This window comes from Dermochelys coriacea, chromosome 1, assembly GCF_009764565.3.
Source record: "Dermochelys coriacea isolate rDerCor1 chromosome 1, rDerCor1.pri.v4, whole genome shotgun sequence".
Classification (NCBI taxonomy): Eukaryota; Metazoa; Chordata; order Testudines; family Dermochelyidae; genus Dermochelys; species Dermochelys coriacea.
Window position 1 is genome coordinate 350,698,008 of NC_050068.2, and position 72,089 is coordinate 350,770,096.

At 44.9% G+C, this 72,089-nt stretch overlaps 1 protein-coding gene and 1 long non-coding RNA gene across 2 annotated transcripts; both read left to right on the forward strand.

Annotated features, from left to right (window-relative positions):
- Positions 1-730: 730 nt before the first annotated feature.
- LOC122458844 (scale keratin-like) lies at positions 731-14,963 on the forward strand. Its single transcript, XM_043508512.1, has 2 exons — positions 731-1,108; positions 14,520-14,963. Exons 1-2 carry the CDS (start codon positions 731-733, stop codon positions 14,961-14,963), a joined length of 822 nt encoding a protein of 273 aa, XP_043364447.1.
- Positions 14,964-20,724: 5,761 nt separating this feature from the next.
- LOC122457041 lies at positions 20,725-43,144 on the forward strand. The gene is made up of 3 exons (XR_006276317.1): positions 20,725-20,737; positions 21,780-21,783; positions 42,903-43,144. It is a non-coding gene; the product is annotated as an uncharacterized LOC122457041 (long non-coding RNA).
- Positions 43,145-72,089: the final 28,945 nt, after the last annotated feature.

Consider the following 72,089-nt stretch of genomic DNA (forward strand, 5'->3'; position numbering starts at 1 on the left):
TAGTTCAGAAAGGACCAGTTCAGTGGTCTTTTACTTTCACCTGAAGCAGCTGTTACTCCTCACTATTGGAGACAGGAGAATGGATTAAGCTGACAAGTGGTGAGATACAGTCTACCATTTCCAATGTTCTCCTGAGCAGAAATATCCATTGATGGTGCTTCTCCTGAGACGGTGCAATTTAGTGTCGCTGAACCTGAACCCCTTTTTCCCCAGCTGAGGAACTTGTCCTTAGTGATTTGTTTGGAGAAAAGTAAAGTTTTCTGTTCATTCATCAGCAAGTATTGTTGACTCACAAGCTTTGGAAACTCAAAGAACTAGACTGTGAGACCAGACTCAACTGGTTTGCATGCAGAGGTTAAATCCTGAAATGAAAGCAAGTGATTACCATGATCCCAGCCATGTTCTCTTTGAGAAATGTCTAAAATGGACACAGACTCCCAGATGTCCAGTATAGAAATAGTGACACTTATTCCACTCGGTGTTTTTCATATAAAGCCATTGAGAGAGGTTGAAGGGGGTCGGTTGGTAGGGAAGTTTAGTGCGAGTGGACAAGAGGTGTAGAAAGAGGATATAGGAAGAAATACATGGCCATGAACACAGGGTCTAAGGCCCCTCTTTCTTTCTCTCTTGAGCCACACTGAGCTTTGAAGCCTTTCTTCCACCAGCCCTCGTACCTTCTCTTTACTCTAGTCTCTGTTGTATGTTTCAGGTTTACCTCCTTCCCTGAAAGATGACTTTCTCCAGCCTGTGCTATCCAGACTGTGGGATGGCCCGACCCAGTCCAGTCACTGGCAGCTGCAACGAGCCATGCGTTAGGCAGTGCCCTGACTCTGAAGTGTTGATCAGACCCTCACCGGTTGTCGTGACCCTCCCGGGACCAATTCTCAGCAATTTTCCTCAGCACACTGGAGTGGGAGCCATAGGAGCACCTGTGGTCGGACCCGGTTTTGGGGGCTCATTGGGTCATGGGGGATTGTACGGCTATGGAGGCCCTTATGGAGGATTGTATGGTTTAGGGGGATACGGTGGTTATGGTGGCCGTTACGGTTATGGGGGATTAGGCAGTTACCTGGGCGGTTATGGTTATGGGGGCTTATGTGGTTCCGGGGTATCTCGCCATAGATACCTCAGTGGAAGCTGTGGGCCATGCTAAAACCAGCAGCAATATTTGTGGAAGAAAGAACAACCAGGAATTGAACAGCAAGATCCAGATTCTCGTCGACCTTTCTGGCATGGCTTTCAGAAGTGCTGTGTAAACATGGCTCCTGTTGTGCTCAGTGGGAGCTTTGTGTGCTCAGCACCTGGGTCTGATAACCATGCTGCATTTCTAATGTTACGCTTCTAATGACTCTTCTGCCAATGCTTTCCCAGCCGTGTGCCGATCCTCTTAGTCACATGTGGACTCATTCTGGATTACACACAGGCTGTTTACACTAACTCTGCAGTTTAAAGGAAATAGGGGCCTTAAGACAGTTATCAGTTACATTTATTATCATTTTAAGTCCCTTGAGAGTGGGGAAAATAGACCTTGACGAGAAGGAGAATTAGACCCCGTCTATTCTATCCTTTCCATCAATACGTATCTTTAGAGTCTCACTTTGACCTTCTCTGCACAGATGTTTAATTAACAAGCTGCATAGTCCTCTACTTCTGTTTTGCTTTGTCTCACGTCCCACCGACAGGGGTAATAAAAGGAACTGAAAATGGTTGCAATAGGGACTTGTTCGTCAAACTCTGCAGCTGCAACAACGACAAAGCAGCTCTTGTGTGAAATACGTCCCATTGAGGTGGGTCGTCGATCGAAGCCTATCTTGAAAAACTGAAAATGCATTCTTTCTGCTCTAGTATTTTTCCTGTAGCTGTGTATTGCAAATGTCACTCGCATTAAAAACTCTGATGCATCGTAATATCTGTCTTCTGATTCTCCTAATTCCTCCCGCCTTTTTTAAACATTGCCCTGGACACAATTCATCCCTGAAGAGCCAGCAGCATCAGGCACTTCTCAAGAGGTGACTTTTTGAAGCCCTGGATTGATAGGAGAATTCAGCCTTTGAAGCACTTTACAGCATTATGTGGGGCTTCTGTACCGGGGGGGAGCTCCAACTTCCATTACCTGTTTTAAAAAAGGAAAGTTAACTCTACCCCAAACGCCTAGAATGGCAGAGCAACTTTCAGAACAGGGTGCCTTTCCTTCTACAGCACTTTGAAAATATGGCTCTACACTAGAGAGATCTTCCCAATGTACACTCCACAAATCACCCTCCCTGTTCTACGGAGCTTGCTTCCCCAGCCTTTGGGTGTTTCAGCAGGCATTATTCATACAGACAAAGGCTGGGAAAACTTTACTAACCTGACCATTTGTTATGGATGCTTTATGTGGAGACCTCAGACCTAATCAAAATTCATTTCCATCACTATTTCTCCTTCAGGTGCAAAGCATGAATGTTTAAACCAATGAGTCTCTGGCATGTCATTTGAGAGCATTTTAAATAATAAACTCTCCAACAGAGACTCTGCTGAAACGTCATTATGGAGTCAGCAGCCCTTTTTTAGAATAATTCTCCTTTTTCCAGGACATTCTTCTCTTCTCTTCTGATGGGACCTCCAATAACATGTAGCACGTAGCATCCATCTCGGATGACAACCTAGTGAGAGGGGTACATTCAACCAGCTCTGCTCCTTGACACCAACTTTGCACTCACTTTGCAATGCTGAGATGAGCTGACAAGATTAAGGGCAATGGGGCAAATATAGTTCAGCTTGACATTGAAGTTTTTGGATTTCATTGCACAACTAAAACTTCCTCTGACTCTTTGTCCGCATGTGTTCATCTACTGGCCAACAGCAAGGTCCACTCCTTGGTGAAATGACATGACCAAAAGTTGAGTTCACAAGGATGTAGCAAACACAACTGACTGCCATAGTTCTGCCTACCTCAGTTCTGCCCTTATAGACAAACTACACTACACCACAGTCATATGCAGGAGTCATGAAAGACAATGGAGCAAATAATTAAGGAATCAATTTGCAGACACCTAGAAGATAATAAGGTGATAAGTAACAGCATGGATACCCTGAGGAGATGAGCTGACAAATTTAGGGCAATGGGGAAAAATAGTTCAGCTTCACACCGAAGTTTTGGATTTCATTGAATAACTAAAACTTCTTCTGACTCTTTTTCCACATGTGTTCATCTACTGGCCAACAGCAAGGTCCACTTATGTTCTTAAAAAAGGTAAATTTTATTAATTAAAAAAGAAGAAAATACATCTGGGAAATTAGGCTTTTGCTAGATTAAGAAAAACAACAACTACAAGGATTAAGCATCAAGAATAACTTTCTTAAGGTCCAGCTTAAAGGTTACAAGCAAAACAAAAGCACCTGAGGTTAGCACAGAGGAATCCAAAAGCCAAAAAGAAAGAAAAGGGATAATCATAATCTCCTCTTCCTAGACATTTCCTGATCTAATTACATATCTGGGGTTCCAGATGAATAGTTTCTAGATAAGATACTGATGAGATTTCATACCTGGCCCAAGCTTCTCACAGCATAACTGCCCCCTGTCTGCCTCTCCCTGAGAACAACAACAGATGGAGAAAAGGGAAGTCTTGTATCAATTTTAAAAAGTTCTTGCCTTCTATTGGCTCCTTTGGCCAGGTGCCCACTCACTTCCCTTTACCTATGCAAGGCAGTGAGTCTTTTTAATCCTTTCCAGGTAGAGCCATTAGAGAACAGCTTCTAAGAGGGATGTTACAGCTACTGGCTAGCTGGGTGTCCATAAAAGGGAGCTACACCCACCCCCATTCATTTATCACAGCTTGGGATTTCCAGTCCATTTAAAAAAATGTCACATAGAATATGGCTGGGATAGCATTAATAGTGCTTGTTTTCTTGTTAGTTGTAACCTCTACTGGCGGACGAATTCAGTCCAGCATCACAAGGCGGGGCTTTGGTTTGGAAACCTCAGCGAGTCACCAACACTTGCTGAGGAAATAACAAAGGTAGATTTATGGGAGTGGTGAATTCTCTCCCAGGGAAAGGGTGGGAGTTCGCTCACTTGTGATATTTACAACATAGATGGAAACAACGCTCCAGACAGAGCTGTCTGCTCTCTAACATCTGGGCCTATGTATCCCCACCACCTCCTGAGCCAGAATAGGTCCTCCCTCCCCAGAACTCCCCAGGGTAGTTTGTGCCATACCCGGTATTTGTTCTTGAGTTTAATTTCCTACAGAAATGGGGATCTTGTTATCATAACCACATCTGGATATATATACATACTCTCTTTAATGAACTAGTTAGAGATGGAGTGTGTGTGTGTGTGGGAGATACAGACCATAGAGAGAGGACTGCCCTCTAATGGACGATGTGCTAGGGATCCTTTTAATTTAGGATTGAATCTTGCACAGACACTCTGTGATTCTTAACAGTGGGAAGGGTTTAGGGTTTTTCAATTGTTTTTCCATTATCGAGTTGCAGGCATTGGTTTCTTCATGCTTCAGAAATCAATGCTTGGATTGTCAGAGCAAGACATGCATTAGGGACAGTAGATCCTGTTGAGTTTAGTTGGAACATGGGCCTTCAGATCCCTTAGGGAGCTCTGAAAAATCTTCAAATCCCTTAGGGAGCTCTATTTTTAATTCAGGATTTTGGAAGAAACTCCTTAAGTTTCCTCTATAAAGGACTAATTTATTGTTCCTCTGCTTTCTTCTGAAGGTGCTGGTGAGTGACACTCACTGAGACAGGATACTGCCTTAGATGGGTCACTCGTCTCTTCCAGCCTGGCAACTGCGACCTTCTCATACACTGGAGTAATTCTAGGGCTAGATCCTCGTCTGGCCTAATTTAGTGTAGCTCCAGCAAAGCCAGTGGAGCAGCGCAGATTTACACTGGGGGAAGAGCTGGGGGTTTTATTTTGTTTGTATCTAAAAATTCCACCTTTGTTATTTCCTCAGAAAATTGAAAGAAGACTCCGCTTTTCTCCATCTGTTGTTGTTCTCAGGGAGAGGCAGACAGGGGGCAGTTATGCTGTGAGAAGCTTGGGCCAGGTATGAAATCTCATCAGTATCTTATCTAGAAACTATTCATCTAGAACCCCAGATATGTAATTAGATCAGGAAATGTCTAGGAAGAGGAGATTATGATTATCCCTTTTCTTTCTTTTTGGCATTTGGATTCCTCTGTGCTAACCTCAGGTGCTTTTGTTTTGCCTGTAACCTTTAAGCTGGACCTTAAGAAAGTTATTCTTGATGCTTAATCCTTGTAGTTGTTGTTTTTCTTAATCTAGCAAAAGCCTAATTTCCCAGATGTATTTTCTTCTTTTTTTATTAATAAAATTTACCTTTTTTAAGAACATAAGTGGACCTTGCTGTTGGCCAGTAGATGAACACATGTGGAAAAAGAGTCAGAAGAAGCTTTAGTTATTCAATGAAATCCAAAACTTCGGTGTGAAGCTGAACTATTTTTCCCCATTACCCTAAATATTGTCAGCTCATCTCCTCAGGGCATCCATGCTGTTACTTATCACCTTATTATATTCTAGGTGTCTGCAAATTGATTCCTTAATTATTTGCTCCATTGTCTTTCATGACTCCTGCATATGACTGTGGTGTAGTGTAGTTTGTCTATAAGGGCAGAACTGAGGTAGGCAGAACTATGGCAGTCAGTTGTGTTTGCTACATCCTTGTGAACTCAACTTTTGGTCATGTCATTTCACCAAGGAGTGGACCTTGCTGTTGGCCAGTAGATGAACACATGCGGACAAAGAGTCAGAGGAAGTTTTAGTTGTGCAATGAAATCCAAAACTTCAATGTCAAGCTGAACTATATTTGCCCCATTGCCCTTAATCTTGTCAGCTCATCTCAGCATTGCAAAGTGAGTGCAAAGTTGGTGTCAAGGAGCAGAGCTGGTTGAATGTACCCCTCTCACTAGGTTGTCATCCGAGATGGATGCTACGTGCTACATGTTATTGGAGGTCCCATCAGAGGAGAAGAGAAGAATGTCCTGGAAAAAGGAGAATTATTCTAAAAAAGGGCTGCTGACTCCATAATGATGTTTCAGCAGAGTCTCTGTTGGAGAGTTTATTATTTAAAATGCTCTCAAATGACATGCCAGAGACTCATTGGTTTAAACATTCATGCTTTGCACCTGAAGGAGAAATAGTGATGGAAATGAATTTTGATTAGGTCTGAGGTCTCCACATAAAGCATCCATAACAAATGGTCAGGTTAGTAAAGTTTTCCCAGCCTTTGTCTGTATGAATAATGCCTGCTGAAACACCCAAAGGCTGGGGAAGCAAGCTCCGTAGAACAGGGAGGGTGATTTGTGGAGTGTACATTGGGAAGATCTCTCTAGTGTAGAGCCATATTTTCAAAGTGCTGTAGAAGGAAAGGCACCCTGTTCTGAAAGTTGCTCTGCCATTCTAGGCGTTTGGGGTAGAGTTAACTTTCCTTTTTTAAAACAGGTAATAGAAGTTGGAGGTCCACCCCGGTACAGAAGCCCCACATAATGCTGTAAAGTGCTTCAAAGGCTGAATTCTCCTATCACTCCAGGGCTTCAAAAAGTCACCTCTTGAGAAGTGCCTGATGCTGCTGGCTCTTCAGGGATGAATTGTGTCCAGGGCAGTGTGTAAACTAGGATAGAGGAACAAGGAAAACTAGAAGACGGATATTACGATGCATCAGAGTTTTTAATGAGAGTGATATTTGCAATACACATGGACAGGAAAAATACTAGAGCAGAAAGAATGCATTTTCAGTTTTTCAAGATAGGCTTCGATCGACGACCCACCTCAATGGGACGTATTTCACACAAGAGCTGCTTTGTCGTTGTTGCAGCTGCAGAGTTTGACGAACAAGTCCCTATTGCAACCATTTTCAGTTCCTTTTATTACCCCTGTCGGTGGGACGTGAGACAAAGCAAAACAGAAGCAGAGGACTATGCAGCTTGTTAATTAAACATCTGTGCAGAGAAGGTCAAAGTGAGACTCAAAAGATACGTATTGATGGAAAGGATAGAACAGACGGGGTCTATTTCTCTTTCACATCAACGTCTATTTTTCCCATTCTCAAGGGATTTAATATGATAATAAATGTATCTGATGCCTGTCTTAAGGTCCCTATTTCCTTTAAACTGTAGAGTTAGTGTAAACAGCCTGTGTGTAATTCAGAATGAGTCCACTTGTGAATAAGAGGATCAGCACATGGCTGGGAAAGCTTTGGCAGAAGAGTCATTAGAAGCATAACATTAGAAATACAGCATGGTTATCAAACCCAGGTGCTGAGCACACACAGCTCCCACTGAGCGCAATAGGAGCCATGTTTACACAGCACTTCTGAAAGCCATGCCAGAAGTCAGGGGTAAATCTGGATCTTGCTGTTCAATTCCTGGTTGTTCTTTCTTCCACAAATATTGCTGCTGGTTTTAGCATGGCCCACAGCTTCCACTGAGGTATCTATGGCGAGATACCCCGGAACCCCATAATCCCTCATAACCATAACCGCCCAGGTAACCGCCTAATCCCCCATAACCATAACGGCCACCATAACCACTGTATCCCCCTAAACCATACAATCCTCCATAAGGGCCTCCATAGCCGTACAATCCCCCATGACCCAATGAGCCCCCAAAACCGGGTCCGACCACAGGTGCTCCTATGGCTCCCACTCCACTGTGCTGAGGGAAATTGCTGAGAATTGGTCCCGGGAGGGTCACGACAACCGGTGAGGGTCTGATCAGCACTTCAGAGTCAGGGCACTGCCTAACACACGGCTCGTTGCAGCTGCCAGTGACTGGACTGGGTCGGGCCACCCCACAGTCTGGATAGCACAGGCTGGAGAAAGTCATCTTTCAGGGAAGGAGGTAAACCTGAAACACACACCAGGGACTAGAGTTAAGAGAAGGTACGAGGGCTGGTGGAAGAAAGGCTTCAAAGTTCAGTGTGGCTCAAGAGAGAAAGAAAGGGGGGCCTTAGACCCTGTGTTCATGGCCATGTATTTCTTCCTATATCCTCTCTCTACAACTCTTGTCCACTCACACTAAACTTCCCTACCAGCCGACCCCCTTCAACCTCTCTCAAGGGCTTTATATGAAAAACACCAACTGGAATAAGTGTCACTATTTCTACACTGGACATCTGGGAGTCTGTGTCCATTTTAGACATTTCTCAAAGAGAACATGGCTGGGATCATGGTAATCACTTGCTTTCATTTCAGGATTTAACCTCTGCATGCAAACCAGTTGAGTCTGGTATCACAATGTAGTACTTTGAGTTTCCAAAGCTTGTGAGTCAACAGTACTTGCTGATGAATACAAAGAAACCTTTACTTTTCTCCAAACAAATCACTAAGGACAAGCTTCTCAGCTGGGGTTCAAGTCCACTGACTTTCATGAAGCGACACTAAATTACATCATCTGAGAAGAAGCATCTTCAATGGGTATTTCTCCTGAGAAGAATACAAGAATTGCTAGACTGTATCTAACCACTTGTCAGCTTAATCCATTCTTCTGTCTCCAATAGCGAGGAGTAACAGCTGCTTGAGAAGAAAGTAAAAGACCACTGAATTGGTCCTTTCTGGACTAACCTGGGAAAGTTTCTTCCTAATATGGCTAAGTGCAAAATGGCTAAATGAGTTTCTAAAGTTACTGAAAAGATTTCAGTGCCCTAAATCTATTTCCAATTAATAGAAAATATGTTTCCCAACTGCATATGTTGCTCCCCAAATCCACCTATTAGCTTTAAATCATATATCCACCAGCTCCTGTAACTGAATCACTACACAAGATCATTATGGAAGAACACCCTGATCCCTAATAAATATCACAGTGAGTAAATGGAAGATTCAGCCTTATATTAAAATAGCCCCTACTATCTTAGATCTCAAGAGTTCGAAAGCGATTGAGTGGAATTGGATTTACCCAGTTCACCGAGGCGATGAAGTCCGGAGAAGTGTTTAGAAGAGCCCTGAGTGGTGATCACTTTTATACAGTTCCTAGGACTGCCTGGAGGATCTGCAATGCCCTTTGTGGAGGCGGTCCTAATTAGTTACCAAAAAAATTTGATTGCCTTGCACAATCCTCCTTTGGATGCAGCTGTTTTCCTCAGGGGTGGTGATTATTAGGTTAATCTGAGCCTCAGAGGGTGTGACATGCAGGTTGCACTCTTCATCTTTCTTTCATCTTCAAATGGTATGGGCCAAATGTGTTCATGTCATTCCATCGACTTCATTGGTGCTTCCATGACAATGAATGTCAAGGTGATTCTGAACAGTATCAGTAGCACAAGTGGGTGTCATGAAAGGAATCCAGTTCATTCCTTTTAATTCGTGGTCATGGTTAGGGGCATGGGGCAGTTCATTCTAAACCTGCCAGGAAGGAGGGAGCCATTTTTCTACATTCTCAATGGGCCAGATCCAATTCCCTTTTAAGTTACTGGGAATCATTCCATTGCCTCCAGCGTGTTTCTTGTCAAGACCTTAAGTCTGAAATTCACAATTTGGCTGGGGGATGGTATGATGGCAATGAACATCTTTAGTCCAATTTTAAACTTTCAAACTGGTCTTAACAGGGTCTTAAGTGGAGCATGGGCCTTTGTGATGGCCCTCTGTCCATGGGTGAATCTTACCCTGTGGTGAATAATACTTGTCCTAACATTGGACCTCCACTTGGATTACCAATGCCGTCTCAAAGGGCTGCCTAGATCTGGTTTGCTCATGGGTCAAGGGGGGGCATGGCGGAGACTAAAAGGAAGCAGGCCAAGTGTAGTGACCTCCCAGCTGCAGGACTGGGCCAGCAGCATCCAGACGGAGGCCAGGGGGCTCAGACCCTCCCCTGCCCACAGGATCACATACCCAGGGCCCCAGGCAATTGCAGGCTTCCCGGCATTAGGACGCTAATGGGGCAGCCGGTAGACTGGGTGCTGAGCGCTGCTGGGATCCTAGTGAGCGTGCTCATTGCTCAGTAACATCTCCTGACGCTGCTGCGCTGGCTGGTGATTAAAATGGTTAAAGGGGGCAAACTGGGGGGGATGGGCAGGGTCTGAGCTGGGGGCAGTAACTGACTGCATGGGGGCAGGGGGATCAGAGAGCTGGAGTCAGGGGCAGAAGGGGGCCAAGGAGGAGGAGGGAGGAGCCAGGATTCAGCTCAGAGCTGAGGGCTGCTAGAGGGTGGCCGAGGGCAAAGCCCGGCACAGGGAGTGTTTTAGTCAGGACTCAGCAGGGAGTGTTTTAGTCAACACGCCAGGCTCCCTCCTTTAGCTGTGTGTCCCTGTGACTGGGACCTGCCCTTCCTTGTTGCTGCCCCAGCCTGATTCGATCCTTCTTACAGAGAACAGGATAAGGAGCCTCCCTGCGATTTACTGGGACCACGCTCCATTACCTGGCCAGCAAGGTGAACTCACACGCCAGGGAGCTGACACCTGCAGCACTGCCTAGCCCACGATGCCGGGAACACCAGGGCTTCTCTTTTAAAAGGCCTCTAATTTTGGACTCAGGACAATTTTCACTTGTGCCAAGTCAGCTAAAAATACAGGCCATTGACTGTCCAGGTGAAGAGACCAGTGGGTGCAGAGCTGCATTGGGGTGGCTGGCGGGGTATCCACTGGCAAAGACGCATGTCCACTGTGACCTGTGCTTGTCGCATTCAGGGCTGTGACCCAGCCAGTCTGTTCCTCACACCCTTCTCTGGGTCCATCTCGCCACCATGACCAGGGCATTGGCACACACTGAAGCACAGCACAATCCCATTTCACAATCACCACATCCAGGTACCTTCTTCTGTCTCCACATTTTGCTGGGACAGGCTTCACCTGGCCAGAAGTCAAAGGTCATCGACCCAGGGGGTTTGAAGGCACCGCAAGGCTCACCTAGTCTAACCCCCAGCCAAGATACAGGACGCCTCTTCTCAGCTGTCACAACATAGCTTCCGCCATGCTGCTGAAATCCTTCAGCTTGAAAGGGGCGTAATCGCAATCCGCTTGGCAGGATTCAGCAGGGGAAATGATCAGGTAGAAGCCAACCAGAATGTTGTACAATGGAGCAAACAATAATCCATACTTTTCTTAGAAACATAAAATCACAATGCCAAAGACAAAGCCCAGAAATCTTACAACCTACCCCCGCAAAATGCCTGTACTCCTCATAAAAAGGGCAGAGAAAGTGTGTGTAGGTAATTTAATTGCTAGATAATCCACCTCTGCAGTAAATTCATTCTTTACTTACTTCTGCGTCCCTTTTGTTCTGCATTGTGTAATTTTTGAGAGGTAGCTGTTTATTCTAGCCAGAGTCTCACTGAGGGGCGATGGGAAACCAATCACCTCGATTAGTTTTTTATAATCAGAAAAGCAATTTTATGTCTTTCTGAATGTTTCATGCCATAAAATCGTTGCAGTCCCGGTATTTTGATTATGATTCTATTCAGTCCATGCTTTTTGTCCAGTACCTATGAATGAATTTACTTAAAGGTTATATAGGAGGACACTATAGGGATGTTAAAGGATTGTGTGAAAGGTAATGTGGCACCTAACTGAATCGTACAGTAGTTTTTATTCTCTATGTACTGTACTAATACACAAAAATAAATACATTATCATTAAGGAATCAATGACTTCCAGAGACCTCCGTGACACTTTCTTTTTCAGCCCAAGGGTGCAGGGACTAGAGCTCTCAGCTGTCCTGGGTAGCTGGGGACCTCGCAGCTCCCAGCTGTGAGACCCGGAGCTCCTACTGAGGGCAGGAGGGGCCCTCCACCGCTCTAAGTTGCCACGGGTGTCAGGAGTACCCCGGATCTCCCAGCCACAGTGGGCACCTGGAGGACCCCTGAGACACAGCAGCAGTGGCTGCTGTAACACCCCAAACCCCTTCCTCATTTTTTCACGGGTTTCTGTGAGTCTTTGTTCATTGCCCGAGACCTGTCCCTGACTTTTCCTAAAATTAACCATGACCAAAGCTTAACCTTAATTCCCATCAGTCTACAATATCCTAACTCAAATGACCTAAATAAAACAGGTAAGGGGCACAGATATGCTTGCTCAGCCAGAGTCCTAAAATGCCCACTTCTAGCTCTGGCCACAGGCTGACTTGTAAAGTTCCCTGTTACACTGTGTTACCAGACAAGGCTAGGAACATGTCCAGTTACAAAATGTTTGCATCCTTGGATCTAAGCATCAAGAATAAAGAGCTGGCTAATGTTGTGATTCCCTTTCACTGTCCTTATATGTGAGGATAAAACTTTGCCACAGGAATTACAAGGCTGTCAATTTCAATCTTTTCCATGAGTGCGGTAACACTGGAAATCTCAATACATAATTCAAGCATCAAAGACTTCCTTTAAGTCATAGCATCCTTTGGGCTGAAGTCACCAGGTGCACTGTGTGCGCTATATTACTTTCTCGGAAACACATCTCTCCAATGGGTCAGAGTAACCCAATGGTAATGAATTCCTTCAGGTTTGTGAAAAGAGGTACAGATTGGTATATCTCTTCAACATTGCCTTCTTTATGAATGAAGATAACAATGGTCCAAAGGAATTACAAGTGTGAACATTTCAAGCTTGTTCATGTGCAGAGTAGGAATTAAAATCTCAGTACAGAATTCAACTGGGAAAAATTTGGGGACAAGACAATGTAAGTCTGCAGAAGTGTAAAAACCTACTCCTGAGGCTAAAACTTCAGATACAGGGAGTTAATGTGCATGGCAAGACTCTCGATGGTTGATCGTTGTTCACACTTAGATCAGAAGATGTTTCATCCAAACGTTCCCCCCAAAAGCTGAAAAAAACTGGTTCTCTAAAAGTTACTCTCAGGTTAGTGATTTATTTGGATGCCATGAATGGTAAGTATCCAGTGGAGTTCAGAAGATACAGGTTAGTGTTTGGCATGAGCAGTTCCAAATACTGAGGTTAGTTTCTGACTCTGCCAATCACTCCGTGTCTCACCTTCATCTGAATGTGCCTCCGTTTCCCCCCATGGCAAACAGGTATAATTGTAACACAAAGGGTGGATTGTCTGAAGCTTCCTCTGATCTAAGGATTTCAAAGCACTTCACACACACTTATCAAGCTTTATACGGCCAAAGAGGTGTATTATTATAATAGTAGTAATTTTTTACTGGGATTAGATGTTCCAATATTGAAGATTAGATGCTGCTCAGAATCACCTTAACATTCATTCTCATTGAAGCACCAATAAAGTTGACAGAAAGGCATGAGGAATGCTCTCGGCCCATACCATTTGAAGATGAAAGAAAGATGAAGAGTGCAACGTGCATGTCACACCCTCTGAGGCTCAGATTAACCTAATAATCACAACCCCTGAGGAAAACAGCTTCATCCAAAGGAGGATTTTGCAAGGCAATCAAGTTAGTTTGGTAACTAATTAGGACCGCCTCCAGAAACGGCATCGCACATCCTTCAGGCAGTCCTATGGAACTGTATAAAAGCACTCACTCAGGGCTCTTCTAAACACTTCTCCGGACTTCATCTCCTCGGTGAACTGGGTAAGTCCAATTCCACTCAGTCGCTTCTGAACTCTAGAGATGTAATAGTAGGGGCTATTTTAATGTAAGATTGAATCTTGCATTGACTCACTGGGATATTTATTAGGGATCAGGGTTTTCTTGCATAATTATCTTGTGTAGTGATTCAGTTACATGAGCTGGTGGATTCATGATTTGGGGGATTTTGGGAGCAACATATGCAATTGGGAAACTTATTTTGTATTAATTGGAAATAGATTTAGGGCACTGAAATCTTTTCAGTAACTTTAGAAACTCATTTAGCCATTTTGCACTTAGCCATATTAGGAAGAAACTTTCCCAGGTTAGTCCAGAAAGGACCAAGTCAGTGGTCTTTTACTTTCTTTTCAAGCAGCTGTTACTCCTCGCTATTGGAGACAGAAGAATGGATTAAGCTGACAAGTGGTTAGATACAGTCTAGCAATTCTTTTATTCTTCTCAGGAGAAATAGTCATTGAAGGTGCTTCTCCTCAGATGATGTAATTTAATGTCGCTCCATGAAAGTCAGTGGACTTGAACCCCAGCTGAGAAGCTTGTCCTTAGTGATTTGTTTGGAGAAAAGTAAAGGTTTCTTTGTATTCATCAGCAAGTACTGTTGACTCACAAGCTCTGGAAACTCAAAGAACTAAACTGTGATACCAGACTCAACTGGTTTGCATGCAGAGGTTAAATCCTCAAATGAATTCCCATGATCTCAGCCATGTTATCTTTGAGAAATGTCTAAAATGGACACAGACTCTCAGGTGTCCAGCATGGAAATGGTGACACTTATTCCAGTCCGTGTTTTTCAGACAAAGCCATTGAGAGGAGCTCTAGGGGTTCCGTTGGGAGGGAAGTTTAGTGCGAGTGGACAGGAGGTGTAGAAAGAGGATATATGAAGAAATACATGGCCATGAACATAGGGACTAAGACCACTCCCTCTTTCTCTCTTGGGCTGCACTGAGCTTTGAAGCCTTTCTTCCACCAGCCCTTGTATCTTCTCTTTACATTAATCCCGGTTGTGTGTTTCAGCTTTACCTCCATTCCAGAAACATGACGTTTTCCAGCCTGTGCTATCCAGACTGTGGGGTGGCCCGACCCAGTCCAGTCACTGGCAGCTGCAACGAGCCATGCGTTAGGCAGTGCCCTGACTCCGAAGTGCTGATCAGACCCTCACCGGTTGTCGTGACCCTCCCGGGACCAATTCTCAGCAATTTCCCTCAGCACAGTGGAGTGGGAGCCATAGGAGCACCTGTGGTCGGACCCGGTTTTGGGGGCTCATTGGGTCATGGGGGATTGTACGGCTATGGAGGCCCTTATGGAGCATTATATGGTTTAGGGGGATACGGTGGTTACGGTGGCTGTTATGGTTATGGAGGATTAGGCGGTTACCTGAGTGGTTATGGTCATGGGGGAGTATGTGGTTCTGGGGTATCTCACCATAGATACCTCAGTGGAGGCTGTGGGCCATGCTAAAGCCACTAGGGATATTCGTGGAAGAAGGAAGAACCAGGAACTAAACAGCAAGATCCAGATTCACCCCTGACCTTTTGGGCATGGCTTTCAGAAGTGCTGTGTAAACATGGCTCCAGCTGAGCTCAGAGGGAGCTGTGTGTGCTCAGTACCTGGGTCTGATAACCATGCTGCATTTCTAATATTACACTTTATGACTCTTTCTGCCAAGGCTTTCCCAGACATGTGCTAATCCTCTTATTCACAAGTGGACTCATTCTGAATTACACGCAGGCTGTTTACACTAACTCTGCAGTTTAAAGGAAATAGGGGCCTTAAAACAGGCATCAGTTACATTTATTATCATTTTAAGTCCCTTGAGAGTGGGAAAAATAGACCTTGCTGTGAAGGAGAATTAGACCTGTCTGTTCTATCCTTCCCATCAATATGTATCTTTAGCATCTCACTTTGACCTTCTCTGCACATATGTTTAATTAACAAGCTGCATAGTCCTCTGCTTCTGTTTTACTTTGTCTCACGTCCCACCGACTGGGGTAGCAAAAGGAACTGAAAATGGTTGCAATGGGGACTTGTTCATTCACTTCTGCAGCTGCAACAACAAAAAAGCAGATCTTGTGTGAAATACGTCCCATTGAGGTGGGTGATCGGTTGCAGCTTTTCTTGAAAAACTGAAAATGCGTTCTTTCTGCTCTAGTATTTTTCCTGTCCATGTGTATTGCAAATGTTACTCGCATTAAAGACTCTAATGTAACATAATATCCGTCTTCTGGTTCTCCTTGTTCCTCTCTCCTTCTTAAACATTGCCCTGGACACAATTCATCCCTGAAGAGCCAGCAGCATCAGGCACTTCTCAAGAGGTGACTTTTTGAATCCCTGGAGTGATAGGAGAATTCAGCCCTTGAAGTAGTTTATAGCATTATGTGAGGCTTCTGTACCGGCATGGAGCTCCAACTTCCATTACCTGTTTTAACAAAGGAAAGTTAACTCTACCCCAAACTCTTAGAATGGCAGAGCAACTTTCAGAACAGGATGCCATTCCTGCACTTTGAAAGTCTGGCTCTTCAGTAAAAAGCTCTTCCCAATGTGCACTCCACAAATCATCCTCCCTGTTCTACGGAGCTTGCTTCCCCAGCCTTTAGGTGTTTCAGCAGGCATTATTCATACAGACAAATGCTGGGAAAACTTTGCTAACTTGACCATTTGTTATGGATGCTTTTTCTGGAATCCTCAGAGCTATTCAAAATTCATTTCCATCACTATTGCTCCTTCAGGTGCTAAGGATGCATGTTTAAACCAATGAATCTCTGGCATGTCATTTGAGAGCATTTTGAATAATAAACTCTCCAATAGAGACTCTGCTGAAACATCATTATGGAGTCAGCAGCCCTTTTTTAGAATAATTCTCCTTTTTCCAGGACATTCTTCTCTTCTCCTCTGATGGGACCTCCAGTGACATGTAGCATGTAGCATGCATCTCGGAAGCAGTCTTTTATGACAACCTAGTGAGAGGGGTACATTCAACCAGCTCTGCTCCTTGACACCAACTTTGCACTCACTTTGCAATGCCGGAGATGAGCTGGCAAGATTAAGGGCAATGGGGCAAATATAGTTCAGCTTCACATTGAAGTTTTGGATTTCATTGCACAACTAAAACTTCCTCTGACTCTTTGTCCGCATGAGTTCATCTACTGGCCAACAGCAAGGTCCACTCCTTGGTGAAGTGACATGACCAAAAGTTGAGTTCACAAGGATGTTGCAAACACAACTGACTGCCATAGTTCTGCCTATCTCAGTTCTGCCCTTTTAGACAAACTACACTACACCACAGTCAGATGCAGGAGTCATGAAAGACAATGGAGCAAATAATTAAGGAATCAATTTGCAGACACCCAGAAGATAATAAGGTGATAAGTAACAGCATGGATACCCCGAGGAAAGTTGTGCATACTGACTGTCAAGGCTGAGTCCCCACTCTGGCACTTTGAGTACAGAAGATGGGGGCCCGCAAGGACTCTAAAAATTAATACTGGCCACTCCAGGCTTGTATTAAACTCCCAAGGTTACAGTTTTTGTCTGACCTTGGATGGGTAGATGCTGCCACCATCCAAGAGCAAAACCACTTTGACTACCCAGGAAGGCGCACTTGGGAATTCCTTCCTGTGGGATACCCTCAAGCCTTTTCACTCCCCTCCTGGGAAGAGCTGAGAAAAACAAACAAACAAGGAATTCAGCTGTTGCCACCAGCTAATTAAACAACATATGCACAAACCTCTTAAGACACAAAAATACAATTATGTTCTTGAGGTCCAGCTTAAAGGTTACAAGGAAAACAAAAGCACCTGAGGTTAGCACAGAGGAATCCAAAAGCCAAAAAGGAAGAAAAGGGATAATCTTAATCTCCTCTTCCTAGACATTTCCTGATCTAATTACATATCTGGGGTTCTAGATGAATAGTTTCTAGATAAGATACTGATGAGATTTCATACCTGGCCCAAGCTTCTCACAGCATAATTGCCTCCTGCCTGCCTCTCCCCAAGAACAACAACAGATGGAGAAAAGCGGAGTCTTGTTTCAATTTAAAAAAGTTCTAGCCTTCCCATTGGCTCTTTTGGCCAGGTGCCCACTCACTTCCCTTTACCTATGCAAGGCAGTGAGACATTTAACCCTTTCCAGGTAGAGCCATTAGAGAACAGCTTCTAAGAGGGATGTTACAGCTATTGGCTAGCTGGGTGTCCATAAAAGGGAGCTACACCCACCCCCATTCATTTATCACAGCTTGGGATTTCCAGTCCATTTAAAAAAATGTCACATAGAACATGGCTGAGATAGCATTAACAGTGATCGTTTCCTTGTTGGGCTGTAACATCTACTGGCAAACGAGTTCAGTCCAGCATCAAAAGGAGGGGCTTTGGTTTGGAAACCTCAGCGAGTCAACAACACTTGCTGAGGAAATAACAAAGGTGGAATTTTTAAATAGAAACAAAATAAAACCCCCACCTCCTCCCCCAGTGTAAATCTGCGCTGCTCCACTGGCTTTGCTGGAGCTACACTAAATTAGGCCAGACGAGGATCTAGCCCTAGAATTACTCCAGTGTATGAGAAGGTCGCAGTTGCCAGGCTGGAAGAGATGAGTGGCCCATCTAAGGCAGTATCCTGTCTCAATGAGTGTCACTCACCAGCACCTTCAGAAGAAAGCAGAGGAACAATAAATTAGTCCTTTATAGAGGAAACTTAGGGAGTTTCTTCCAAAATCCTGAATTAAAAATAGGTGGTAAGATTTTTCAGAGCTCCCTAAGGGATCTGAAGGCCCACGTTCCAATTAAACTCAACAGGATCTACTGTCCCTAATGCATGTCTTGCTCTGACAATCCAAGCATTGATTTCTGAAGCATGAAGAAACCAATGCCTGCAACTCGATAATGGAAAAACAATTGAAAAACCCCAAACCCTTCCCACTGTTAAGAATCACAGAGTGTCTGTGCAAGATTCAATCCTAAATTAAAAGGATCTCTAGCACATCGTCTGAACGGTTAGGGAGAGAACGAGTGGAATAGGACTTTTTTAGTTCACACAGGAAAATAAGTGAAAGTGGTTAGAAGATCCCTGAGTCGTGAGTGGTTTTAGACAGCTTTTTAGATTGTCTGGAGGGCTTGAGAGGCCCTTTGTTCCTGAAGGTCTAATTAGTTACAGACCAAATTTAGACGACTCCTTCAATTGATTTAATATTTTTCCTCTGTTTTTGACAGTCAGTTTGTTCTTACCTCCACATGGTCTGATGTGCACATAACATCCTGCAGCTCTTTCCTCTGCAAACTTGAGCCACAGGAGACTTCCCAGTAACCGTCCTCTTTCTAGGGCTCACCACACATCGTTGTGCCATTCTGATTCTGTCCATTACAGGGCAGTACTCTCTCTATGGTCTGTATCTCACACACACACACACACACATACTCACACACTCTAACTAGTTCATTACAGACAGTATGTGTATATATCCAGATGTGGTTATGATAACAACATCCCTATTTCTGTAGGGAAATTAAACACAAGAACAAACACCGGGTGAGGCACAAACTACCCTGGGGAGTTCTGGGGAGGGAGGACCTACTCTGGCTCACTCGGTGGTGGGGTTACATAGGCCCAGATGTTAGAGAGCAGACAGCTCTGTCTGGAGCGTTGTTTTAGTCTAAGTTGTAAATATCACAAGTGAGCAAACTCCTACCCTTTCCCTGGGAGAGAATTCACCACTTCCATAGATTCATAGATATTAAGGCCAGAAGGGACCATTCTCATGATCCAGCCTGATCTCCCAACTTACACATGCTAGGGAACCTCATGCAGTCGTTTTTGCATCATGCCCAGAACTCCTGATTGAGCTAGTGCATATCCTTTAGAAAGGCATCCAGGCTTGACTCACCACTTCCCTAGCTCAGCAGGTCCATTGGTTAATTACCCTCACTGTGAAAACATGGCATCCTATTTTTAGTCTGAATTTGTCTGCCATCAGGTTTTGCTTTTTTCTGCCAGCTTAAAGAACTAGGCAATCAGAAATCTCTTCCCCATGTGAGTACTTGCAGACCATAGTCAAGTCCCTCTTAACCTACCCTCAGATAAATTAAAGTGAACAAGTTTCCTTTAGGAAACTTTAAAGTTAACTTTAAAGTTTCCTTTCCTAAAGGCTCCCTTTAGCATCCAGCCCTGCTTAACTGGACACTCGCATGTTTCAATGCTCCTGAAGGAAAAGTCCAGCTCCACCTGAGATCATGGGACTGCCTCACACACAGCCCTTAGGCATGTTTAGAGTGAAAAAAGCAGAGTTTATTTAACAAAGAGAGTCAAATGATAGCAAATAGGAATATTGGAAACAAATGGTTACATATCAATTAAAAGCAGAACCCGCATTGTAAAACCTGGACATATTTAACTAACGCTCACCCAGAGTCCTTGCAGTGTTTTGCATCCTAGCTGTGCTCTGTTTTTTATGAGGGAAGCCATGCTATCAGCTTGTCTCCTCAGTGAAGGGTGCAGGGAGTGAGGGGTAACCTCTGTCCCCCAGGGATGCTCCAACACTCCATGGTCTTTACTTGTAAACAGGTTTCAGAGTAGCAGCTGTGTTAGTCTGTATCTGCAAAAAGAAAAGGAGTACTTGTGGCACCTTAGAGACTAACAAATTTATTTGAGCTTAAACTTTCGTAAGCTACAGCTCACTTCATAAGATGCATTAGTGGAAAATACAATGGGGAGATTTATATACACAGAGAACATGAAACAATGAGTGTTACCGTACACACTGTAACGAGAGTGATCAGGTCAGGTGAGCTATTAGCAGCAGGAGAGTGGAGTGGGAAAATTCTTTTGTAGCGATAATCAAGGTTGGCCATTTCCAGCAGTTGATAAGAACGTCTGAGGAACAGTGGGGGGCGGGGAAGAATAAACATGGGGAAATAGTTTTACTTTGTGTAACAACCCATCCACTCCCAGTCTCTATTCAAGCCTAAGTTAATTGTATCCAGTTTGCAAATTCATTCCAATTCAGCAGTCTCTCGTTGGAGTCTGTTTTTGAAGTTTTTTTGTTGAAGAATTGCTACTTTTGGTCTGTAATTGAGTGACCAAAGAGATTGAAGTGTTCTCTGACTGGTTTTTGAATGTTATAATTCTTGATGTCTGATTTGTGTCCATTTATTCTTTTATGTAGAGACTGTCCAGTTTGGCCAATGTACATGGCAGAGGGGCATTTCTGGCACATGATGGCAAATATCTCATTGGTAGATATGCAGGTGAACAAGCCTCTGATAGTGTGGCTGATGTGATTAGGCCCTATGATGGTGTCCCCTGAATAGATATATGGACAGAGTTGGCAACGGGCTTTTTTGGAAGGATAGGTTCCTGGGCTAGTGGTTCTGTTGTGTGGTGTGTGGTTGCTGGTGAGTATTTGCTTCAGGTTGTGGGGCTGTCTGTAAGCAAGGACTGGCCTGTCTCCCAAGATCTGTGGGAGTGATGTGCTGTCCTTCAGGATAGGTTGTAGATCCTTGATGATGCTTTGGAGAGGTTTTAGTTGGGCGCTGAAGATGATGGCTAGTGGCGTTCTGTTATTTTCTTTGTTGGGCCTGTCCTGTAGTAGGTAACTTCTAGGTACTCTTCTCGCTCTGTCAATCTGTTTCTTCACATCAACAGGTGGGTATTGTAGTTGTAAGAATGCTTGATAGAGATCTTGTAGGTGTTTGTTTCTGTCTGAGGGGTTGGAGCAAATGCGGTTGTATCGTAGGGCTTGGCTGTAGGCAATGGATCGTGTAGTGTGGTCTGGATGAAAGCTGGAGGCATGTAGGTAGGCATAGTGGTCAGTAGGTTTCGGGTATAGGGTGGTGTTTATGTGACCATCGCTTATTAGCACCGTAGTGTCCAGGAAGTGGATCTCTTGTATGAACTGGTGCAGCCTGAGTTTGATGGTGGGATGGAAATTGTTGAAATCATGGTGGAATTCCTCAAGGGCTTCTTTTCCATGGGTCTAGATGATGAAGATGTCATCAGTGTAGCGCAAGTAGAGTAGGGGCATTAGGGGACGAGAGCTAAGGAAGTGTTGTTCTAAGTCAGCCATAAAAATGTTGGCATACTGTGGGGCCATGCGGGTACCCATCGCAGTGCCGCTGATTTGAAGGTATACATTGTCCCCAAATGTGAAATAGTTATGGGTGAGGACAAAGTCACAAAGTTCAGCCACCAGGTTTGCCGTGATATTATCGGGGATACTGTTCCTGATGGCTTGTAGTCCATCACTGTGTAGAAGGTTGGTGTAGAGGCTTCTACATCCATAGTGGCCAGGAGGGTGTTTTCAGGAAGATCACTGATGGATTGTAGTTTCCTCAGGAAGTCAGTGGTGTCTCGAAGATAGCTGGGGGTGCTGGTAACGTAGGACCTGAGGAGGGAGTCTACATAGCCAGACAATCCTGCTGTCAGGGTGCCAATGCCTGAGATGATGGGGCGTCCAGGATTTCCAGGTTTATGGATCTTGGGTAGCAGATAGAATACCCCAGGTCAGGGTTCCAGGGGTGTGTCTGTGCAGATTTGTTCTTGTGCTTTTTCAGGGAGTTTCTTGAGCAAATGGTGTAGTTTCTTTTGGTAACCAAATAAAGACTGGGAGTGGATGGGGTCCTTACACAAAGTAATATTATTTCCCCATGTTTATTCCCCTGCCCCCCACTGTTCCTCAGACGTTCTTGTCAACTGCTGGAAATGGCCCACTTTGATTATCACTACAAAAGGTTTTTCCCACTCCACTCTCCTGCTGCTAGTAGCTCATCTTACCTGATCTCACTCGTTACAGTGTGTATGGTAACACCCATTGTTTCATGTTCTTTGTGTATATAAATCTCCCCACTGTATTTTCCACTGAATACATCCGATGAAGTGAGCTGTAGCTCACGAAAGCTTATGTCAAATAAATTTGTTAGTCTTTAAGGTGCCACAAGTACTCTTACTCATAAACAGGGTGCTGCCTTGCTTGTAGTTTCCGCCCCCCACCCCCTTGTGCCTCTTTTTTGGTGATTTCACAAGATGTTGATTAGCATTCGGCTCCGTCTGGGGACGGGCCTCCTTTCTAAAGCAGACAATACCCAATAAAAACAAGACCATCTTGAGAGCGAGAGAGACAGGTCTCTTCCCTCCTGCCTGACCAGGAGCAAGTTCATCCCTTTTTGTGACTGCCTTAACTCCCAGACCTTAAGCACAACTTCCAGTACAGATACATCATTATCTGTGAAATTATCAGATAACTAAAAACAATCTATCTGTACGCCTTGCAACAATGGGCTCTTGGCTCTGGGTAGAGCCGTCACATGCCACCCTTTTTAAACTTAACCTGTATGCATCCGATCCAGGGTATCCCTGTAAAACGCCAGCAACTCTGTGCCTCCTGCAGGTCCTGGGTTACACCTCACCCCTTACCCTGACTCGGTTGACTCTTCCACTGGATAATCCAGATGCGTCAGCTCGGAACCCTCCTGTCCGGACACTGCATCTGCCACCACATTCTCTTTCCCTTTAATATGAACAATTTCCATATGATATTCCTGCAGCGCTGTGCTCCAGGGCATCCCTCTGGTACCTTTTTTCCTCTGTAGCTTTGCATGGAGTCTGCAATCTTGGCAGTTAAACCTGGCGAGGAAAATACCTCTTAGTGGTACTTTGAAAGGGCTGGTGTTTCCTGCTTTGGGGGTCAATTGTAAAGTTCCCTGAACTCAGTGCTTTCTAGGGGATTCTCTGCCCTGCTCTCCCTGACCAAATCCAAGGTTTCTTCACCAGCACAACAAATTAAATTTACTGCCCTCTCCCTTTCAGAGTAAGTTTTAATCTAGTCATATGCACAGTTTCCACCGTTCCTCTGCTGCGGGGCTTCCTTACATCTTGTGTGACGGCATTCACCCCTTCAACCTCCTCAAACGCTCCTTCCTATAATCCTGCCTTTTGTTTTCCCTCACTGGGGTCAGCACTAACGCCAAATCAGCGTGACAAACGACTTTTCTCCAGTATGCCCATCACACCAAACGTGCTGAGTTCCCTGACTTTTTCCAAGGGACTGTCGCACTCAATTCCTCATTACCTGTAAATTCTCCTTAAAACAAGTGACATACTCTCCTACAGGCCACCCTGTTTCCTCAGCACGGCCCTCCCAAGAGCCTCCAATCAAATCTAAGGGTCCTCTAGCCTGCTTCCTATACAGGAGATCAAAGGGGGCAAAGCTAGTAGATTCTCGGGGAACACTTCTATCTGCATTGAGCAAATAATGAAGAAAAACACCCCAATCATTCTCATGCCTGGTGGTGTACCTTCTTAGCATAGCTTTTAAATGTTCCATTAATCTTTCCGCAAACCCATTCATTTCTGGGATATAGGGAGCAGCCTTTATATGATTTGCTCCACATCATTCCCATGGCTTTTGAAAGACTACAGACATGGAATTTGCACCACAGTTTGTCAAGATTTCTCTGGGAAAAACTAATCTGTAAAAATGGCAAATAAAGCTGGAGCCACTGGAAAGTGTATTCCAGAGCTTACCTAACCTTAGAGTTAGTTTTTTCCTAATATCATTGTTGCTATGCACATTTAGCACTCCTCATCCAGAAGCTTCTGGAATTGATTGTGGTAGTTTTGGGTCTGCTCCAATAGGTTCCCTGTTGCGGGGTCAGATTCCATGAGGGAAGGGGTCAGGGCAGCTGCTTTGCGCCAGGCCCTGGGCTCTGTGCGGGCTGGGAGAAGCTGGGCCACAGAAGCAGGAAGCAGCCTGTTTGCCCGAACTCTGAAGCATTTTCTCGCAGGTGAGTGATATTGTTATAACCCTTCAACAGGGAAGCCTGGGGAACGTTAATTACAGGGGAAATTGGGAGGGAAGATTAATTCATTTTATTATCATTGTGTACTTTACATTTTTTTGATTTTAGCCAAACTGTTTTAAGTACATTGTCTCAACGAGTGTGAGTCACCAAATTTGTGAATGTTTTGCTATTCTCAGGAACAGAGTTCGGTTTTTGAAAATCAATATACTTCACGGGGTGGTTGGTTAACCAGTTCTCTGACTGGCTAAATGTGATTTCATCAGAGGGGGAGGAAGAGTCTGCACAGATTCCAACTAGAGATTCCTGCAGAAACGTGGAGGGAAGATGTTGCTTTTGACTCGGCAGACTGTCTAGATTTAGTGATCAGTGACTTTACCTGAGATAAACTCAACCTAAGCTTTTGGGAACCCATGATCCTTTTCAGCAACACTACTCCCTCGCCAGTTATTCCCCATTTTGTAGTTTTGCTGTGATGCTGGTAAGACACGTGCCAGCTCCGGTAAGCCAAGTGTCAGCTGAGAACTGACAAACTCACAGCTGAAAGCCAGGCCAATTCACCTGTGTATAAGCATAAATGAAAGTGATTGTTAAATGTAGAAGAATCTATTTAGTGTTTAAAACATTCTGACAACTAATGGGATGGTGCATGCATTGTTTTCACCTATCTGTACCCAGTTAGAATGTAAAAGCAAACATTTATATTGTGTATACCCCTCTAACTAAATAACCCATCCAATGAGAAAGAAGCCTTGTGTCATGCAAATGAAGAAATTAAACACGAAGGTGTGAATTCTTGTGCATTTGAAGGCAAGTGGCCATTGTGTATGTGTTGATCAAAGACCTTACCTGCATTCTTCTCTCTCTGCCATCAGGGAAAGGCCCCACATAGGTTATGACCCTGTCACCTTCTTTTCCGTGAGAAGAACCTATAAGTGTGGACACAAAAAAAATTCTTCATCTCTGGACTGGTTGGATTCTCACAGGCAGAATAACCGAATGAGAAGAAGAGTTACTCTGGGTAGCCCTAAAGGACTGTTGGGAAACTGCCAGTTTCCCAAATCTCTGCTACCTTTAGGAATTATAGGCTGTGAGACAAACCTCTGTCCTTGTCTCCGTGGGTCCCGTGCTTCCTTGCAGATTTTGCTAGCCTCAGAGGTTCACTGTGACCTTCCACAAAGCCTTTCTCTCTCTAAAGATAAGGGTCACAGCCTACTGAGCCATTTTTATCATAAGCCAGTAAGGGAGGTGAGTAGAAGCTGCTCTCCCTTATGCAGTTTCTGTTGTCTCTCAGTCACAGTGATTAATTTGGGCTGGGGAGAGAGCCCGGGCCCGCCCTCTACTCTGGGCTCCAGCCCAGGGACCCTAATAGTATCAGATATGGTAGCTGACCTTTTCGAAACAGGATGCATACAATTCCCTGGGCCACTTCCTCACAGTAGCCCCCACTTCTTCAGTATATTCTTCACCCTTACCTCAGGGCCTCCTTCCTTATGCCTGATATGGTTTGTACTGCTCAGTTTCTCCAACAGTATGGCTTCCTCCTACAGCTCTTGACGCGCATGCCCACCTGACTAACTGGGAGGCTTTTAACTAGTTTCAGCCAGCCCCTGATTGGCTTCAGGTGTCCCGATCAACCTAGCTGTCTTCACTGCTTTCTGGAAAGATCTCAATTGGCCCCAGGTGTTTTAATTGGCCTGGAGCAGCTGCCATTTGTTTATCCTAGGAACAGGAATTTGTTTAGCCTGTGGCTAATATATCTTTCTCCCCCTACTTTACTATAACCATTTGGCCTTGCCCCGTCACAACTGTGCCTAACCTGTACATATATTTTTATCTGCTTTAACATCTCAATAACTCTCCTGCCTTTTTCTTAGCTAATAAACTTGAGTTAGATTCCTGTAGAATTGACTATCAGTGTTGTCTTTGGTGGGAGATCTGGGATGCAAATCAACATGGGTGAACATGGGAGTGGGTGTAATGTTACTATTTTGTGATTTTTTTGCTGGAAGTCACCACCATTTATCACACAGTTCAGCATGCCTGGGAGACAAGATAGATTGGCGTGTCCAAGGGGAGACTGTGACTCCATTATAAAATTATTGTGGTACTTTGGGAGTTCACACTTGGTACTGGGTTGGTTATAAATCTAATTATAGAACATACCACCAGCTAGGATTTCCGCCCTGCTTTTTGACAGTCTGCCCTGAGGACAGCACTTATGGTCATGAGTCGCTCCAGACAGCATCTCATGTGCATTGGATTTTTTTCCTAAGTGAAGTACTGTGCATTTATCTTTACCTTTCTCCTTTTCCCTCTCTGTAATAAGAGTCTGGCTTAACCAGTCAAGCCTGTCTCTTTCACAATAAAGCTGTGAGCCCATGACCAGCAAGGCAGCTTAAAGTAACACCCTAAACAAACCTCTTGCTGCTATAACTAATTGGTTCATTTGCCATTCTGTCTCAGCTATAGGGAAATCTGTATTAATGTAAGCCATCTATTGACCCAGTTCTATTCATATATTACCAGCAGAGGTATGTTTAGACAGGGGTTCTCAAAACAAATTTTTTGGTCACCTCAGAGTGCAGCCACTCACTTTTGCCGATGGCTGCTCTGACAAAATGTCTCTCTGTCCCTGCCTCCCCCAGCTCTTCAGCGAGAGCCCGCCCCAGGAACCATCTGATCACCTGAAGAGTTCCAGGCTCCCCGTTCTCCAGCCAGGTGCCAGCAGGGCAGATGACCAGGAGAACACCAATGACCAAATGCCACAACCACCTCCACTGACAAGAGCTTTCTCTGGTGCCATGCACACTAGACCCACATATATCCGGAGGCACTGCCCAGAGCCCCTGAGGAGGCTGCATGCTGCAGGGTGCCGATTGATGCTGGAGGCACCAGTCCAAACACCATGGTGGCACATCTCATTGACCTTGGTAACAGCTCTTCAGGAGCTGCATTCCTACAACTACAATACCCACCTGCTGAAGTGAAGAAACAGATTGACAGAGCCAGAAGACTACCCAGAAGTCACCTACTACAGGACAGGCCCAACAAAGAAAATAACAGAACGCCACTAGCCATCACCTTCAGCCCCCAACTAAAACCTCTCCAACGCATCATCAAAGATCTACAACCTATCCTCAAGGACGAGCCATCACTCTCACAGATCTTGGGAGACAGGCCAGTCCTTGCTTACAGACAGCCCCCCAATCTGAAGCAAATACTCACCAGCAACCACACACCACACAACAGAACCACTAACCCAGGAACCTATCCTTGCAACAAAGCCCGTTGCCAACTCTGTCCACATATCTATTCAGGGGATACCATCGTAGGGCCTAATCACATCAGCCACACTATCAGAGGCTCATTCACCTGCGCATCTACCAATGTGATCTATGCCATCATGTGCCAGCAATGCCCCTCTGCCATGTACATTAGCCAAACTGGACAGTCTCTACGTAAAAAAATGAATGGACACAAATCAGACGTCAAGAACTATAACATTCAAAAACCAGTTGGAGAACACTTCAATCTCTCTGGTCACTCAATTACAGACCTAAGAGTGGCTATCCTTCAACAAAAAAGCTTCAAAAACAGACTCCAACGAGAGACTGCTGAATTGGAATTAATTTGCAAACTGGATACAATTAACTTAGGCTTGAATAGAGACTGGGAATGGATGAGTCATTACACAAAGTAAAACTATTTCCCCATGGTATTTCTCCCCCCCCACACCCCACCCCCCACCGTTCCTTTGATATTCTTGTTAACTGCTGGAATTAGCCTACCTTGTTTGTCACCATGAAAGGTTTTCCTCCTTCCCCCCGCCCCCCATGCTGCTGTTGATGGCTTATCTTAAGTGATCACTCTCCTTACAATGTGTATGATAAACCCATTGTTTCATGTTCTCTGTGTGTGTATATAAATCTCTCCTCTGTTTTTTCCACCAAATGCATCCGATGAAGTGAGCTGTAGCTCACGAAAGCTTATGCTCTAATAAATTTGTTAGTCTCTAAGGTGCCACAAGTACTCCTTTTCTTTTTAGGAGCATTAGTGTGTTAGTGATGATAATGTAGTATTCAGGCCTGTATATTTGAACAAAGACACTATGTGTTACATCTGCCCACAAAGAGATGGCGAGCAGTGTAGGCGGGGGAAGAGATGCAGCTAAAGTGTTGCTGTGTGTGGTGGGAGTGTAATATACTAGTGTACACCTGAAAGACAGTCTTGCCTCAAACTCTTCTCCTGAGATAAGGTCAAGCAGCCAGTCTGGAGGGGGATGGGCATAGGAAACACAAAAAGGCCAAAGAAATGCCTGTCCCTGTCAGAAGCACAACCTCACTTCTTATCCCTCCTATGGGACATAAAAAGGGTGATAGCAAAGCCCCCAGACCCAACACTTACCATAAATTGTAAGAGGTGGGACCAAGGGCATGAACTGCAGGTATAATGATGCCTACTAAGGATGTGGGAACTGGGACCCTGGGAAAAAAGGCTCTTCTGGTGCATAGAGCTATGAATATGCTTGCTAGAATTAATCCCAATAAACATCATCACATTGCCTGCACTTCAGACTTCTGGTCTTCTGCTCTCCATCCTGCATGACAGGAACCAGGGAAAGGGCGAAGGGAAAGCCCTTACCAAGCAACAACAGCTGAACACTGCAGGGAGGGACTGCTGCTTTCCCTGCCCCCAATCCTTGCCCATGCTTCGGTGGCTGTTGGGGCTTCAAAAAACTCTGTTGGTGGCCGCATTTGAGAAACGCTGGATGAGATGAACTTTACAAATGCATGTTAAGGTTCCCGTCAACTGTTCATGATTCCTAGTCTCCGACTTCGGGGCTGTTTGGTTTTTCATTCAGAAAAGCTTTGCATTTCCCTTTCATTAACAAACATTGCTTTGTAAAGGATGCTGAACGAGTGTACATCAGTCCAGTTCCATAGACTTGAGTGAGATTCTGTGCCCTGCAATTGAGGGAAGGCATTTTATGCTTTTCAGGTTAGACAAAATGCTGATAAGGGTAAATTTTGCACTTCAAAATCATTCTAATTCTGGCTAAAAATCTTTGTCGGAGAAGAGACTTGCAGAATGCCATAGATTGGTCAGACTTGCAATTAATCCCACAGCAACCTAGTCATTGAAGAAGTTTTCTTTAACTCTGTCTGTCTTCTGCTTCTTCCTTTTCTTTATTAGCTGAAGTCTCTAACAAGACCCAGTTCTTTTGCCTGTTCATGGACGGGGATGCAATGGCTGAAGGTTCCCATTGATTTCACTGTATATTAGATATGAGCAGCTGTGTGTGGAGGTGCAGAAGGGTTTCTCTAACCCAGGTGGGGTTAAGTGCATTCTTACAATCTCAAATTGATGGAACTGTCCTCCTTAACACTGGTTCAGCATCTATCTGTCAACTTGAAAATATATAGAAATGGGAAATGCAAAGGTTCATTGAATGAAAATCAAGGAGCCCCAATTTCAGAGGCTAGGACTCATGAACTGAGCACTGGACTGACATCTGAGACCTTGACATGCATTTTTAAAGTGAAGCCAATCTTCAATATTGGAACATCAGACAGCTGCAGTGGCAAAGAAGCAAGCAAACAGAGCTGTAAACAGGGGAGTTTGAGTGGGAGTTTGAAATGGGAGTTTGTGTTGTGGTGCTTGTTTGAGGTTTGTTTTTGGGGGGGGGGTTGGTCTTTTTGGTGTGGCTTGTGTTTCCCAGATTAACAGGATTTAGGTGGGAAGGCGATGACAGATACGGAGGCAGCTGTGGGAGTGACTCCTGTAGTGGAAAACACAATGAGGATGACTGGATGTGGAAGCTGTGGTATGTACATGATCCTGGAGGGAGCACCTGGTAAGAGTTTTTTCTGCATGAAATGCCGTCTGATAGAGCTAATGGAGGAAAAGATCCGAGATTTGGAGATGCAGGTGGAAAGTCTGGTTGAGTTTAGGAAGGGGTTTGAGCAGATGATGGAGCAAAGACATGAGGTATCTGAAGGGAAAAGCTCAGACTTACAGATGGAAGCAGGGCCTGGGAATTTTGAGGGGAGACTGGCTGAGGAAAGTGGTCAGTGGAAGCATATGACTAAAAGAACCAGGCAGAGGAAAAGATGGGCTAGTGAAGGAGAAATAGAGCTTAGGAACACGTTTGCAGAGTTGGAAAATGAAGAAGGGGCTCAGCAGGTAGTTGCTGAAGGTGGAAGGACAAGGAAGAAGAGAAGAGAGGCTAGTCCTATAGGAAAAGGGGAAGAGTCAAGGGAGACTACACCAAATATGAGCCCCAGGGGGATACAGGATGGGTTGAGAGGATTATAAGGGAAAATAAGAATGGAAAGAACTTGCAGCCAGAGGGAACTGGGGAGAGACTGGAGAATAGCACGGTCACCAGGAAAAGGCAGGTCTATGTGATTGGGGACTCTTTATTGAGAAGAATAGACAGGCCTGTAACTAGAGCTGATCCAGAGAATAGAAGGGTGTGCTGTCTTCCGGGTGCTAAGATACGGGATGTAGACCTGAGGTTGAAAAGGATCCTAAAGGGAGCAGGAAAAAATCCCCTAATTATCCTTCATGTGGGAACAAATGATACGGCTAGATTCTCGCTGGAAAGTATTAAGGGAGACGATGCTAGGCTGGGGAAGACGCTTAAGGAAATCAAGGCTCAGGTGATCTTTAGTGGGATCCTGCCTGTTCCTAGAGAAGGGCAACAAAGGTGTGACAAGATTATGACTGTCAACAGATGGCTTAGGCAGTGGTGCTATAAGGAGGGCTGTGGGATGTCTGGCCACTGGGAGGCATTCATGGACAGAGGACAGTTCTCTTGGGATGGACTTCATCTGAGTAGGGAAGGAAATAGACTTCTAGGATGGAGGCTGGCAGAACTGATAAAGAGAGCTTTAAACTAGGAATTTGGGGGAGATGGTTGGGAGATGTCCAGGTAATCTCCACACCAGATTTTAGCATTGAGAGGGAAGAAGACGAAGTAAGAAAGGATACAGCCATGGGTAAAAGAATGTATATAAGGAGCGAGGGTGGTGTGGATACTAATCTAATAGGTTATACTGGCTGTAGAATGACTGTGCCTAATAGGGTACAAAACGTGAGCGAGGCCAAACAGCAAAAATTAAGATGTTTGTACACCAATGCGAGGAGCCTAGGTAACAAAATGGAGGAACTAGAGCTACTGGTGCAGAAAGTGAAACCAACAGAAACATGGTGGAATAGTAGTCATGAGTGGACTACAGGTATTGAAGGGTATGTGCTGTTTAGGAAAGACAGAAATAAAGGTAATGGAGGTGGAGTAGCATTGTATATCAATGATGAGGTAGAAAGTAAAGAAATAAGAAGCGATGCAATGGATAAGACAGAGTCCGTCTGGGCAAAAATTACATTGGGGAAGATAACTAGTAGAACCTCTCCTATGATAGTACTTGGGGTGTGCTATAGATCTCCGGGATCTAATCTGGATATGGATAGAGCCCTTTTTAATGTTTTAATCAAGTAAATACTAATGGAAACTGCGTGATCATGGGAGACTTTAACTTCCCTGATATAGACTGGAGGACCAGTGCTAGTAATAATAATAGGGCTCAGATTTTCCTAGATGCGATAGCTGATGGATTCCTTTATCAAGTAGTTGCTGAACCGACTAGAGGGGATGCCATTTTAGATTTAATTTTGCGAGTAGCGAGGACCTCATAGAAGAAATGGTTGTAGGGGACAATCTTGGCTCAAGTGATCATGAGCTAATTCAGTTCAAACTAAATGGAAGGATTAACAAAAATAAATCTGCAACTAGGGTTTTTGAATTCAAAAGGGCTGACTTTCAAAAATTAAGGAAATTAGTTAGGGAAGTGGATTGGACTGAAGAATTTATGGATCTAAAGGTAGAGGAGGCGTGAGATTACTTTAAATCAAAGCTGCAGAAGCTATCGGAAGCCTGTATCCCAAGAAAGGGAAAAAATTCATAGGAAGGAGTTGTAGACCAAGCTGGATGAGCAAGTATCTTAGAGAGGTGATTAAGAAGAAGCAGAAAGCATACAGGGAGTGGAAGATGGGAGGGATCAGCAAGGAAAGCTACCTAATTGAGGTCAGAAGATATAGGGATAAAGTGAGACAGGCTAAAAGTCAAGTAGAGTTGGACCTTGCAAAGGGAATTAAAACCAATAGTAAAAGGTTCTATAGCCATATAAATAAGAAGAAAACTAAGAAAGAAGAAGTGGGGCCGCTAAACACTGAGGATGGAGTGGAGGTTAAAGATAATCTAGGCATGGCCCAATATCTAAACAAATACCTTGCCTCAGTCTTTAATAAGGCTAAAGAGGATCTTAGGGATAATGGTAGCATGACAAATGGGAATGAGGATATGGAGGTAGATATTACCATATCTGAGGTAGAAGCGAAACTCAGCAGCTGAATGGGACTAAATCGGGGGGCCTAGATAATCTTCATCCAAGAATATTAAAGGAATTGGCACCTGAAATTGTAAGACCATCAGCAAGAGTTTTTAATGAATCTGTAAACTCAGGAGTAGTACCGAATGATTGGAGAATTGCTAATATAGTTCCTATTTTTAAGAAAGGAAAAAAACGTGATCCGGGTAACTACAGGCCAGTTAGTTTGACATCTGTAGTATGCAAGGTCCTGGAAAAAAATTTGAAGGAGAAATTAGTTAAGGACATTGAAGTCAATGGTAAATGGGACAAAATACAACATGGTTTTACAAAAGGTAGATCGTGCCAAACCAACCTAATCTCCTTTTTTGAAAATGTAACAGATTTTTTAGATAAAGGAAATGCAGTGGATCTAATTTACCTAGATTTCAGTAAGGCGTTTGATACCATGCCACATGGGGAATTATTAGTTAAATTGGAGAAGATGGGGATCAATATGAATATCAAAAGGCGGATAAGGAATTGGTTAAAGGGGAGCCTGCAATGGGTCCTACTGAAAGGCGAACTGTCAGGTTGGAGGGAGGTTACCAGTGGAGTTCCTCAGGGATCGGTTTTGGGACCAATCTTATTTGATCTTTTTATTACTGACCTTGGCACAAAAAGTGGGAGTGTGCTAATAAAGTTTGCAGATGATACAAAGCTGGGAGGTATTGCCAATTCGGAGAAGGATCGGGATATTATACAGGAGGATCTGGATGACCTTGTAAACTGGAGTAATAGTAATAGGATGAAATGTAATAGTGAGAAGTGTAAGGTTATGCATTTAGGGATTAAATAACAAGAATTTTAGTTATAAGTTGGGGACGCATCCATTAGAAGTAACAGAAGAGGAGAAGGACCTTGGAGTATTGGTTGATCATAGGATGACTATGAGCTGCCAATATGATATGGCTGTGAAAAAAGCTAATGAGGTTTTGGGATGCATCAGGAGAGGCATTTCCAGTAGGGATAAGGAGGTTTTAGTACCATTATACAAGGCACTGGTGAGACCTCACCTAGAATACTGTGTGCAGTTCTGGTCTCCCATGTTTAAAAAGGATGAATTCAACCTGGAGCAGGTACAGAGAAGGGCTACTAGGCTGATCCGAGGAATGGAAAAATTGTCTTATGAAAGGAGACTTAAGGAGCTTGGCTTGTTTAGCCTAACTAAAAGAAGGTTGAGGGGAGATACGATTGCTCTCTATAAATATATCAGAGGGATAAATACAGGAGAGAGAGAGGAATTATTTCAGCTCAAAACCAATGTGGACACAAGAACAAATGGGTGTAAACTGGCTACCAGGAAGTTTAGACTTGAAATTAGACGAAGGTTTCTAACCATCAGAGGAGTGAAGTTTTGGAATAGCCTTCCAAGGGAAGCAGTGGGGGCAAAAGATCTATCTGGTTTTAAGATTCTACTCGATAAATTTATGGAGGAGATGGTATGATGGGATAATGTGATTTTGGTAAGTAATTGATCTTTAAATATTCAGGGTAAATAGGCCTAATCCCCTGAGATGGGATATTAGATGGATGCGATCTGAGTTACTCAGGAAAGAATTTTCTGTAGTATCTGGCTGGTGAATCTTGCCCATATGCTCAGGGTTTAGCTGATGGCCATATTGGGGTCGGGAAGGAATTTTCCTCCAGGGCAGATTGGAGAGGCCCTGGAGGTTTTTCGCCTTCCTCTGTAGCATGGGGCACGGGTCACGTGAGGGAAGATTCTCTGCTCCTTGAAGTCTTTAAACCACGATTTGAGGACTTCAATAGCTCAGACATAGGTGAGGTTTTTCGTAGGAGTGGGTGGGTGAGATTCTGTGGCCTGCTTTGTGCAGGAGGTCAGACTAGATGATCAGAATGGTCCCTTCTGACCTTAGTATCTATGAATCTATGAATCTATAAACATCTAATCCTAGTAAAAAGTTACTACTATTCTAATAATACACCTCTTTGGCCATATAAAACATGAGGTGTGTTTTGTGAAGTGCTTTGAAATACTTAGATAAGAGGAAGCTTCAGACAATTCACCCTTTATGTTATATTTACACCTGTTTGCCATGGGGGGAAACTGAGGCACATTCAGGTGACCGTCAGAGGGGTGTGATTGGAAGAGTCAGAAAGGAGACCGCTCATGCCAAACACTAACCTGTATCTCCTGAACCCTACTGCATACTTACCATTCATGGCTTCCAAATAAATCACTAACCTGAGAGTAATTTTTAGAGAGCCTCATTCTGGATTTTTGTTTTGTTTTGATGGTTTTTGGGGGAACTTTTGGAAGAAACATCTTCTGATCTAAGTCTGAACAACGATCAACCATTGAGAATCTTGCCATGCACTTTAACTCCCTTTCTTTGAAGGTGTTGGCTCAGTGGTGGGTATTTACACTTGAGCAGAATTAAACTCTCTTGTACCAAAATTTTAGCCATTCCAATTGAATATAGAGATTTGTATTCCTACATTGCGCATGAACGAGCCTGAAATACACACACTTGTCATTCCTCTGGACCATTATTATCCTCATGTATAAAGAAGGCCATGTTAGAGAAATAACCTACCCTGTGCTTTGTTTTACAAACCTGAAGGAATTCATTACCATTGGGTTACTCTGATCCATTAGAGAGATGTGATTCCAAAGAAAGAGAAAGTAGTGCACACAGTGCACCTGGTGACTTTGGCCCAACGGGTGCTGTGACTTAAAGCAAGTTTTTGATGCTTGAATTATATATTGAGATTTCCAATGCTATCATAGTCATGGAAAAGAGAGAAACTGACAGACTTGTAATTCCTGTGGAGAAGTATTATCCTCATAGATAAGGACAGTTCAAGTGGATCACAACATTAGCCAGCTCTTTGTTATTGATGCTTAGATCCAAGGGTGCAAACATTTTGTAGGAAGACATGTTACTAGCCATGTCTGGTAACACGGTGTAACAGGGAACTTTACAATTCAGCCTGTGGTCAGAGCTTGAACTGGGCATTTTAGCGCTCTGGCTAAACAAGCATATTTGTGCCTCCCGTGGGTTTTTTTTCCCAGATGATTTGAGTTAGGATATTCTAGACAAATGATAATTAAGGTTAAGATCTGGTCACGGTTAATTTTAGTAAAACTCAGGGACAGATCATGGGCAATCAACAAAGACTCACAGAAGCCTGTGATCTGTCTCTGACTTTTACTAAAAATAACTGTGAAAAAATTGGGAAAAGGGGGAGAAGCACCCAGTGCTGCTGTGTCTCAGGGTCCTCCGGGTGCCCATGGTAGCTGGGAGATCCAGGATACCCCTACCACCTGCAGTGGCTAAAAGTACCAGGGTTCCACCCCCACTCGCCATCTGTAACAGCTTAAGAGCAGTGGAGAATAGCAAATATGACAGGCAACCAGCTTGGTTTAACAGTGAAATCTTCGGTGAGCTTAAACATAAAAAGGAAGCTTATAAGAAGTGGAAACTTGGACAGATGAGAAGGGAGGAGTCTAAAAATATTGCTTGAGCATCCAGGGTTGTAATCAGGAAGGTCAAATCACAACAGGAGTTGCAGCTAGCAAAGGATGTGAATGGTAAGAAGAAGGGTTTCTACAGGTATGTTAGTAACAAGAAAAAGTTCAGGGAAAGTGTGAGACCCTTAATGAATGGGGTAGCAACCTAGTGACAGATAATGTGGAAAAAGCTGAAGTACTCAATGCTTTTTTTGCCTCAGTCTTCACAGAAAAGGTCAGCTCCCACACTGCTGTCCTGAGGAACACAGTATGGGGAGGAGGTGAGCAACCCTCAGTGGTGAAAGAACAGGTTAAGGACTATTTAGAAAAGCTGGCCATGCACATGTCCATGGGTCCAGATCGAATGCATTCATGGGTGCTGAGGGAGTGGCTGATGTGATTGCAGAGCCACTGGCCATTATCTTTCAAAACTTATGGTGACTGGGGGAGGCCCTGGAAGACTGGAAAAAGGCTAATATTGTGCCTATCTTTTGAAAAGGGAAGAAGGAGAATCTGGGGAACTACAAACTGGCCAGCCTCACCTCAGTCCCTGGAAAAATCAAGGAGAAGGTCCTCAAGGAAACCGTTTTAAAGCACTTGGAGGAGAGGATGGTGATCAGGAACAGTCAACATGGATTCACCAGGGACAAGTCGTGTCTGACTAACCTGGTTGCCTTTTGTGATGAGATAACTGGCTCTGTGGATATGGGGAAAGCAGTGAATGTGATAAATCTTGACTTTAGCAAAGCTTTTGATACAGTCTCCCACAGTATTCTTGCCAGCAAGTTAAAAAAGTTTGGATTGGATGAATGGATTATAAGGTGGAGAGAAAGCTGGCTAGACTGTCGGGCTCAACAGGTAGTGACCAATGGCTCGATGTCTAATTGGCAGCCAGAATCAAGCCGAGTGCCCCAAGGGTCGGTCCTGCATCCAGTATTGTTCAACATGTTATTAATGATCTGGATGATAGGATGGATTGCACCGTCAGCAAGTTTGCATATAACATTGGAGGTAGGCATAGGGTCCAGAGTGACCGAGACAAATTGCAGGATTGAGTTAAAGGAATTCTGATGAGGTTCAACAAGGACAAGTGCAGAGTCCTGCACTTAGGACGGATGAATCCCAAGAACCGCTAGAGGCTGGGGTCTGACTGGCTTAGCATCAGTTATGTTGAAAAGGATTTAGGGATTACAGTTGATGAGAAGCTGGATATAAGTCAGCAATGTGCTCTTGTTGCCAAGAAGCCTAAGGGCCTATTGCGTGGCATTAGTAGGAGCATTGCCAGCAGATTGAGGGAAGTGATTATTCGCCCTACTCAGCACAGTAAGGCCACATCTGGAGTACTGCATCCAGTTTTGGGCCCCCACATACAGAAATCATGTGTAGAAATTAGAGAGGGTCCAGCAGAGGGCAGCAAAAATGATTATGGAGATGGTGCACATGACTTTCAAGGAGAGACTGAGAGAAGAGTGAGGGGGGATTTGATAGCAGCCTTCAACTACCTGAAGGGATGGAGCTCGGCTGGTCTCAGTGGAGGCAGATGACAGAACAAGGAGCAATGGTCTCAAGTTGCAGTGGGAGAGGGTTAGGTTGGATATTAGGGAAAACTTTTTCACTAGGAGGGTGGTGAAGCACTGGAATGGGTTAGCTAGAGAAGAGCTGGAATCTCCATCCTTACAAGTTGTTAAGGCCCATCTTCACAAAGCCCTGGCTGCGATAATTTATTTAGTGTTAAAAGAGAAGCCCGGGTGTGCCCAGCATCGTGGGCCAGGCAGTGCTGCAGGTGTCAGCTCCCTGGCGTGTGAGTGCACCTTGCTGGCCAGGTAATGGAGCGTGGTCCCAGTAAATCGCAGGGAGGCTCCTTATCCTGTTCTCTGTAAGAAGGATCGAATCAGGCTGGGGCAGCAACAAGGAAGGGCAGGTCCCAGTCACAGGGACACACAGCTAAAGGAGGGAGCCGGGCGTGTTCTACCCCTGCTGAGTGCTGACTAAAACACTCCCTGTGCCGGGCTTTGCCCTCGGCCACCCTCTAGCAGCCCCTCAGCCCTGAGCTGAACCCCTGGCTCCTCCCTCCTCCTCCTTGGCCCCCTTCTGCCCCTGACTCCAGATGTGTGATCCCCCTGCCCCCATTCAGTCAGTTACCGCCGCCAGCTCAGACCCTGCCCATCCCCCCAATATGCCCCGATTTAACCTCTGCATGCAAACCACTGGATTCTGGTATCACAGTAAAAGGAAAAAGAGTACTTGTGGCACCTTAGCGACTAACAAATTTATTTGAGATAAGCTTTCATAAGCTACAGCTCACTTCATCGGATGTAGCTCACGAAAGCTTATGCTCAAATAAATTTGTTAGTCTTTAAGGTGCCACAAGTACTCATTTTCTTTTTGCGAATACAGACTAACACGGCTGCTACTCTGAAACTTGGTATCGCAGTGTAGTTCTTTGATGTCCCAAAGCTTGTGAGTCAACAATACTTGCTGATGAATAAAGAGAAAACTTCACTTTTCTCCAAACAAATCACTAAGGACAAGCTCCTCAGCTGGTGTCCAGGTCCACTGACTTTCATGGAGCGACACTAAATTACATCATCTGAGGAGAAGCACCTTCAATGGGAATTTCTCCTGAGAAGAATACAAGAATTGCTACATTGGATCTCACCACTTGTCAGCTTAATCCATTCTCCTGTCTCCAAGAGTGAGGAGTAACAGCTGCTTGAGAAGAAAGTAAAAGACCACTGAATTGGTCCTTTCTGGACTAACCTCGGAAAGTTGCTTCCTAATATGGCTAAGTGCAAAATGGCTAAATGACTTTCTAAAGTTACATCTTTAGCGTTCAAATCGATTGAGTTGAATTGGACTTATCCAGTTCACCGAGGAGATGAAGTCTGGAGAAGATTTTAGAAAATCCCTGAGCGGTGAGCATTTTTATATAGTTCCTAGGACTGCCTGGAGGATCTGCGATGCTATTTGTGGAGGCGGTTCTAATTAGTTACCAAACAAACTTTATTGCCTTGCAAAATTCTCCTTTGGATGCAGCTGTTTTCATCTGGGATTTTGGGGTGTCATGAAAGGAATCCAGTTTGTTCCTTTCAATTCATGCTGGTCGTGGTTAGGGACATCGGGCTGTTCATTCTCACCCTGTCAGAAAGGAGGGAGCCATTTTTCTGCATTCTCACCACCCGCATTCCCAATGAGTCAGACCCAATTCCCTTCTAAATTCATGGGAAACATTCCATTGCCTCCAGTGTGTTTCTTATCAAGACCTTACTTCTGAAATTCACCCTTTGTCTGGGGGATTGTACAATTCTTCACCTAACATTGGACCTGCACTTGGGTCACCAATGCTGTCTCAAAGGGCTGCCTAGATCTGGTTTGCTCATGGCTCAAGGGGAGGGATGGCAGAGAGCGAAAGGAAGCAGTGCTCTTTTATGTCAGGATCTCTCCATCCAGGAACAGCCAAGAAAAGGACGTCTTGTGAGACAACGCAGCTGACGGAGCCCAGCAATGAGCGGAGGAGAGATGAAAATCACACATTCTTGAGGAAGGAGGAGATGGTTGTGGGATGGGATTTGACATTAACTTTGACCAGCCATAGGGCATACTGCAGAAAACATTCCTGCCAGAACCAGCATGCTGTGTAAAGTGTGACAGATTTCTGCATGGGTGGGTTCCATGTCCAGGGAATGAGGTGAGGAGTCTTCCTTTGATGATGAGGCCCTGAACCTCTGTGGAGTTGAAGCAACTGTGCTGATTAACACCAAGGGGGCACCTTCATTTTTCAATTAAAATGTCTTAAAAATACCAAATGCAAAAATACAGTTGAATGAAAATGAAACAGCCCCAGACTGTGTGGCTTTAAGTTATGACATGTCTAACAGAATGAAAGCTTGGCCTCCATTTTGTTTAAAGTGACTGTGTTACTCAGTGCAGAGGTGTCTAATCCCAACAAACATTTATTAATATTCTAAGACTAGAACCCTTTGCGTGTGTGAAACACCAGCGAGTGTTTGTGAGGGCTTTGAACTCTGGAGTTCTGAGGTCGCTGAAGATCTTCCAGCCTTAACACCCTGACTCTCTCTGTTTGACGGGCCTACAAACAGAGACATTTTGAGAAGAAGTCACCCAGGGGTCGGTTGCAGGAACAGAAATACAACCCTATCACAGGCAGGGCAGTAACTAGGGAGGGGCGAATGGGTCAGCCACCGAGGGCGTAGAACTACTGGGGTGCAAAAATGGGGCAAGTGTATTGACCTTGGCCCCCCCTGCCCACACAGGATCGGACCCAACAGCCTCCAGATGGAGCCCAGGGGGCTCCAAGTCCCCCGTCCCCACAGGATCATGGGCCCAGGGCCCCAAGTAATTGCAGGATCCCCGGCACTAGGACGCTAATAAGGCGGCCAGCAGGCCAGGTGCTGAGCACTGCTTGGCTCGTAGTGACCGTGCTCATTGCTCAGTAACATTTGCTGACGCTGATGCGCTTTCAGATAATAAAAATGGTTAACGGGGGCAAATTGGGGGGATGGGCAGGGTCTGAGCTGGGGGTGGTAACTGACTGCATGGGGGCAAGGGGATTACACATCTGGAGGCAGGAGCAGAAGGGGGCCAAGGAGGAGGGAGGAGCCAGGGTTCAGCTCAGGGGTGAGGGGCCTCTAATTTTGGGCACGGGACAATTTTCACTTGTGCCAAGTCAGCTAAAAATACAGGCCATTGACTGTCCAGGTGAAGAGACCAGTGGGTGCAGAGCTGCATTGGGGCGGCTGGTGGGGTATCCACTGGCAAAGACGCATGTCCACTGTGACCTGTGCTTGTCGCATTCAGGGCTGTGACCCAGCCAGTCTGTTCCTCACACCCTTCTCTGTGTCCATCTAGCCACCATGACCAGGGCATTGGCACATACAGAAGCACAGCACAATCCCATTTCACAATCACCACAGCCAGGTACCTTCTTCTGTCTCCACACTTTGCTGGGACGGGCCTGGCCTCTCCAGAATCTCAGAGTCATTGAATTATAGAAGATTAGGGTTGGAAGAGACCTCAGGAGGTCACCTAGTCCAACCCCCTGCTCAAAGCAGGACCAACACTAAATAAATTATCCCAGCCAGGGCTTTCTGAAGAGGGCCTTAAAAGCGTCTAAGGATGGAGATTCCATCTCCTCCCTAGGTAACCCATTCCAGTGCTTCACCACCCTCCTAGTGAAATAGTGTTTCCTCATATCCAACCTAGACCTCCCCCACTGCAACTTGAGACCATTGCTCCTTGTTCTGTCATCTGCCACCACTGAGAACAGCCGAGATCCATCCTCTTTGGAACCCCCCTTCAGGTAGTTGAAAGCAGCTATCAAATCCCCCCTCACTCTTCTCTTCCGCAGACTAAACAAGCCCAATTCCCTCAGCCTCACTTTATTAGTCATGTGCCCCAGCCCCCTGATAATTTTTGTTGCTCTTTGCTGGACTTTCTCCAATTTGTCCATATTATTTCTATAGTGGGGGGCCCAAAACTGGACACAATACTGCAGATGTGGCCTCACCAGTGCGGAATAGAGGGGAATAATAACTTCCCTCGATCTGCTGCCAATACCCCTACTAATGAATCCCAATAGGCGCTTAGCCTTCTTGGGAACAAGGGCACACTGTTGACTCATATCCAGCTTTTCATCAAGTGTAATCCCCAGGTCCTTTTCTGCAGAACTGCTGCTTAGCCAGTTGGTCCCCAGCCTCTTGCGGTGCATAGGATTCTTCTGTCCTAAGTGCAGAAGTCTGCACTTGTCCTTGTTGAACCTCATCAGATTTCTTTTGTACCAATCCTCCAATTTGTCTAGGTCACTCTCGACCCTATCCCTACCCTCCACCGTATCTACCTCTCCCCCAGCTTAGTGTCATTTGCAAACCTGCTGAGGGTAAAATCCATCCCATTATCCATCCCATTAATGAAGATGGAGAACAAAACCGGCCCCAAGACTGACACCTGAGGTACTCCCCTAGATACTGGCTGCCAACTAGACATCCAGACCTTGATCACTACCCATTGGGCCCGACAATCTAGCCTGCTTTCTATCCACCTTATAGTCCATTCATCCAATCCATGACCGGTCTGTAGTTCCCCGGGTTCTCTTTCTTCCCCTTTTTAAAGATGGGCACTATATTTGCCATATTCCAGTCGTCCAGGACCTCCCCCGATCACTGTGACTTTTCAAAGATAATGGCCAATGGCTCTGCAATCACTCAGCCAATTCCCTCAGCATCCTCGGACGCATTAGATCTGGATCCATGGACTTGTGCATGTCCAGCTTTTCTAAATAATCCTTAACCTGTTCTTTTACCACGGAGGGCTGCTCACCTCCTCCCCAGACTGTGTTGCCCAGGACAGCAGTTTGGGAGCTGACCTTGTCTGGGACAACTGAGGCAAAAAAAGCATCGAGTACTTCAGCTTTTTCCACATCATCTATCACTTGGTTGCCTCCGCCATTCATTAAGTCTCCCACACTTTAGGAATGGACTATACGGTGGATAGAAAGCTGGCTAGATTGTCGAGCTCAACAGGTAGTGATCAATGGCTCGATGTCTAATCGGCAGCTGGTTCAAGCGGAGAGCCTCAGGGGTAAGTACTGGGTAAGTCCAGGTGTAAGTCCTGAGTAATAATCAACATGTTATTAATGATCTGGATGATAGGATGGATTGCACCCTCAGCAAGTTTGCATATGACACTGGAGGTAGGGATGGGGTCCAGAGTGACCGAGACAAATTGCAGGATTGAGGCAAAAGAAATCTGATGAGGTTCAACAAGGACAAGTGCAGAGTCCTGCACTTAGGATGGAAAAATCCCATCCCCCGCTAGAGGCTGTGGTCCGACTGGCTAAGCATCAATTATGTAGAAAAGGACCTGGGGATTACAATTGATGAGAAGCTGGATATGAGTCTGCAGTGTGCCCTTGTTGCCAAGAACCCTAAGGGCCTATTGAGTGACATTAGTAGGAGCATTGCCAGCAGATTGAGGAAAGTGATTATGCCCCTCTATTCAGCACTGTTAGGCCACATCTGGAGTACTGCATCCAATTTTGGGGCCCCCATTCAGAAAGGATCTGGACAAATTGGAGAGGGTCCAGCGGAGGGCAGCAAAAATGATTATGGAGCTGGTGCACATGACTTTCGAGGAGAGACTGAGAGAAGAGTGAGGGGGGATTTGATAGCAGCCTTCAACTACCTGAAGGGATGGAGCTCGGCTGGTCTCAGTGGTGGCAGATGAGAGAAGAAGGAGCAACGGTCTTAAGTTGCAGTGAGAGAGGTCTACGTTGCATATGAGGAAACACCATTTCACGAGGAGGGTGGTGAAGCACTGGAATGGGTTACCTAGGGAAGAGGTGGAATCTCCATCCTTAAAAGTTGTTAAGGCCCGTCTTCACAAAGCCCTGGCTGGGACAATTTATTTAGTTTTGGTCCTGCGTTGAGCAGGGGGTTGGACTAGATGACCTCCTGAGGTTTCTTCCAACCCTAATCTTCTATGATTTAATGACTCTAAGATTCTGGAGAGGCCAGGCCTCTCACATCAAAAGGTAGAGACAGAAGAAGGTACCTGGCTGTGGTGATTGTGAAATGGGATTGTGCTGTGCTTCAGTGTGTGCCAATGCCCTGGTCATGGTGGCTAGATGGAGCCAGAGAAGGGTGTGAGGAACAGACTGGCTGGGTCACAGCCCGGAATGCGACAAGCACAGGTCACAGTGGACATGCGTCTTTGCCAGGGATACCCCACCAGCAGCCCCAATGCAGCTCAGCACCCACTGGTCTCTTCACCTGGACAGTCAATGGCCTGTATTTTTAGCTGACTTGGCACAAGTGAAAATTGTCCCGAGCCCAATATTAGAGGCCTTTTAAAAGAGAAGCCCGGGTGTGCCCAGCATCGTGGGCCAGGCTGTGCTGCAGGTGTCAGCTCCCTGGCGTGTGAGTGCACCTTGCTGGCCAGGTAATGGAGCGTGGTCCCAGTGAGTCGCAGGGAGGCTCCTTATCCTGTTCTCTGTAACAAGGATTGAATCAGGCTGGGGCAGCAACAAGGAAGGGCAGGTCCCAGTCACAGGGACACACAGCTAAAGGAGGGAGCCGGGCGTGTTCTACCCCTGCTGAGTGCTGACTAAAACACTCCCTGTGCCGGACTTTGCCCTCGGCCACGCTCTAGCAGCCCCTCACATCCGATGAAGGGAGCTGTAGCTTACAAAAGCTTATGCTCAAATAAATTTGTTAGTCTCTAAGGTGCCACAAGTACTCCTTTTCTTTTTACTGAGATAGCAGAATCCAGTGGTTTGCAAGCAGAGGTTAAATCCTCAAACAATAGGAAGTGATTACCGTGATCCCAGCCCTGTTCTCTTTGAGTAATGTCTAAAATGGACACAGAATCCCAGGTGTCCAGCATAGAAATCATGACGCTTCTTCTAGTCGGTGTTTTTCAGACAAAGCCATTGAGAGGGGTTGAAGGAGCCAGTTGGGAGGGAAGCTTAATGAGAGTGGACAAGAGGTGTAGAAAGAGGAAATAGGAAGAAATACATGGCCATGAAGACAGGGACTTAGTCCACTCTTCCTTTCTCTCTTGGGCCACAAGAGCGTCGAAGCCTTTCTTCCACCAGCCCTTGTACCTTCTCTTTACTCTAGTCCCTGGTGTGTGTTTCAGATTTACCTCCATCCCAGAAAGATGACTTTCTCCAGCCTGTGCAATCCAGAATGCGGGGTGGCCCAGCCCAGTCCAGTCACTGACAGCTACAACGTGCCGTGCGTTAGGCAGTGCCCTGATTTCAAAGTGCTGATCAGACCCTCACAGGTTGTTGTGACCCTCCTGGGACTAATTCTCAGCACTTTCCCTCAGCACACTGGAGTGGGAGCCGTAGGAGCACCTGTGATCAGAGGCGGTTTCAGGGGCTCATTCGGTTCGGGGGGATTGTACGGCTCTGGAGGCCAATATGGAGGATTGTCTGGTTTAGGGGGATACAGTGCTTATGGGGGATTAGGCGGTTACCTGGACGGTTATGGTTCCTGGGGAATATGTGGTTCCAGGGTATCTCGCCATAGGTACCTCAGTGGAAGCTGTGGGCCATGTTAAAGCCAGCAGGAACATCCATGGATGAAGGAAGAACCAGGAATTGCACAGCAAGAAACAGATTTGCCCCTGACCTTTTGGTCATGGCTTTCAGAAGTGCTGTGCAAACATGGCTCCAGTTGAGCTCAGTGGGAGCTGTGTGTGCTCAGCACCTGGGTCTGATAGCCATGCTGCATTTCTAATGTTGCGCTTTATGACTCTTTCTGCTAAGACTTTGCCAGCCAAGTGCTGATTCTCGCTTTCACATGTGGACTCATGCTGAATAACACGCAGGCTGTTTACACTAATTCCACAGTTTAAAGGAAATAGGGGCCTTAAGACAGGCATCAGTTACATTTATTATCATTTTAAGTCCCTTGAGAGTGGGAAAAAGAGACCTTACTGTGAAGGAGAATTAGATCCCGTCTGTTCTATCCTTTCCATCAATATGTATCTTTAGAGTCTCGCTTTGACCTTCTCTGCGCCAGACATTTAATTGAGAAGTTGAGTAGTATTTTGTATTTTGTATTGCATTGTCTCACTTCTTACCGACTGAGGGAATAAAAGTAACTTACAATGATTGTAAAGGGGACTTGTTTGTCCACCTCTGCAGCTGCAATGACAAAAAAGCACATCTTGTGTGAAATACATCCCATTGAGATGGGTGATCGGTCGCAGCCTTTCTTGAAAAACTGAAAATACGTTCTTTCTGCTCTAGTACTTTTCCTGTACCCGTGTATTGCAAATGTCACTCACATTAAAGACTCTGATGCAACATAATATCCGTCTTCTGGTTCTCCTTGTTCCTCCCTCCTTCTTTAAACATTGCCCTGGACAAAATTCATCCCTGAAAAGCCAGCAGCATCAGGCACTTCTCAAGAGGTGACTTTTTGAAGCCCTGGAGTGATAGGAGAATTCAGCCTTTGAATCTATGATTTAGATCATAGCACAGAGAGTACACTTATAAAGTTTGCAGATGATACCTAGCTGGGAGGAGTCTCAAGTGCTGTGGAGGATAGCAACAGGCCCACCTCAACCTCCGAGCCCTCCGAAGGGCTTCCTGGAGCAGGCAGCCCTGCTCCACTGGACACTCGCATGTTTCATGGCTCCCAAAGGAACAGCAGAGCCCACCTTACCAGCTCCACCTGATATCACGGCACCGCTTCACACACAGCCCTTAGGCATGTTTAGGGTGAAAAGAAGCAGAGTTTATTTAACAAAGAGAGTCAAATGCTAGAAAATAGGAATACTGGAAACAAATGGTTACATATCAGATAAAAGCCAAACTCACATTGTAAAACCTGATCGTATGTAACTCACGCTCACCCAGAGTCCTTGCAGTGTTCTGCAGCCAGGCCTAGCTGCGCTCTGTTTTTCATGAGGGAAGCTACATTATCAGCTTGTCTCCTCGGTGAAGGACACCGCAGGGGAGGGGTAACCTCTGCCCCCAGGGATGCTCCAACACTCCATTGTTTTTACTCATAAACAAGATGCTGCCCTACTGGTTCTTAGGTTTTATTCCCGTGTGCCTCTTTCTTGTCGATTTAACAAGCTCTTGATCAGCATTCGGCTCAGTTTGTGAAGATTCCTCCTTTGTGAAGGTTTCAGAGTAGCAGCCGTGTTAGTCTGTATCCGCAAAAAGAAAAGGAGGACTTGTGGCACCTTAGAGACTAACACATTTATTTGAGCATAAGCTTTCATGACCTACGGCTCACTTCATCGGATGCATTCAGTGGAAAAATTTGTGAAGCAGACAGTACCAATACACACAAAACCAGCTTGAGAGCGACAGAGGCAGGTCTCTTCCCTCCTGACTGACAGGAGCATGTTCATCCCTTTTTCTGACCTGCCTTAACTCCCAGACATTAAGCACATGATTTCCAGAACAGATACATCATTGTCTGAATCATTATCAGATAATTAAACACAATCTGTCCGTACGCTTTGCAACGATTGTCATGGCCAGCAGGCTCCTGGCTCTGGGCAGAACCCTCATGTGCCACCCTTTGTAAACTTCACCTGTACGCGTCTGACCCAGGGTATCCCTGAAAAACGCCCCCATCTCTGTGCCTCCTGCAGGTCCTGGGTCACACCTCACCCCTTACCCTGACTTTGTTGACTCTTCCACTGACTAATCCGGATGCGTCAGCTTGGAACCCTCCTGCCCGGACACTGCATCTGCCACCACATTCTCTTGGCCTTTAATGTGGACAATTTCCATATTATATTCCTGCAGCACTGTGCTCCAGGGCATCCCTCTGGAGTTGGTACCTTTTCTGCTGTATAGCCATACCAAAGGAGAATGATCTGGACAGTCTCTACGTAAAAGAATGAATGGACACAAATCAGACATCAAGAATTATAACATTCAAAAACCAGTTGGAGAACACTTCAATCTCTCTGGTCACTCGATCACAGACCTAAGAGTGGCTATACTTCAACAAAAAAGCTTCAAAAACAGACTCCAACGAGAGACTGCTGAATTGGAATTAATTTGCAAACTGGATACAATTAACTTAGGCTTGAATAGAGACTGGGAATGGATGAGTCATTACACAAAGTAAAACTATTTCCCCATGGTATTTCTCCCTCCCACCCCACCCCCCACTGTTCCTCTGATATTCTTGTTAACTGCTGGAATTAGCCTACCTGCTTGTCACCATGAAAGGTTTTCCTCCTTCCCCCCCCTGCTGTTGGTGATGGCTTATCTTAAGTGATCACTCTCCTTACAGTGTGTATGATAAACCCATTGTTTCATGTTCTCTGTGTGTGTGTATATAAATCTCTCCTCTGTTTTTTCCACCAAATGCATCCGATGAAGTGAGCTGTAGCTCACGAAAGCTTATGCTCTAATAAATTTGTTAGTCTCTAAGGTGCCACAAGTACTCCTTTTCTTTTTGCGAATACAGACTAACACGGCTGCTACTCTGAAACCTGTGATCTGGAAGTGTCTCACTTAGGAGCTTGTTCCAATACTCAACTATCCTTATAGTTAGCAAGTTTTTCCTAATATCTCACCTAAATCTCCCTTGCTGCAGGTTAAGGTTGTGTCATCAGATGTCACCGGAGTGGTGCTCTGCTCTTGTCCAATGTTGATAACAGTCGGCTGTGTGCATGTGTTCCCTCTGTGTGCTGCCCCGGCTCTGCAGATCGCTGACACAACAGACCCTGAGAGAACCTCCAGTGACCACAGACTCAGATAAGGTATGAAGGCACCGGGCCAGGTTTAGTGTCAAGCGAAGCACAGGAAAATTTCCCCACAGACTCTCTCTTGGGACATGATGGTTCGAACAAACAACTCTATCCATCATATTATCCTTTCGACCCTGTCTTTTAGGATGGGTTAGCCTGTTCCTTATTATCTCTGTGGAATGTGTTCGTACCAGACTGTTCTGGTGCCATCCTGGCCCATGTTTATCCTATTAGTGCTTAATACCCTTTAGATATGTGTATATGTCCAATTAGCAGCCTTCCTTTTGCCAACTTCTGTGAGCAGGGCCTGCCTCTGTCTTACAGCTGAACTATGCTTTATGTTAGCAGACTCTTGACCGTTACTTTAGTTCAGGCCTCAGGTCTCATACCAGGCCTCTGATACCAAGGGTTTATGTTTCAGGGCCTCATCTTACTACAGGTTGTATTGTCCAGGAGAGGGCTGAGCAGTAGAGAAAATCCATTTCTGGGCGGAAATCCGGGACTGGGTCTGTGTGGGCATCACCCTGCAGTAGAAACAAGGCTGGTAAGAGCTGAGCTGTGCCTGGCTGCGGCTCACACACACCCCAAGCTGGAAGCGACTGACAGGCTGGAGCCTGTTGGGGAGCAATCCAGGACTGGAGGCTACAGAAGCAGAGCAGTGTGCCGGGCCCCCCAGGTTAGAGCCAGGGTGACACAGCTACTCCCTAGTTTGGACTGTGTCCTGGATCTGTCACACTCTCAGGGCTTTGTCCTGTTTATGTACCATTACTGCAGGAGACTCCCAGGGGCTTTTTGACTCAGTGATTACCCCTGTTTCAAGCACGCGTCCCACCTCCTCCTGAACTTGTTTCTGCATTTCCCCTTCAGCCAGGGATGCTCTGCTAAGAGCAGGGAGGGGCCCTGAGGTTTGCATGGAGTGTGCAATCTTGGCAGTAAAACCTGGCGAGGAAAATACCTCTTTGTGGTGCTTTAAAAGGCTGGTGTTTCCTGCTTTGGGGTGGGATTTAAATCTGCCCTGATCTCAGTGCTTTCCAAGGGATTGCCTGCCCTGCTCTCCCAGACCAAATCCATTAAAGGGATGGAGAAGGTTTCTTCATCAACACAACAAATTAAATTTACTGCCATCTCCCTTTCAGAGTAAGCTTTTAATCTATTGATATGCACGGGTTGCACCGTTCTGTTGGCCTTCCTCACATCATATGTGACGGCATTCACCCCTTCTATCTCCTTAAACGGTGCTTCCTATAATCCTGCCGTTTGTTTTCCCTCACTGGGGTCACTCACACCAAATCAGCTGTGTCAAATGACCTTTCTCCAGTACGCCCATCATAAAGTCATGTCTGTGGAATGTGTTGGTTGAAGTGTGTTTTTTCAATCTGAAGATGACGGAACTGTCCTTCTTTACACTGGCTCAGCCTCTACCCGTCAACTTTAAAATATATAGAAAAGGGAAATGCAAAAGTACATTGAACGAAAATCAAAGAGCCCCAATTTCAAAGGCCAGGAATCACAAACTGAGGACTGGAGTGACATCAGTTCTTAGGACTGCCTGGAGGATCTGCGATTGCGTTTGTGGAGGCGATCCTAATTAGTTACCAAACAAACTTGATTGCCTTGCTATGTCCTCCTTTGGATGGAGCTGTTTTCCTTAGGGGTTGTGATTATTAGGTTAATCTGAGCCTCAGAGGGCATGACATGCACATTGCACTCTTCATGTTTCTTTCATCTTCGAATAGTATGGGCCAAATGCATTCCTCGTCCCACTCCATTGGCTTTATTGGTGCTTCAATGAGAATGAATGTCAAGGTGATTCTGAGCGGTATCAGTAGCACAAGTGGGTGTCATGAAAGGAATCCAGTTTGTTCCTTTCAATTCCTGCTGGTCGTGGTTAGGGGTATGGGGCAGTTGATTCTAACCCTGCCAGGAAGGAGGGAGCCATTTTTCTACATTTTCAATGGGTCAGACCCAGTTCCCTTTGATGTTATTGGGAATCATTCCATTGCCCTCCAGCATGTTTCTTGTCAAGACCTTAAGTCTGAAATTCACCCTTTGGCTAGGGGGCTGGTACGATGCCTATGAAGAACTTTAGTCCAGTTTTAAACTTTCAAACTGAGTCTTAAAAGGGTCTCAAGTGCTGTATGGGCTTTTGTGATGGCAGTCTGCGCAGGGGTGAATCTTACCCTGTGGTGACTAATAATTGTTCTTACATTGGACCTGCACTTGGGTCACCAAATCTGTCTCAAAGGGCTGCCTAGATCAGATTTGCTCATGGGTCAAGGAGCGGGATGGCGGAGAATGAAAGGAAGCAGTGCTCTTTTATGTCAGGATCTCTTCACCCATGAGCAGCCAAGAAAGGACGTCTTGTGAGACAATGCAGCTGACGGAGCCCAGCAAGGAGTGGAGGAGAGACAAAAATCACACATTCTTGAGGAAGGAGGAGATGGTTCTGCGATGGGATTTGAATTAACTCTGACCAGCCATAGGGCATGTTGCAGAAAACATTCCTTCCAGAACCAGCATGCTGTTTAAAGTGTAACAGATATCTGCAAGGGTGGGTTCCATATCCGGGGAATGAGGCGAGGAGTCTTCCTTTGATTATGAAGCCCTGAACCTCCGTGAAGTTGAAGCAACCGTGGTGATTGACACCAAGGGGGCGCCTTCATTTTCCAATTAAAATGTTTTTATAAATACCAGATGCAAAACTACATCCAAATGAAAATGAAACCGCCCCAGATTGTGTGGCTTTATGTTACGACCTGATTATAGGAATGACATGAGAGCCTGGCCTCCATTTTGTTCAAAGTGACTCTATCACTCAATGCAGAGGTGTCTAATCCCAACCAAAATCTATTACTATTCCAAGAATAGAGCCCTTTGAACCTGTGAAACACCAGCGAGTGTTTGTGAGGGGCTTTTAAATCTGGAGTTCTGAGAACGGTGAAGAACTTCCAGCTCCAACACCATGTCTCTCTGTGATTGATAGGCCTAGAAACAGAGGCACGTTGAGATGACCTGGGGGTCCATTGCAGAAACAGAAATAGAACCCAATACTTCTGACTCCTCCTACCACAGGCAGGGCTGTAACTAGGGAGGGGCTAACAGTTCAGCTGCCAAGGACAGAGAGCTACTTGGGTTCAAAAATGGGACAGGTCAAGTGTAGTGGCCTCCCCCATACTGCAAGATTGGGCCCAGCACTGTCCAGATGGAGGCCAGGGTGCTCAGAGTCCCCCCTGCCCACAGGATCACAGACCCAGGGCCCGAGGCAATTGCAGGCTTCCCGGCACTAGGACACTAATGGGGCAGCCAGCAGGCCAGATGCTGAGCGCTGCTGGGCTCCTAGTGTGTGTGTTCATTGCTCAGTAACATCTGCTGACGCTGCTGCACTGGCTGGCAACAAAAATAGTTAACAGGGGCAAATTGGGGGAATGGGAAGGGTCTGAGCTGGCGGCGGTAACTGACTGCATGGGGGCAGGGGGATCACACATCTGGAGTCAGGGGCAGAAGGGGGCCAAGGAGGAGGAGGGAGGAGCCAGGGGTTCAGCTCAGGGCTGAGGGGCTGCTAGAGGGTGGCCGAGAGCAAAGCCCGGCACAGGGAGTGTTTTAGTCAGCACTCAGCAGGGGTAGAACATGCCCGGCTCCCTCCTTTAGCTGTGTGTCCCTGTGACTGGGACCTGCCCTTCCTTGTTGCTGCCCCAGCCTGATTCGATCCTTGTTACAGAGAACAGGATAAGGAGCCTCCCTGCGACTCACTGGGACCACGCTCCATTACCTGGCCAGCAAGATGCACTCACACGCCAGGGAGCTGACACCTGCAGTACCGCCTGGCCCACGATGCTGGGCACACTCGGGCTTCTCTTTTAAAAGGCCTCTAATTTTGGGCTCGGGACAATTTTCACTTGTGCCAAGTCAGCTAAAAATACAGGCCATTGACTGTCCAGGTGAAGAGACCAGTGGGTGCAGAGCTGCATTGGGGCGGCTGGTGGGGTATCCACTGGCAAAGACGCATGTCCACTGTGACCTGTGCTTGTCGCATTCCGGGCTGTGACCCAGCCAGTCTGTTCCTCACGCCCTTCTCTGGGTCCATCTAGCCACCATGACCAGGGCATTGAAACACACTGAAGCACAGCACAATCCCATTTCACAATCACCACAGCCAGGTTCCTTCTTCTGTCTCCACACTTTCATGTGAGGCGCCTGGCCTCTCCAGAATCATAGAGTCATAGAATTATAGAAGATTAGGGCTGGAAGAGACTTCAGGAGCTCATCTGCTCCAACCCCCTGCTCAAAGCAAGACCAACACTAAATAAATTATCCCAGCCAGGGCTTTGTGAAGATGGGGCTTAAAAACTTCTAAGGATAGAGATTCCACCTCCTCTCGAGGTAACCCATTCCAGTGCTTCACCACCTTCCTCGTGAAATAGTGTTTCCTCATATGCAATGTAGACCTCTCTTGCTGCAACTTGAGACCGTTGCTCCTTCTTCTCTCATCTACCACCACTGAGACCAGCCGAGCTCCATCGCTTCAGGTAGTTGAAGGCTGCTATCAAATCCCCCCTTACTCTTCTCTCAGCCTGTCCTCAAAAGTCATGTGCACCCGCTCCATAATAAGAAAAGGAGTACTTGTGGCACCTTAGAGACTAACAAATTTATTAGAGCATAAGCTTTCGTGAGCTACAGCTCACGAAAGCTTATGCTCTAATAAATTTGTTAGTCTCTAAGGTGCCACAAGTACTCCTTTTCTTTTTGCGAATACAGACTAACACGGCTGCTACTCTGAAACCGAGCTCCATAATAGTTTTTGCTGCTCTCCGCTGGACCCTCTCCAATATCTACACATGATTTCTGCATGTGGGGGCCCAAAACTGGATGCAGTACTCCAGATGTGGCCTTACTGTGCTGAATAGGGCGAATAATCACTTCCCTCAGTCTGCTGGCAATGCTCCTACTAATGCCACGCAATAGACCCTTAGGCTTCTTGGTAACAAGAGCACATTGCTGACTTATATCCAGCTTCTCATCAGCTGTAATCCCTAAGTCCTTTTCCACATAACTGATGCTAAGCCAGTCGGACCCCAGCCTCTAGCGGTTCATGGGATTCTTCCATCCTAAGTGCAGGACTCTGCACTTGTCCTTGTTGAACCTCATCAGGATTCCTTTGACTCAATCCTGCAATTTGTCTCGGTCACTCTGGACCCTATCCCTACCTCCAATGTTATATGCAAACTTGCTGAGGGTGCAATCCATCCTATCATCCAGATCATTAATAACATGTTGAACAATACTGGACGCAGGACCGACCCCTGAGGCACTCCACTTGATACTGGCTGCCAATTAGACATCGAGCCATTGGTCACTACCTGTTGAGCCCGACAATCTAGCCAGCTTTCTCTCCACCTTATAGTCCATTCATCCAATCCAAACTTTTTTAACTTGCTGGCAAGAATACTGTGGGAGACTGTATCAAAAGCTTTGCTAAAGTCAAGATTTATCACATTCACTGCTTTCCCCATATCCACAGAGCCAGTTATCTCATCACAAAAGGCAACCAGGTTAGTCAGACACGACTTGTCCCTGGTGAATGCATGTTGACTGTTCCTGATCACCATCCTCTCCTCCAAGTGCTTTAAAACGGTTTCCTTGAGGACCTTCTCCTTGATTTTTCCAGGGACTGAGGTGAGGCTGGCCAGTTTGTAGTTCCCCGGGTTCTCCTTCTTCCCTTTTCAAAAGATAGGCACAATATTAGCCTTTTTCCAGTCTTCCAGGGCCTCCCCCAGTCACCATAAGTTTTGAAAGATAATGGCCAGTGGCTCTGCAATCACATCAGTCACTCCCTCAGCACCCATGAATGCATTCGATCTGGACCCATGGACTTGTGCATGGCCAACTTTTCTAAATAGTCCTTAACCTGTTCTTTCACCACTGAGGGTTGCTCACCTCCTCCCCATACTGTGTTCCTCAGGACAGCAGTGTGGGAGCTGACCTTTTCTGTGAAGACTGAGGCAAAAAAAGCATTGAGTACTTCAGCTTTTTCCACATTATCTGTCACTAGGTTGCTACCCCATTCATTAAGGGTCTCACACTTTCCCTGAACTTTTTCTTGTTACTAACATACCTGTAGAAACCCTTCTTCTTACCATTCACATCCTTTGCTAGCTGCAACTCCTGTTGTGATTTGGACTTCCTGATTACAACCCTGGATGCTCAAGCAATATTTTTAGACTCCTCCCTTCTCATCTGTCCAAGTTTCCACTTCTTATAAGCTTCCTTTTTGTGTTCAAGCTCACCGAAGATTTCATTGTTAAGCCAAGCTGGTTGCCTGCCATATTTGCTATTCTCCACTGCTCTTAAGCTGCTGCAGATGGCGAGTGGGGGTGGAACCCTGGTACTTTTAGCCACTGCAAGTGGTAGGGGTACCCTGGATCTCCCAGCTACCATGGGCACCCGGAGGACCCCGAGACACAGCAGCACTGGGTACTTCTCCCCCTTTTCCCCATTTTTTCACAGTTATTTTTAGTAAAAGTCAGAGACAGGTCACAGGCTTCCGTGAGTCTCTGTTGATTGCCCATGATCTGTCTCTGAGTTTTACTAAAATTAACCGTGATCAGATCTTAACCTTAATTATCATTAGTCTAGAATATCCTAACTCAAATCATCTGGGGAAAAAAAACCCACAGGAGGCACAAATATGCTTGTTTAGCCAGAGCACTAAAATGCCCAGTTCAAGCTCTGACCACAGGCTGAATTGTAAAGTTCCCTGTTACACCGTGTTACCAGACATGGCTAGTAACATGTCTTCCTACAAAATGTTTGCACCCTTGGATCTAAGCATCAATAACAAAGAGCTGGCTAATGTTGTGATCCACTTGAACTGTCCTTATCTATGAGGATAATACTTCTCCACAGGAATTACAAGTCTGTCAGTTTCTCTCTTTTCCATGACTATGATAGCATTGGAAATCTCAATATATAATTCAAGCATCAAAAACTTGCTTTAAGTCACAGCACCCGTTGGGCCAAAGTCACCAGGTGCACTGTGTGCGCTACTTTCTCTTTCTTTGGAATCACATCTCTCTAATGGATCAGAGTAACCCAATGGTAATGAATTCCTTCAGGTTTGTAAAACAAAGCACAGGGTAGGTTATTTCTCTAACATGGCCTTCTTTATACATGAGGATAATAATGGTCCAAAGGAATGACAAGTGTGTATATTTCAGGCTCGTTCATGTGCAGTGTAGGAATACAAATCTCTATATTGAATTGGAATGGCTAAAATTTTTGTACAAGAGAGTTTAATTCTGCTCAAGTGTAAATACCCACCACAGAGCCAACACCTTCAAAGAAAGGGAGTTAAAGTGCATGGCAAGACTCTCAATGGTTGATGGTTAATGAAGTGAGCTGTAGCTCACGATAGCTTATGCTTATAAATTTGTTAGTCTCTAAGGTGCCACAAGTACTCCTTTTCTTTTTGCGAATACAGACTAACACGGCTGCTACTCTGAAAAATGGTTGATCGTTGTTCAGACTTAGATCAGAAGATGTTTCTTCCAAAAGTTCCCTCAAAAACCATCAAAACAAAACAAAACAAAAATCCAGAATGAGGCTCTCTAAAAATTGTTCTCAGGTTAGTGATTCACTTGGAAGCCATGAATGGTAAGTATACAGTAGGGTTCAGGAGATACAGGTTAGCGTTTGGCATGAGCGGTCCCCTTTCTGACTCTGCCAATCACATCTCTCTGACATCACCTGAATGTGCCTCATTTCCCCCCCCCATGGCAAACAGGTATAAATGTAACATAAAAGGTGAATTGTCTGAAGCTTCCTCTTATCTAAGTATTTCAAAGCACTTCACAAAACACACCTCATGTTTTATATGGCCAAAGAGGTGTATTATTAGAATAGAAGTAACTTTTTACTAGGATTAGCTGTTCCAATATTGAAGATTGGCTTCACTTTAAAAAAGCATGTCAAGGTCTCAGATGTCAGTGCTCAGTTCATGAGTCCTAGCCTCTGAAATTGGGGCTCTTTGATTTTCATTCAATTAACCTTTGCATTTCCCTTTTCTATATATTTTCAAGTTGACACGTAGATGCTGAACCAGTGTAAAGGAGGAGAGTTCCATCAGTCTGAGACTGTGGAATGCACTTAACCCAACCTGGGTTAGAGAAACCCTTTTGCACCTCCACACACAACTGCTCATATCTAATATACAGTGAAATCAATGGGAACCTTCAGCCATTGCATCCCCGTCCATGAACAGGCAAAAGAACTGGGTCTTGTTAGAGACTTCAGCTAATAAAGAAAGGAAAGAAGCAGAAGACAGACAGAGTTAAAGAAAACTTCTTCAATGACCAGGTTGCTGTGGGATTAATTGCAAGTCTGACCAATCTATGGCATTCTGCAAGCCCCTTCTCCGACAAAGATTTTTAGCCAGAATTAGAATGATTTTGAAGTGCAAAATTTACCCTCATCAGGATTTTGTCTAACCTGAAAAGCATAAAATGCCTTCCCTCAATTGCAGGGCACAGAATCTCACTCAAGTCTATGGAACTGGACTGATGTACACTCGTTCAGCATCCTTTACAAAGCAATGTTTGTTAATGAAAGGGAAATGCAAAGCTTTTCTGAATGAAAAACCAAAAAGCCCCGAAGTCGGAGACTAGGAATCATGAACAGTTGACGGGAACCTTAACATGCATTTGTAAAGTTCATCTCATCCAGCGTTTCTCAAATGTGGCCACCAACAGAGTTTTTTGAAGCCCCAACAGCCACCGAAGCATGGGCAAGGATTGGGGGCAGGGAAAGCAGCAGTGCCTCCCTGCAGTGTTCAGCTGTTGTTGCTTGGTAAGGGCTTTCCCTTCGCCCTTTCCCTGGTTCCTGTCATGCAGGATGGAGAGCAGAAGACCAGAAGTCTGAAGTGCAGGCAATGTGATGATGTTTATTGGGATTAATTCTAGCAAGCATATTCATAGCTCTATGCACCAGAAGAGCCTTTTTTCCCAGGGTCCCAGTTCCCCCATCCTTAGTAGGCATCATTATAGCTGCAGTTCATGCCCTTGGTCCCACCTCTTACAATTTATGGTAAGTGTTGGGTCTGGGGGCTTTGCTATCACATTTTTGTATCCCATGGGAGGGGTAAGGAGTGAGATTGAGCTTCTGACAGGGACAGGAATTTCTTTGGCCTTTTTGTGTTTCCTATGCCCATCCCCCTCCAGACTGGCTGCTTGACCTTATCTCAGGAGAGGAGTTTGAGGCAAGACTATCCTTCAGGTGTACACTAGTATATTACACTCCCACCACACACAGCAACACTTTAGCTGCATCTCTTCCCCCGCCTACACTGCTCGCCATCTCTTTGTGGGCAGATGTAACACATAGTGTCTTTCTTCAAATATACAGGCCTGAATACTACATTATCATCACTAACACACTAATGCTCCTGAAGAGCTGTTACCAAGGTCAATGAGATGTGCCACCATGGTGTTTGGACTGGCGCCTCCAGCATCAATCAGCACCCTGCAGCATGCAGCCTCCTCAGGGGCTCTGGTCAGTGCCTCTGGACATATGTGGGTCCAGTGTGCGTGGCACCAGAGAAAGCTCTTGTCAGTGGAGGTGGTTGTGGCATTTGGTCATTGGGTGTTCTCCTGGTCATCTGCCCTGCTGGCACCTGGCTGGAGAACGGGGAGCCTGGAACTCTGCAGGTGATCAGATGGTTCCTGGGGCGGGCTCTCGCTAAAGATCTGGGGGAGGCAGGGACAGAGAGACATTTTGTCAGAGCAGCCATCAGCAAGAGTGAGTGGCTGCACTCTGAGGTGACCAAAAAATTTGTTTTGAGAACCCCTGTCTAAACATACCTCTGCTGGTAATATATGAATAGAACTGGGTCAATAGATGGCTTACATTAATACAGATTTCCCTATAGCTGAGACAGAATGGCAAATGAACCAATTAGTTATAGCAGCAAGAGGTTTGTTTAGGGTGTTAATTTAAGCTGCCTTGCTGGTCATGGGCTCACAGCTTTATTGTGAAAGAGACAGGCTTGACTGGTTAAGCCAGACTCTTATTACAGAGAGGGAAAAGGAGAAAGGTAAAGATAAATGCACAGTACTTCACTTAGGAAAAAAATCCAATGCACATGAGATGCTGTCTGGAGCGACTCATGACCATAAGTGCTGTCCTCAGGGCAGACTGTCAAAAAGCAGGGCGGAGATCCTAGCTGGTGGTATGTTCTATAATTAGATTTATAACCAACCCAGTAGCAAGTGTGAACTCCCAAAGTACCACAATAATTTTATAATGGAGTCACTGTCTCCCCTTGGACACTCCAGTCTATCTTGTCTCCCAGGCATGCTGAACTGTGTGATAAATGGTGGTGACTTCCAGCAAAAAAATCACAAAATAGTAACATTACACCCACTCCCACGTTCACCCATGTTGATTTGCATCCCAGATCTCCCACCTAAGTCAACACTGATAGTCAATTCTACAGGAAACTAACTCAAGTTTATTAGCTAAGAAAAAGGCAGGAGAGTTATTGAGATGTTAAAGCAGATAAAAATATATGTACAGGTTAGGCACAGTTGTGATGGGGCAAGGCCAAATGGTTATAGTAAAGTAGGGGGAGACAGATATATTAGCCACAGGCTAAACAAATCCCTGTTCCTAGGATAAACAAATGAACCTCTGAGGCTAGGAAATCCACCAGGAAGCACGGGACACACGGAAACAAGGACAGAGGTTTGTCTCACAGTCTATAATTCCTAAAGGTAGCAAAGATTTGGGAAACTGGTAGTTTCCCAACAGTCCTTTAGGGCTACCCAGAGTAACTCTTCTTCTCATTCGGTTATTCTGCCTGTGAGAATTCAATCAGTCCAGAGATGAAGAATTTTTGTTGTGTCCACACTTATAGTTTCTTCTCACAGAAAAGAAGGTGACAGGGTCATAACCTATGTGGGGCCTTTCCCTGATGGCAGAGAGAGAAGAATGCAGGTAAGGTCTTTGATCAACACACACACAATGGCCACTTGCCTTCAAATACATAAGAATTCACACCTTCGTGTTTAATTTCTTCATTTGCATGACACATGGCTTCTTTCTCATTGAATGGGTTATTTAGTTAGAGGGGTATACACAATATAAATGTTTGCTATTACATTCTAACTGGGTACAGATAGATGAAAACAATGCATGCACCATCCCATTAGAATCAGAATGTCAGAATGTTTTAAACACCAAATAGATTCTTCTACATTTAACAATCACTTTCATTTATGCTTATACACAGGTGAATTGGCCTGGCTTCCAGCTGTGAGTTTGTCAATTCTCAGCTGACACTTGGCTTACCGGAGCTGGCACTTGTCTTACCAGCATCACAGCACAACTACAAAATGGGGAATAACTGGCTAGGGAGTAGTGTTGCTAAAAAGGATCATGAGTTCCCAAAAGCTTAGGCTGAGTTCACCGGAGTCTCAGGTAAAGTCTCTGATCACTAAATCTAGACAGTCTGCCGAGTCAAAAGCAACATGTTCCTTTCACTTGTTTGCACGATTCTCCAGTTGGAATCTGTGCAGACTCTTCCTCCTCCTCTGATGAAATCACGCTTAGCCAGTCAGAGAACTGGTTAACCAACCATCCCGTGAAATATATCAATTTTCAAAAACCCAACTCTGTTCCTGAGAATAGCAAAACATACACAAATTTGGTGACTCACACTTGTTGAGACAATGGTCCCACACACACTCTGTGATTCTTAACAGTGGGAAGGGTTTGGGGTTTTTCAATTGTTTTTCCATTATCGAGTTTCAGGCATTAGTTTCTTCATGCTTCAGAAATCAATGCTTGGATTGTCAGAGCAAGACATGCATTAGGGACAGTAGATCCTGTTGAGTTTAGTTGGAACTTGGGCCTTCAGATCCCTTAGGGTGCTCTGAAAAATCTCACTACCTATTTTTAATTCAGGATTTTGGAAGAAACTCCCTAAGTTTCCTCTATAAAGGACTAATTTATTGTTCCTCTGCTTTCTTCTGAAGGTGCTGGTGAGTGACACTCACTGAGACAGGATACTGCCTTAGATGGGCCACTCGTCTCTTCCAGCCTGGCAACTGCTACCTTCTCATACACTGGAGTAATTCTAGGGCTAGATCCTCGTCTAGCCTAATTTAGTGGAGCTCCAGCAAAGCCAGTGGAGCAGCGCAGATTTACCCTGGGGGAGGAGGTGGGGGTTTTATTTTGTTTCTATCTAAAAATTCCACCTTTGTTATTTCCTCAGCAAATGTTGGTGACTCGTTGAGGTTTCCAAACCAAAGCCCCGCCTTGTGATGCTGGACTGAACTCATTTGGCAGTAGAGGATGCGGCTTAACAAGGAAAAGATCACTGTTAATGCTATCTCAGCCATGTTCAATGTGACATTTTTTTGAATGGACTGGGAATCCCAAACTGTGATAAATGAATGGGGGTGGGTGTAGCTCCCTTTTATGGACACCCAGCTAGCCAGTAGCTGTAACATCCCTCTTAGAAGCTGTTCTCTAATGGCTCTACCTGGAAAGGGTTAAATGTCTTACTGCCTTGCATAGGTAAAGGGATGTGAGTGAGCACCTGGCCAAAAGACACAATGGGAAGGCTAGAACTTTTTTAAATTGAAACAAGACTCCGCTTTTGTCCGTCTGTTGTTATTCTCAGGGAGAGGCAGACAGGGGGCAGTTATGCTGTGAGAAGTTTGGGCCAGGTATGAAATATCAGTATCTTATCTAGAAACTATTAATCTAGAACCCCAGATATGAAATAAGATCAGGAAATGTCTAGGAAGAGGAGATTAGGTTTATCCCTTTTATTTCTTTTTGACTTTTGGATTCCTCTGTGCTAACCTCAGGTGCTTTTGTTTTCCTTGTAACCTTTAAGCTGGACCTCAAGAAAGTTATTCTTGATGCTTAATCCTTGTAGTTATTGTTTTTCTTAATCTAGCAAAAGCCTAAATTCCCAGATGTATGTTCTCCTTTTTTATTAATAAAATTTACCTTTTTAAAGAACATTATTGTATTTTTGTGTCTTAAGAGGTTTGTGCATATGTTGTTTAATTAGCTGGTGTCAACAGCTGAATTCCTTGTGTTTTTTTTTCTCAGCTCTTCCCAGGAGGGGAGTGAAAAGGCTTTAGGGTATCCCACAGGAAGGAATTCCCAAGTGCGCCTTCATGGGTTGTTAAAGGGGTTTTGTGCTTGGGTGGTGGCAGCGTCTATCCATCCAAGGTCAGAGAAAAACTGTAACCTTGGGAGTTTAATACAAGCCTGGAGTGGCCAGTATTAATTTTTAGAGTTCTTGCGGGCCCCCAGCTTCTCTACTCAAAGTGACAGAGTGGGAACTCAGCCTTGACAGTCAGTATGTACAACTTTCCTCAGGCTATCCATGCTGTTACTTATCACCTTATTATCTTCTAGGTGTCTGCAAATTGATTCCTTAATTATTTGCTCCATTGTCTTTCATGACTCCTGCATATGACTGTGGTGTAGTGTAGTTTGTAAATAAGGGCAGAACTGAGGTAGGCAGAACTGAGGTAGGCAGAACTATGGCAGTCAGTTGTGTTTGCAACATCCTTGTGAACTCAACTTTTGGTCATGTCATTTCACGAAGGAGTGGACCTTGCTGTTAGCCAGTAGATGAACTCATGCGGACAAAGAGTCAGAAGAAGTTTTAGTTGTGCAATGAAATCCAAAACTTCAATGTGAAGCTGAACTATATTTGCCCCATTGTCCTTAATCTTGTCAGCTCATCTCCAGCATTGCAAAGTGAGTGCAAAGTTGGTATCAAGGAGCAGAGCTGGTTGAATGTTCCCCTCTCACTAGTTTGTCATAAAAGACTGCTTCCGAGATGGATGCTACGTGCTACATGTCACTGGAGGTCCCATCAGAGGAAAAGAGAAGAATGTCCTGGAAAAAGGAGAATTATTCTAAAAAAGAGCTGATGACTCCATAATGATGTTTCAGCAGAGTCTCTGTTGGAGAGTTTATTATTCAAAATGCTCTCAAATGACATGCCAGAGATTCATTGCTTTAAACATGCATCCTTAGCACCTGAAGGAGCAATAGTGATGGAAATTAATTTTGATTAGCTCTGAGGATTCCAGATAAAGCATCCATAACAAATGGTCAAGTTAGCAAAGTTTTCCCAGCATTTGCCTGTATGAATAATGCCTGCTGAAACACCCAAAGGCTGGGGAAGCAAGCTCCGTAGAACAGGGAGGGTGATTTGTGGAGTGTACATTGGGAAGATCTCTCTACTGTAGAGCCATATTTTCAAAGTGCTGTAGAAGGAAAGGCATCCTGTTCTGAAAGTTGCTCTGCCATTCTAGGCGTTTGGGGTAGAGTTAACTTTCCTTTTTTAAAACAGGTAATGGAAGTTGGAGGTCCACCCCGGTACAGAAGCCCCACATAATGCTGTAAACTGCTTCAAAGGCTGAATTCTCCTATCACTCCAGGGCTTCAAAAAGTCACCTCTTGAGAAGTGCCTGATGCTGCTGGCTCTTCAGGGATGAATTGTGTCCAGGGCAGTGTGTAAACTAGGATAGAGGAACAAGGAAAACTAGAAGACGGATATTACGATGCATCAGAGTTTTTAATGAGAGTGACATTTGCAATACACAGCTACAGGAAAAACACTAGAGCAGAAAGAATGTCTTTCCAGTATTTCAAGAAAGGCTTCGACCAATCACCCACCTCAATGGGACGTATTTCACTCAAGATCTGCTTTTTTGTTGTTGCAGCTGCAGAGGTTGACGAACAAGTCCCCATTGCAACCATTCTCATTTCCTTTTATTACCTCAGTCGGTGGGACGTGAAACAAAGCAAAACAGAAGCAGAGGACTATGCAGCTTGTTAATTAAACATATGTGCAGAGAAGGTGAAAGCGAGACTCTAAAGATACGTATTGATGGGAAGGGCAGAACGGACGGGGTCTATTTCTCCTTCACAAGAAGGTCTATTTTTCCCACTCTCAAGGGACTTAAAATGATAATAAATATAACTGACACCTGTCTTAAGGCTCCTATTTCCTTTAAACTGCAGAGTTAGTGTAAACAGCCTGCATGTAATTCAGAATGAGTCCACTTGTGAATAAGAAAATCCGCACATCGCTGGCAAAGCCTTGACAGAAAAACTCATAAAGCGTAACTTTAGGAATGCAGCATGGTTATCAGACCCAGGTGCTAAGCACACACAGCTCCCTCTGAGCTCAACTGGAGCCATGTTTGCACAGCACTTCTGAAAGCCATGCCCAAAAAGTCAGGGGAGAATCTGGATCTTCCTGTTTAGTTCCTGGTTCTTCCTTCTTCCATGAATATCCCTGGTGGTTTTAGCATGGCCCACAGCTTCCACTGAAGTACCTATGGTGAGATACCCCAGAACGACATATTCCCCCATGACCATAACCATCCAGGTAACCGCCTAATCCCCCATAACCATAACAGCCACCGTAACCACCATATCCCCCTAAACCATACAATCCTCCGTAATGGCCTCCATAGCCGTACAATCCCCCATGACCCAATGAGCCCCCAAAACCGGGTCCGACCACAGGTGCTCCTATGGCTCCCACTCCACTGTGCTGAGGGAAATTGCTGAGAATTGGTCCTGGGAGGGTCACGACAACCGGTGAGGGTCTGATTAGCACTTCGGAGTCAGGGCACTGCCTAACGCATGGCTCATTGCAGCTGCCAGTGACTGGACTGGGTCGGGCCACCCCACAGTCTGGATAGCACAGGCTGGAAAATGTCATGTTTCTGGAACGGAGGTAAAGCTGAAACACACAACCGGGATTAGAGTAAAGAGAAGGTACAAGGGCTGGTGGAAGAAAGGCTTCGAAGCTCGGTGCGGCCCAAGAGAGAAAGAAAGAGGGGCCTTAGTCCCTCTGTTCATGGCCATGTATTTCTTCCTATATCCTCTTATTTCACCTCCTGTCCACTCACACTAAACTTCCCTCCCAACCGACCCCCTAGAGCCCCTCTCAATGGCTTTGTCTGAAAAACACCGACTGGAATAAGTGTCACTATTTCCATGCTGGACACCTAGGAGTCTGTGTCCATTTTAGACATTTCTCAAAGAGAACATGGCTGGGATCATGGTAATCACTTGCTTTCATTTCAGGATTTAACTTCTGCATTCAAACCAGCTGAGTCTGGTATCACAGTGTAGTTCTTTGAGTTTCCAAAGCTTGTGAGTCAACAGTACTTGCTGATGAATAAAAAAAAAAAACTTTACTTTTCTCCAAACAAATCACTAAGGACAAGCTTCTCAGCTGGGGTTCAGGTCCATGGAGCAACACTAAATTCTAACACTAAACACATCATCTCAGGAGAAGCACCTTTAATGGGTATTTCTCCTGAGAAAAACACAAGAATTGCTAGACTGTATCTCACCACTTGTCAGCTTAATCCATTCTCCTGTCTCCAACAGTGAGGAGTAGCAGTTGCTTCAGGTGAAAGTAAAAGACCACTGAACTGGTCCTTTCTGGACTAACCTGGGAAAGTTTATTCCTAATATGGCTAAGTGCAAAATGGCTAAATGAGTTTTTAAAGTTATTGAAAAAATTTCAGTGCCCAAAATCTATTTCCAATTAATATGAAATATGGTTCCCAATTGCATATGTTGCTCCCCAAATCCCCCAAAATATATCCACCAACTCCTGTAACTGAATCACTACACAAGATAATTATGGAAGAACACCCTGATCCCTAATAAATATCACAGTGAGTAAATGTAAGATTCAACCTTACATTAAAATAGCCCCTACTATCTAAGATCTGTAGAGTTCGAAAGCGATTGAGTGGAATTGGACTTACCCCAGTTCACCGAGGAGATGAAGTCCAGAGAAGTGTTTAAAAGAGCCCAGAGCGAGCGCTTTTATACAGTTCCTAGGACTGCCTGAAGGATCTGCAATGCCGTTTGTGGAGGAGGTCCTAATTAGTTACCAAACAAACTTTATTGCCTTGCAAAATACTCCTTTGGATGAAGCTGTTTTCTTCAGGGGTTGTGATTATTAGATTAATCTGAGCCTCAGAGGGCGCGACATGCACGTTGCACTCTTCATATTTCTTTCATCTTCAAATGGTATGGGCCAAATGCATTCCTTGTGCATTCTGACAACTTTATTGGTGTTTCAATGAGAATGAATGTCAGGGTGACTCTGAGCAGCATTTAATCTTCAATATTGGAACATCTAATCCCAGTAAAAAGCTCCTACTATTATAATAATACACCTCTTTGGCTGTATAAAACTTGATAAGTGTTTGTGAAGTGCTTTGAAATCCTTAGGTCAGAGGAAGCTTCAGATAATCCACCCTTCGTGTTACAATTATACCTATTTGCCATGGAGGGAAACGGAGGCACATTCAGATGAAGGTGAGACACGGAGTGATTGGCAGAGTCAGAAACTAACCCCAATATTTGGAACTGCTCATGCCAAACACTAACCTGTATCTCCTGAACTCCACTGGATACTTACCATTCATGGCCTCCAAATAAATCACTAACCTGAGAGTAACTTTTAGAGAACCTAATACTGGATTTTTGTTTTCTTTTGTTTTGATGGCTTTTGGGGGGAACGTTTGGATGAAACATCTTCTGATCTAAGTGTGAACAACGATCAACCATCGAGAGTCTTGCCACACACTTTAACTCCCTGTATTTGAAGGTTTAGCCTCAGTGGTGGGTTTTTACACATCAGCAGACTTACATTGTCTTGTCCCCAAATTTTTCCCATTTGAATTCTATATTGAGATTTTAATTCCGATTCTGCACATGAACAAGCTTGAAATGTTCACACTTAGATTCATAGACTCATAGATACTAAGGTCAGAAGGGACCATTCTGATCATCTAGTCCGACCTCCTGCACAGCGCAGGCCACAGAATCTCACCCACCCACTCCTACGAAAAACCTCACCTATGTCTGAGCTATTGAAGTCCTCAAATCGTGGTTTAAAGACTTCAAGGAGCAGAGAATCTTCTCTCACGTGACCCGTGCCCCATGCTAAAGAGGAAGGCGAAAAACCTCCAGGGCCTCTCCAACTGCCCTGGAGGAAAATTCCTTCCCGACCCCAATATGGCCATCAGCTAAACCCTGAGCATATGGGCAAGATTCACCAGCCAGATACTACAGCAAATTCTTTCCTGAGTAACTGAGATCCCATCCATCTAATATCCCATCTCAGGGGATTAGACCTATTTATCCTGAATATTTAAAGATCAATTACTTACCAAAATCACATTATCCCATCATACCATCTCCTCCATAAACTTATCGAGTAGAATCTTAAAACCAGATAGATCTTTTGCCCCCACTGCTTCCCTTGGAAGGCTATTCCAAAACTTCACTCCTCTGATGGTTAGAAACCTTCATCTAATTTCAAGTCTAAACTTCCTGGTAGCCAGTTTATACCCATTTGTTCTTGTGTCCACATTGGTGCTGAGCTGAAATAATTCCTCTCTCTCTCCTGTATTTATCCCTCTGATATATTTATAGAGAACAATCATATCTCCCCTCAACCTTCTTTTAGTTAGGCTAAACAAGCCAAGCTCTTTAAGTCTCCTTTCATAAGACAAGTTTTCCATTCCTCGGATCAGCCTAGTAGCCCTTCTCTGTACCTGCTCCAGTTTGAATTCATCCTTTTTAAACATGGGAGACCAGAACTGCCCAAAGTATTCTAGGTGAGGTCTCACCAGTGCCTTGTATAATGGTACTAAAACCTCCTTATCCCGACTGGAAATGCCTCTCCTGATGCATCCCAAAACCGCATTAGCTTTTTTCACAGCCATATCACATTGGCAGCTCATAGTCATCCTATGATCAACCAATACTCCAAGGTCCTTCTCCTCTTCCGTTACTTCTAATTGATGCGTCCCCAACTTATAACTAAAATTCTTGTTATTAATCCCTAAATGCATAACCGTACACTTCTCACTATTACATTTCATCCTATTACTATTACTCCAGTTTACAAGGTCATCCAGATCCTCCTGTATAATATCCCGATCCTTCTCTAAATTGGCAATACCTCCCAGCTTTGTATCATCTGCAAACTTTATTAGCACACTCCCACTTTTTGTGCCAAGGTCAGTAATAAAAAGATTAAATAAGATTGGTCCCAAAACCGATCCCTGAGGAACTCCACTGGTAACCTCCCTCCAACCTGACAGTTCGCCTTTCAGTAAGACCCGTTGCAGTCTCCCCTTTAACCAATTCCTTATCCACCTTTTGATGTTCATATTGATCCCCATCTTCTCCAATTTAACTAATAATTCCCCATGTGGCACGGTATCAAAGCCTTACAGAAATCAAGGTACATTAGATCCACTGCATTTCCTTTATCTAAAAAATCTGTTACTTTTTCAAAAAAGGAGTTTAGGTTGGTTTGACACGATCTACCTTTTGTAAAACCATGTTGTATTTTGTCCCATTTACCATTGACTTTAATGTCCTTAACTAATTTCTCCTTCAAATTTTTTTCCAGGACCTTGCATACTACAGATGTCAAACTAACTGGCCTGTAGTTACCCGGATCACTTTTTTTTCCTTTCTTAAAAATAGGAACTATATTAGCAATTCTCCAATCATTCAGTACTTCTCCTGAGTTTACAGATTCATTAAAAATTCTTGCTAATGGGCTTGCAATTTCAGGTGCCAATTCCTTTAATATTCTTGGATGAAGATTATCTGGGCCCCCCGATTTAGTCCCATTAAGCTGTATGAGTTTCGCTTCTACCTCAGAAATGGTAATATCTGCCTCCATATCCTCATTCCCATTTGTCATGCTACCATTATCCCTAAGATCCTCTTTAGCCTTATTAAAGACTGAGGCAAAGTATTTGTTTAGATATTGGGCCATGCCTAGATTATCTTTAACCTCCACTCCATCCTCAGTGTTTAGCGGCCCCACTTCTTTCTTAGTTTTCTTCTTATTTATATGGCTATAGAACCTTTTACTATTGGTTTTAATTCCCTTTGCAAGGTCCAACTCTACTCGACTTTTAGCCTGTCTCACTTGATCCATACATGTTCTGACCTCAATTAGGTAGCTTTCCTTGCTGATGTCTCCTATCTTCCACTCCCTGTATGCTTTCTGCTTCTTCTTAATCACCTCTCTAAGATGCTTGCTCATCCAGCTTGGTCTACAACTCCTTCCTATGAATTTTTTTCCCTTCCTAGGGATACAGGTTTCCAATTGCTTCTGCAGCTTTGATTTAAAGTAATCCCAGGCCTCCTCTACCTTTAGATCCATAAATTCTTCAGTCCAATCCACTTCCCTAACTAATTTCCTTAATTTTTGAAAGTCAGCCCTTTTGAAATCAAAAACCCTAGTTGCAGATTTATTTTTGTTAATCCTTCCATTTAGTTTGAACTGAATTAGTTCATGATCACTTGAGCCAAGATTGTCCCCTACAACCATTTCTTCTATGAGGTCCTTGCTACTCACCAAAATTAAATCTAAAATGGCATCCCCTCTAGTTGGTTCAGCAACTACTTGATGAAGGAATCCATCAGCTATCGCATCTAGGAAAATCTGAGCCCTATTATTATTACTAGCACTGGTCCTCCAGTCTATATCTGGGAAGTTAAAGTCTCCCATGATCACGCAGTTTCCATTCGTATTTACTCAATTAAAAACATTAAAAAGGGCTCTATCCATATCCAAATTAGATCCCGGAGGTCTATAGCACACCCCAAGCACTATCGTAGGAGAGGCTTTACTAGTTATCTTCCCCAATGTAATTTTTGCCCAGACGGACTCCGTCTTATCCATTGCATCGCTTCTTGTTTCTTTACATTCTACGTCATCATTGATATACAATGCTACTCCACCACCTTTATCTTTGTTTCTGTGTTTCCTAAACAGCACATACCCTTCAATATCTGTAGTCCAGTCATGACTACTATTCCACCATGTTTCTGTTATCCCTAGAATATCTGGTTTCACTTCCTGCACCAGTAGCTCTAATTCCTCCATTCTGTTACCTAGGCTCCTCGCATTGGTGTACAAACATCTTAATTTTTGCTGTTTGGCCTCGCTCACATTTTGTACCCTATTAGGCACAGTCATTCTACAGCCAGTATAACCTATTAGACTAGTATCCACACCGCCCTCGCTCCTTATATACATTCTCCTACCCACGGCTGTATCCTTTCTTACTTCGTCTTCTTCCCTCTCAATGCTAAAATCTGGCGTGGGGATTACCTGGACATCTCCCAACCATCTCCCCCTACTTCCTAGTTTAAAGCTCTCTTTATCAGTTGTGCCAGCCTCCATCCTAGAAGTCTATTTCCTTCCCTACTCAGATGAAGTCCATCCCGAGAGAACTGTCCTCTGTCCGTGAATGCCTCCCAGTGGCCAGACATCCCAAAACCCTCCTTATAGCACCACTGCCTAAGCCATCTGTTGACAGTCATAATCTTGTCACACCTTTGTTGCCCTTCTCTAGGAACAGGAAGGATCCCACTAAAGATCACCTGAGCCTCAATTTCCTTAAGCGTCTTCCCCAGCCTAGCATAGTCCCCCTTAATACTTTCCAGCGAGAATCTAGCCGTATCATTTGTTCCCACATGAAGGATAATTAGGGGATTCTTTCCCGCTCCCTTTAGGATCCTTTTCAACCTCAGGTCTACATCCCGTATCTTAGCACCCGGAAGACAGCACACCCTTCTATTCTCTGGATCAGCTCTAGTTACAGGCCTGTCTATTCTTCTCAATAAAGAGTCCCCAATCACATAGACCTGCCTTTTCCTGGTGACGGTGCTATTCTCCAGTCTCTCCCCTGTTCTCTCTGGCTGCAAGTTCTTTCCATTCCTATTTTCCCTTATAATCCTCTTCAACCCAGCCTGTATCCTCCTGGGGCTCATATTTGGTGTAGTCTCCCTTGACTCTTCCCCTTTTCCTATAGGACTAGCCTCTCTTCTCTTCTTCCTTATCCTTCCACCTTCAACAAGTACCTGCTGAGCCCCTTCTTCATTTTTCAACTCTGCAAACGTGTTCCTAAGCTCTATTTCTCCTTCACTAGCCCGTCTTTTCCTCTGCCTGGTTCTTTTAGTCACATGCTTCCACTGACCACTTTCCTCACCCAGTCTCCCCTCAAAATTCCCCAGCCCTGCTTCCATCTGTAAGTTTGAGCTTTTCCCTTCAGATACCTCATGTCTTTGCTCCATCATCTGCTCAAACTCCTTCCTAAACTCAACCAGACTTTTCACCTGCATCTCCAAACCTTGGATCTTTTCCTCCATCAGCTCTATCAGACGGCATTTCATGCAGAAAAAACTCTTACCAGGTCCCCCCTCCAGGATCATGTACATACCACAGCTTCCACATCCAGTCATCCTCAATGTTTCTTTCACTACAGGAGTCACTCCCACAGCTGCCTCCATATCTGTCATCGCCTTCCCACCTACGTCCTGTTAATCTGGGAAACACAAGTCACACCAAAAAGACCAACCCCCCAGCAAAAGCAAACCCCAAACAAGCACCACAATACAAACTCCCACTCAAACTCCCCTGTTTACAGCTCTGTTTGCTAGCTCCTGTGCCGCTGCAGCTGTCTGTAATTCCTTTGGACCATTGTTATCCTCATTCATAAAGAAGGCAATGTTGAAGAGATATACCAATCTGTAACTCTTTTCACAAACCTGAAGGAATTCATTACCATTGGGTTACTCTGACCCATTGGAGAGATGTGTTTCCGAGAAAGTAATATAGCGCACACAGTGCACCTGGTGACTTCAGCCCAAAGGATGCTATGACTTAAAGCAAGTTTTTGATGCTTGAATTATGTATTGAGATTTCCAGTGTTACCGCACTCATGGAAAAGATCGAAATTGACAGCCTTGTAATTCCTGTGGCAAAGTTTTATCCTCACATATAAGGACAGTGAAAGGGAATCACAACATTAGCCAGCTCTTTATTCTTGATGCTTAGATCCAAGGATGCAAACATTTTGTAACTGGACATGTTCCTAGCCTTGTCTGGTAACACAGTGTAACAGGGAACTTTACAAGTCAGCCTGTGGCCAGAGCTAGAAGTGGGCATTTTAGGACTCTGGCTGAGCAAGCATATCTGTGCCCCTTACTTGTTTTTTTCAGGTGATTTAGGATATTGTAGATTGATGGAAATTAAGGTTAAGCTTTGGTCACGGTTAATTTTAGGAAAAGTCCGGTATAGGTCACGGGCAATGAACAAAGACTCACAGAAACCCGTGAAAAAATGAGGAAGGGGTTTGGGGTGTTACAGCAGCCACTGCCGCTGTGTCTCAGGGGTCCTCCAGGTTCCCACTGTGGCTGGGAGATCCGGGGTACTCCTGACACCTGCAGTGGCTAAGAGTACCAGGGTCCCACCCCCCTCCTGCCACCCATGGCAGCTTAAAGCGGTGGAGGGCCCCTCCAGCCCTCAGTAGGAGCTCCGGTTCCCACAGCTGGGAGCTGCGAGGTCACCTTGCTACCCAGGGCAGCTGAGAGCTCCGGCCCCTGCACTCTTGGGCTGAAACGGAAAGTGTCACGGAGGTCTCTGGAAGTCACGGATACCATTGTCTCTGTGACAATTTTAGCCTTAATGATAATGTATTTATTTTTTGTATTAGTACAGTACATAGAGAATGAAAACTACTGTACGATTGCCACATTACCT

What these genes read in the sequence shown, in the direction of transcription:
- LOC122458844 (XM_043508512.1), top strand. Translation starts at nt 731, where the DNA reads ATGACTTTCTCCAGCCTGTGCTATCCAGACTGTGGGATGGCCCGACCC. An exon ending in GGGGCTTATGTGGTTCCGGG is followed by an intron (nt 1,109 to 14,519) that starts GTATCTCGCCAT and finishes TGTGTGTTTCAG; the next exon opens with CTTTACCTCCATTCCAGAAA.